At 37.2% G+C, this 72,089-nt stretch overlaps 2 protein-coding genes across 6 annotated transcripts; one reads left to right on the forward strand and one right to left on the reverse strand.

Moving 5' to 3' along the window:
• The first annotated feature begins 18,022 nt into the window (after nucleotides 1–18,022).
• On the forward strand, nucleotides 18,023–22,565 carry LOC120071530 (translocation protein-like protein). 2 transcript variants are annotated; one of them, XM_039023857.2, is made up of 6 exons: nucleotides 18,023–18,261; nucleotides 18,386–18,558; nucleotides 19,705–20,019; nucleotides 20,492–20,693; nucleotides 21,554–21,782; nucleotides 22,035–22,565. In XM_039023857.2, the coding sequence occupies exons 2-6, from the start codon at nucleotides 18,460–18,462 to the stop codon at nucleotides 22,282–22,284; spliced, it is 1,095 nt and encodes a 364-aa protein (XP_038879785.1). In that variant the 5' UTR covers nucleotides 18,023–18,261; nucleotides 18,386–18,459; the 3' UTR covers nucleotides 22,285–22,565. The 2 variants fall into 2 exon arrangements, with proteins under 2 accessions (XP_038879785.1, XP_038879786.1); XM_039023858.2 differs by lacking the exon at nucleotides 18,023–18,261 and adding an exon at nucleotides 19,303–19,373 and having other exon boundaries at nucleotides 18,306–18,558.
• A 2,116-nt stretch (nucleotides 22,566–24,681) lies between these two features.
• On the reverse strand, nucleotides 24,682–29,878 carry LOC120071240 (nuclear transcription factor Y subunit A-1-like). 4 transcript variants are annotated; one of them, XM_090311169.1, is made up of 7 exons: nucleotides 29,656–29,838; nucleotides 29,213–29,269; nucleotides 27,474–27,743; nucleotides 26,860–26,975; nucleotides 26,601–26,672; nucleotides 25,758–25,919; nucleotides 24,682–25,298 (listed from the first exon to the last, which is right to left on the reverse strand). In XM_090311169.1, the coding sequence occupies exons 3-7, from the start codon at nucleotides 27,730–27,732 to the stop codon at nucleotides 25,119–25,121; spliced, it is 789 nt and encodes a 262-aa protein (XP_090167295.1). In that variant the 5' UTR covers nucleotides 27,733–27,743; nucleotides 29,213–29,269; nucleotides 29,656–29,838; the 3' UTR covers nucleotides 24,682–25,118. The 4 variants fall into 4 exon arrangements, with proteins under 4 accessions (XP_090167295.1, XP_090167296.1, XP_038879324.2 ...); XM_090311170.1 differs by having other exon boundaries at nucleotides 29,213–29,279; nucleotides 29,656–29,716; XM_039023396.2 differs by lacking the exon at nucleotides 29,213–29,269 and having other exon boundaries at nucleotides 29,656–29,878.
• Between the last annotated feature and the right edge of the window lie 42,211 nt (nucleotides 29,879–72,089).

Here is a 72,089-nt window from a genome sequence, read left to right on the forward strand (position 1 = left end):
AGAACTAGTTTTCTGAAAGAAAGTGAAAATATGATTAGCGGCGCCTGAATCTAGTATCCAGGTCAAATGATAACTTTCCACTAAGCATGTTTCTATTATAAATAAATCATATTTACCTTGGTTTTCCTTCTCAGCCTTCTTTTCTGTAAGATCTTTTGGGCAATTTCGTTTCCAATGCCCATCCACATTACAGTGGAAATATTTTCCTTTTGCAACTTGTGTCTTGCTCTTTTTAGTAGGAGCCTTTTTCTTCCCCTATCCCTTTTCCTTCATTTGTATACTTTTATCATTTGAAGGACCATACTTCTTTTCAGAAGGTTTTGTACCAAATGCCGATCCCTTTTGAAACTTCTTTGGGATAACAATATTTGTTTCCCCTTCTTGACTTTTATTTTTCATTAATGATTGATAAGTCTGGTTTTCATTTAGGAGTGTTATCAAATTATAATCAATCTTATTCATCACAATGTTTGTGCGAAAAGTTAAGAAGCTTTTCGGAAAAGATTCCATAATCTTACTGACTTTACTTTTCTCATCTATGACAGCGTCATTCGCTTCTGCAACATTGAATTGGACCATCATGTCCAGGATATGTTCCCTAACAGAGGTCCCTTCTTTCATGCGAGAATTATAAATGTAATTTATAGCATTGTGTTGAACAAATGAGGACGGTTGCCCAAACATCTCTTGTAACGACTCCATGATCTCCCTAGCTGTGACCATGGATTCATGCTTTTTAGTAAGTACATTAGATATGCTCGCTAATATATAAGCTTTGGCTTTTTCATTAGCCCTGACCCACCTGTCATGGACATCCCGAACATTTTGGTTTGCATTTGAACTGGGAGGAGGAGGGCATTCCTTTATTAAAACAAACCTTAGGTCATCAATAGTTAGTATTATATTCATGTTTGATTTCCCATTTGAGTAACCCTCGCCATTGAACTTATTAGAAGCTAAGAGTTGAATTATCGAGTTTGACATGTTAATGAAGGAATTCTAAACATAGATAACCAATGAACAGAAGCAGATCGTTCCAAACCTCATTGTGAAAGGACATGAACATTTACAATCTAATAGAAACAGTTATGCATAACGAGTAAATTACAGCATGCTACAAAGGTAACAACAAACAAGAGATCGAGTAAACATACCTTTGAAAAACTTTTTCTTCTAGTATTTTCTCGATCCAACAACAAAGTGTCCAACAACATGAATGCAATACGAGCAATTCCAACAAACAGCACGAACTGGAAAATACTCGATCCTCGACCCTTGAACGAAAACTCGACACTACCACTAGGCTACCTTGGTATTCTTGGTGTGAGAATCTAGAAGGTGTGGGATCTATTTGGATTTGGAAGAGAGCTGAAGGAACTAGATGATTGGGTAAACAATCGAGTAAGTGAGAGAAGGAAAAAGTTTGTCGTTTAGATCAGCCCTTATGGGAGCAATTTATCTATTTACCCCTACTTCGGGGAATGAGTGAATTCCATCTTATGTAGCTGAGTTCCCAGCTCCCTAATCAGACGAATCCTCAAAATAGTAAGCTTGTTGAGTCGACGATCTGACCACTCTTACCCATGCAAATCAAAGGATCGCCCTCATAGATAGAAGTTCACAACTCGCTCAGGATTAAGGTCATGTTACCTATGGTCATCCTAGTGAAACGAAAGTCTCAATTATGAACATCGTTATATATGGGTACTCGATCGTTTAGTAACGAGTATCTATCGTATAGAATCCTCGATTGATCGTTTATTCTTTCAACCAAGATATCGTATAACTTGATGCCTTTTGTGCGTGTTTTTGTGTGTTATAACAAAATGAAATCTATTTTCACTTTATCCCATCGGTTGCCATAAACTGTCCATAGCCAACCATTAAGTCGATTATTGGAGGAAACCGAAATCAATCATCTTATAACTAATTTATTATAAATAAATATAATAACTAATTTATCATATTATATTTATAATCTATAGTTTTAATATCATATCATATGCAACATATAAACCATAGTACTTTTTCTCCTTTATGGAATTTAATATAAATCATATTTATATTAATTTCTCCAATCAGTTAATAATGTATCAAATACATTAAATCAATTATATCACATATAATTGAATTAATTTTTAATTATATCATATATAATCAAACTCCCTCTTGTTAATTTGAATACTTCAAACTAACCCAAAAACTGATTCCCAACTTGAATCCATTGAGCTACCAAGGGGACCTTATGGACTTGTAGCTTGAAGCTCCAACTGTACGTGAATAATTGGTTAAACTCTTTAATCATGATATCCACCATCCATTAACTGTCAGGCATTCCACTAAAGACCGACAGCTGCACTCTTCGCACTACAAATATATTTCTGTGTCCATCGAATATAACCAATAAACAGTACGATGACCCTTCACAAATCGCTTGTAAGTATAGCCTGGTTTTACTGTTTTACCCCTGTAATTACAACTAACTCTTTAAGTACTACTAATTCTAATGAACAATACATCATAGTCCCAGTATGAGTAAACCCTTCTCAGACTAAGAGAAGGTGTGGTGCCATATTGTTCAAGCCCCGGAATCAGCCCTCAAGGGAGCAATTTATCTACTTATCCCTACTTCAGGGAATGAGTGAATTCTGTCTTGTGTAGCTGAGTTCCCAGCTCCCCAATCAGATGAATCCCTAAAGTGGTAGATTTGAGTCGGCGATCTGGCCACCCGCACCCATGCAAATCAAAGAATCGCCATCAAAGGCAAGAGTTCACAACTCACTCAGGATTAAGGTCATGTTATCTATGGTCATCCTAGTGAAATGAAAGTCGCTGTCATGAACGACGTTATATAGCGAGACTGAACATTTCGTGGTCCGGTCTTATACAAAGTCCTTTGTATAGAGCATCCCCGCTCGCATGTCTAATACATGAATGGTTAAAACCATACCATTTGTAGCACTTTACAACACTTGTGACATCTACAAAGTGGGCCACACTCGTAGTGTCACCAGGATAAAGTTTCCCTTCTTTATCCATATACTACAGACCATTTAGGTTATCACTTAAAGCACGATCTACTTGTATGTCTCCACATATATGCTTAAGTTACAACGATAACAAGGGATCTTAGTTTATTGGTTTGTGGTTAATGAAACTAAAATATCTCATATTTCATAGACTGAAGTGAATAAATATCTCATATTATAAATCATCAAACTGTTTGTTCATACAGATGTTTACAAACTACAGGACCTTACGAGATTTAGGGCATCAACCGCAACAGTTGAAACATAAACAAATTCTATCAGAAAATTGCATCTAAATCCAATTTTTAGCAAAAATAATAAAGTACCCAAATTGTTTTATTTATTTGCAATGATACTTTAGTGAGTCAGAATAGATGCTACTGAAAAGTAGTCAAAATACTCATTCATTGAAGCAAGACATTCTTGACTAAACACTAATTTAAGAATAACTCTTTATTCTATTAGTTATTTAGTCACTGTTTTCGATCAAGAACTTACTAACACTTAGTACCTCTTGTAAGTGTGACTTTCCATTTTTTGATTTCATAGAACGGTATCAACAAGCCCCCAAATTGGAAGACAATGTTGAAGATGGAACTAAGAAACCCTATTCTTTTATGAAGTTTGAGTTGTTCCGAATCTTATGTTACAACCCTTCGAAGAGATCATTGCGGATAATGGCTAGCTAATGTCGCCTAAAAATGACAGCAGACTCAACATAAAAATCTCATGGTTCAAACTAATGGAAGAGACCATATGATATGTTGACAAATTTCCTGCTGATAACTTGTAGAAATACAAGTTATTTATACTGTTTTATTTAGATATTGCGGCCAAAAGAAAGGAAAGTTATGTCAATTGTATGGAAATTAGCTAAGAAATGCGAGAATTATAAATTGTCGTCAATACACCCACTGACACCATTGCGATGGTAGAAAAGAATATTTCAAGTCTGTTTTGCAGGAAATCAAGTCACCGTATGCATTCATGGCTCAAGATAATCTAAAATACGCATCAACATCACATTGCACCCATCATTTAGGAATGAATAGACGATCAATGCAATGATGGCGCATGCGACAATCGATTAAGAGCTAAGCGATTACGCAATCTCAACCACATGCAGTAATAAAAAAAACACCGCATGCGGGCAAACGATCGAAGATGTAAAGAGCAACGCAATTGCAGAGGATTCTGAAGCGTATACAGCTGACCGTTATGCATTTCTGACAGGATTGATTGCGTAACAGAAGGAACATTCACTCCACCATTTTAGGAACTGCCTTAACAATACAGTGGGGACCACAATGCAGAGAGTTAAAGCTTAGCCTATAAATAGCTCCGACATTCCACTGAGAAATTATGCTTGAATATAGAGAAAAGTGTATATATTGATATGAGAGAGAGACTGGTTGAGCGACAAATCAGAGTAGATCCGGGAAAAATTAAGAGACAAGGCCGAGAGGTGAGTCTCAGGGCAAGAATCCTTCCGATCCCCGCCATTGAAGTTCTGTACGAAGGTCACTTCTACGGTCACATCTAGAAGTAGTATTGCATAAAGTGTCAATAAGCATAACACAACATCCACACTCCATCTCCATCTTTCCAAATCATCAAGTTTATGGCAACATGAGCTCGTATGATTCACATTCATCATTATCCATATTTGTCCACATGCTTATTTAAAGAACATAAAATCAGCGTTACAAGTTTATGGCGCCGTTGTCGGGGATTGGTAACGGTTATTGTTGAGTACTTTTGTAGTATGTGCATGACAGATCTCTTTGTACTGTCTGTTTATCGCGAAGAGCAGGCTGATGATTTATGAGTACTAGAGTGATCCAGCAATTCTAAGCTGACCCAGAGATCAAGTGTACTTTTTGTGCAGGAGCACATCAGAACCAGATTAAGCGCCAGAATTTCAAGACCTACGGTTGCGGAGAATGCAAGGTTTGAGAAATGTGCAACTTATTCTCCATACCTGGTGTGATTCCCAAAGGAAATAGATCATCTCTCTCAGCGTATACATTGTGGGATGAGACCAGGAGGAGAACAATGTCCTTGAAGACATTGGGCAGGCAAGCTTGATCGCCTGCGGAGGTGTGGATTGCGTTCATCATGAAAAGTTCTTTTCCGATCCATATCTCAATTCTCTGTTTACATGTTTTTTTAATTCCTATCTTTATTGCTTTATGAACTTTGTCATTTATTGCTTCATTCAACTTGTTTTTATTACTTTATGAATTTATGCTTCATTTGATTCTCTTGCGTTTATTTTCGTGTTCTCTTTATATTCCTTACTTTTCCATATTAAATGCGTTATTCTTAAAACCTGGTGAATGGTTGTTTAATAAGAAGAGAATTATTACCGCAAGGTCCTTGTGAGTTGCATTGATGAAAAAAAAATAATATAAAAAAAAGAATAATAATAATTTTAATAATAAAATAATCAACACCCGGTATGCATTGCGATGATGGGTGCATCTTGTACCCACAAGATACACTTTGCGTTCATCCATCTCAAATGCATTGCGTTGAGGGGTGTGTTGTGCTCGTATGTGTTCTTTGCCCGTCCTTAGCAAAAATGCACTATGTTGATATAGTGTTGCGCTGGTAGAAATACCGTACGCTCGTCCTCCAAAAATGCATTGCGTTAAGGGGTGTGTTGTGGGGATACATGCATTGTTGCCTGTCCTCTACAAAGATGCATTTGGGTTGATGGACTCATTGCATTAGTTCTTCACTTTGCGCCCATTCGAATAAAACACTAAAGATAATTCTTTTTGCAAACTAAGAAGTCCAATCGTTTCGTCTTCCAAGGAAATGATGATTTAACAGACGAAAGGACGTCCTTCTCTGACGCTTCATAAATGTGAGGAGTGCAAACGGTAGGCTTTTTTGGTAGCTCGAGGCCTGCCACTGTAGAATTCGTGTTGGGCCCATCAAGGCCCAACCTATAAATTCCATCTCCTCTGTCTGTGAGTCCATTTGATCTCATTTGCAAACAGAAACTCTAGAGCACTCTGCATACCAGATTGTTTCCCTCTTCCTAAAACCCTAAAGAATTTCCAGTTTTCTTTTATTCCGGCATCCATGATAGACCAATCTTCCCAGCCATCTTCTTCACCCTCATCATCCTCGAAAAATTAACTCTCTAGCGAGAGGCGACATTCCTTGTAGCCAGTCGTCGTCTCGCCGTCCAGCCACACACCGTCCCTCGAGTCGTCAGAAGACCCCGACGAAATCCCTTAGCAGCCAGGCCACTCCAGTTCAAAAGGGGGCAGAGTTCTGAAAGCACCCCACTCCCAACATTCTCCTCTGAGAGTGAAAAAAAGAGACAGGATGATAAGAAGGTGTTTGGGAGCATTCTCAGCAACTTGGAGAAAGGAGGAGGACCGCCCAAAGTTGAGGTTGTGAACCAACTGTTGCTTTCGGAGGAGGCGATGGAGGAGAATTTAAGGAGAAGTGCTCTGGCCATCTTGGATCCTAAGGAAACTGCTAATGCAGAATCCTATGAGGGACCCATCAGGGTTGCTTTGGAGGAAGCGACAGTGGAGAAGCAACTTAAAGGGGCTGAAGAGAAGAAGAAGAAGAAAAAGAGCAAAGAGAAGAGGGTTGAATAAGATGAGCAAGCCCATCGAAGCAAAGCAGAGAAGAAAATCAAAGAGAAGGAGGATGAAGAAGATGAGGAAGCCAAGCTGAAAAAGAAGAAAGAAAGGAGTAAAAGAAAAGAAAGTAGGCGGAAGGAAAGACGCCTGAAGAAGGAGAAAGAGAGGAGAAAGAGGGCTGAGAGCCCAGAGCTGGACGAAGAATCCACCTATGAGGGAGGATAAGGGGGAATCAGCGCAACTAAGAGAATCAGCATAACATGAAACACCGCAAATGGTTACGACTGATGAAAGAGAAGATGTAGATGTCACCCTCTTGATACGGCATCGTAAGGAGAATGCACCATAAGGGTCAACCATTGACCCTCCAATTTTGATAGATGCGTTAGAAGAGCAGGAGAGGAGAATAAAGGAGGAGGAAGAGAAGTAGGAGAAAATGTTGCGAGCAAAACTCATCATCGCAAAAGGTAATCAAAGAAGAAAATTACAAGATGAAAAGGTGCGCCGCAACAATAAGATTTCAGCAGAAGAAGAAAGGAAAAGGCTCGAAGAGGAACAACACATTTTCTGGCCTCCGAGCAGTTTGAAAAAGAAATTGAAGAAGAAGAAAGAGAAGAGAAAGAGGAAGAAAGGAAGAAGAAAGAGAAGAAAGAGAGGAAACGTCGAGCAAATGTTCAACGCATAAGAAAGAAGAAGGGCAAGGAACTTGCTGAACGGAAGAAGGAGGAACAACGCAAAGCAAGGGAAAGGAAACAAAGGCAAGAATCCCGCCTTTAATTGACAAAAGAAAAGGGTAAAGCAGTTATAGAAAGTAGCGAGCCCGCGTTGGCAAAGGAGCGTCCATCGAAGAAGAGAGAAAACGATGATATGCTAATGGAGATGGGATTTTTCCCCGTGCCAATGCCACTACCAGACCTGATTACAAGCGTTATACTGAAGCATGGATGGGAAACATTTTGTCAGTGCCCAGCCATCGTAATTCCAAAGGTAGCGCACAAATTCTACAACGGACGTCTACATGGCACCAAGGATGTGGTGACCATAAAAGGGCAAATGGTGTCTTTCAGTGCAAAGGAGATCAATGAATTATTCTTGATGAAGAGCAAACCAAATGCATTGGGTAATAAAATCATTGATGATCCTACTGAAGAGCAGATGGAAGATGCACTGCAAACATTGACGCAATCAGGCACTAACTGGACGGTTTCATTAAAAGGCATCAGAACTCTGGCGTCCAAGACACTGCTTCCCGAGGCATGGCTTTGGGTATATTTGGTAAAACAATGACTCATCCCGACTTCCTATGACAAAAAAATTTCGAGGGATCGAGTCATGGCCGCATATTGCATCACGCGCGGCATTCTAATTGATGTGGGCCAGTTGATCGCAAGAAAAATTCGAGGTTTTGTGGGGCACATCATGGCCTCATAAACGTCAAGATTTTGAGGTTGCTCCTTAAAGATTCCCCACACTGCCTCAAGCTCCCATTGAAGAGGCCTGTCATTGATTTAAATGTGCCGCAGCAACTTAAGCCAAAGAAACAACGCAAAGATGACAAAGAAAAGGGAAATTCCAAGACTTATCAACGCAAGAATCAGTACCCTTGGACCTTTTGCCTTTGATAATTCGCCCTCCAAGACCTCCCGCACAACTTTCTTCTTCCCTTCCCGAGCACTTCCTCAACCTTCTTCTTGCCCCTGATTCTCCAACCGTATATCCAGTTGCTCCAACCTCACCTTCAGCATCATCACCGCAACTTCCTCTTCCACCGCCGTATGTTGATGACCCATGCAATTTGGGTGAAGGCACTTTTGCCCAACCCCAAAACATCGATGGCGAAACATCGCAGGCACAACCTACCATTGCCTCTTTAGTTTCTGAACTAACAAATATGCAAACCCTCCTTGCCTAACAACAAGAACTCTTCTCCTAACAACAGGTCTTCTTCTGCCAGAGAATAGATGCGGTACACGAGCAAGTAGGAGATTTACAATGCAGTGCTGCCATGACAAGGCAGGTGATGATCAATATTCAACACAACATCTATATGATCCACCTGAACCAGAGGCAACTAACGGAACGCAACCATGAGTACTTTAACTTCTTGACAGCATATCTTCATGGTCCCATGGTGCCTCCACATCTCCAGCAGCATTTACACTTTGAAGAAGCTCCTCGTGTACCGCACCAAAATCCTCCACCAGAACCTTCTCCTCCTCAATAACTTTACATTTTTTTTTATTGCGGTCATTCTTTTATTTCTAACTTCATTTATTGTTTTTCTATGTATAAAAGCCAATTCTTTGATTCTTTGTAAATGCAAATTTTTTTGTATTGCGTTAATTATAATTCTTTGTATACTTAGTTAATTTTCAATACAACTAAGTAGCAATTCTTTCAAGTATGCCTTAGCCTTTTTTTTAAATTTTTTTTTATTATCATCCTTTGTCAATTTTGCGATGTTCTTGATCTTTTATTTTGCGTTATTCATTGCGCTACCATGATGTATAATATGTATACACTTAGTAACATACCACACCTTGTATTTTGTAACTAACACTTAATTAATTCGTAGCTATAGCAATACTTTACCTTTTATCTTTCAAAATTCTACTCAAACCTTCTTTTTGAAATTTTGTCTAAGTGTTTGTCTATTCTGTCCAAACAATGCAATGAGAACCTTGCCCATCTCTAAATTTGGGGGTGGGGAAGGTCTGAGCAGATGAGATCAAGTGATGTGGTCATTAAGAAAAATGTGTTCATCATCTCCACAGAAAAAAAAAAAAACATATAAACTCCAATGTCAGCGCAAGGGAAGCCTAAAAAACAATCTTAACCTGATAAGAGTTAAGTTGTGAAAGGAACCTGCTCGTAGTTGGATGTTCGCATGATACCCGTGGAAGCAAGCTAAAATGAAGGGTATAACCATGATCAACAGTCTCTAATAAATGACATAAAGTTTGACCACCGCATCCAAATGCATCAAGTTGTCTTGACAAGAAGAGGTAAACATTCTTTTTAAAAAATCTAGAAAAGCATTTTTGAGCAGAAATTTGTTGTATAGAAGAATAAAGTAGGGCTTTGCTAGGAATTTTCAAGGATAGAAAGAAATTGCGATGTTAAGTAATGTGCCTAGGTGGAGCATTGGGAGCAACCAATCGACGCAAAATTTAGGATAGGAATTGAGCAATATTGCCTTAGTAGAAGATATGATTGAGGACAAGAATATATCTAAAGTTGAGGGTGTGATAACTTATAGAAATACAAGTTATTTATACTGTTTTATTTAGATATTACGACCAAAAGAAAGGAAAGTTGCATCAATTGTATGGAAATTAGCTAAGAAATGCGAGAATTATAAATTGTCGTCAATACACCCACTGACACCATTGCAATGGTAGAAAAGAATATTTCAAATTTGTTTTGTAGGAAATCAAGTCACCGTATGCGTTCATGGCTCAAGATAATCTGAACAACGCATCTACGTCGCATTGCGCCCATCATTTAGGAATGAATAGACGATCAATGCATTGACGGCGCATGCGACAATCGATCAAGAGCTAAACGATTAACGCAATCTCAAGCCCATATGGTAATAAAAAACAACACCGCATGCAGGCAAACGGTCGAAGATGTAAAGAGCAACGCAATTGTGGAGGATTCTAACGCGTGTACAGCTGACCATTGTGCATTTCTGACGAGACTGATTGCATAACAGAAGGAATATTCACTCCACCATTTCAGGAACTGCCTTAACAATACAGTGGAGACCATAATGCAGAGAGTCAAAGCTTAACCTATAAATAGCTCCGGCCATTCCACTGAGAAATTATGCTTGAATATAGAGAAAAGTGTATATATTGATCTGAGAGAGAGACTGGTTGAGCGACTAATCAGAGTAGATCCGGGAAGAATTAAGAGACAAGGCCAAGAGGTGAGTCTGAGGGCATGAATCCTTCCCATCCCCGGCATTGAAGCTCTGTATGAAGGTCACTTCTACCGGACGAGCAAGCCTGAGAGGGAAGCTCTTCTCTTTATCTACTCCACACGCCGGCAAGCAAAACCACCGTCCAAATCTGTGTCAAGATATTGACACTCTTCTGTATTTGTTTCTATCTCTTTATCATCAATTATATTCATCTTCTTAGTCTATCATTCACACCATGTATCAGATGCTTAATTCTATAATTAAATGTTATGATCATTTTCATCTCTATCTCTTTGCCTATTTTCGTTCATCCATATTTCACTTTCTCCACGATGTTTTCTTAATCCCTTGGATAATTAGCAATAATTGAGCAAACGAATTAATTGGGTTAAGGAAATAATTAAGTTTAGTCAAAGCATGCTAGACGACATCTTCACCTGTGAGAGCAGAAGTGAAGATGCCATTCCCCCTATTGAGAGAGGATTGGAAGAATGTGTTCACTAAAGCGAGAAGTACTTCAAGAGATGGAAGCAACCTTGCGTTCACCACGTTCATCCCTGTTTCACCATAGAGATATGGGAACGCGGCCGATCACCGAGAGGTGTACGCCAAGGGAAAACGGAACCTTAGTTGTATCTTTAACGTAATTAATAAACTTGCGATGTTTGTACTAATTATTCTTTCTCCTTCTGATTCATCCATTAAGCCTTGCCATCGCATACCACGATCCTTTGTATAAACTTCACAGTCAGTCTCGAACTTAGCATCATGTATATCATGTATCTTGTATCTTGCATCATGTTAGCTTAGGTTTATCGCACTTTATTTTATTACCGCAACTTTAGTTTATCTGCACAAGTTTACTTTACCACAAGTTATTTTCCTGTACAAGCACACAATTTTTATTAATTGTAAAAACCTCGGTCGCATATATCACAAATGTAACACATTAACAACAACAATCCCTGTGTTCGACCTCGGATCACTTCGAGAAACTTGCGTTGGAATTATACTTGGTTTCAACGCAAGGAAACTTGTGACAACGCATAGCATACTACAAGCATTTCATTAATAACGCACACATCTAGAAGTAGTATCGCATAAAGTGTCAATAAGAATAACACAACATCCACACTCCATCTCCATCTTTCCAAATCATCAAGTTTATGGCAACATGAGCTCGTATGATTCACATTCATCATTATCCATATTTGTCCATATGCTTATTTAAAGAACATAAAATCAGCGTTACACCTGCACCCACTTACTATGAATGACTTCCCCTATTCACCTTGTTATTGACCCATGCAAACATTTTCCGAATGGAGTAGTCGCAATAAAAGTGACACGAAGCCGAGCATGAATCTTAAGGTGTGAACTCCTAGGGACGTAAGAGCTAATAATATATCATATATACTATTAATCTCCTACTGAAGTATTCTGAATGTTTGAGTATATTCTTTTATTTAAGTATATTCTGGCTAAAAAACATCCTAAGTCTATGTGGTTTATCCAAGTAGTTTATATTTGGATTTTAACCTACGATATTTGAGTGATAAAACCATTTTATTACCTCATACTGCTCACGCATGTTCATAAAATCGACTTATCAACGCTCAATAATTCAGCTATAATCCCCAAGTAGTAGGTATTCCATAAACCGTCAACTTAAGTACCTCCAACCTTAAACAAGATTATAGACCAATTGAGTTTGTAACCAAATTTTTTTAAGATAACGACATATCTTAACTATTAAAACAAGTTATTATTTGTTAATCCTAAGTGAGCATGCTTCTTATCTTTGTTATAGATTTTAAATGTCTATCCCATTTTATAACACTTTATAAAACTGTAGATATGTTATAACATACATCAAACATTCTACAATGTAATATAAAAATTATATTAAATACATGAAACTCTAAACCATGTATACTATATATTATAACATATTATAACATACTTTCAATGCATGATACATGCTTCCTATGGTTGAATTTTAAATCTATGACATACTTTATGCATATAAAAGATTTAATTTAATTAAACATACATTCATAATGTATAAATAATTAAACACAGACTGAAATGAACTGGTTTTGGCATCCTAAGCAAGCAAACAAGCTAACTATTACATTAATAATTAAAAAACATCCTAAAGCCTTTGAACAACTTGAACTAACCCGAATTGAATGTGTACCACCTGAATCGGACCTCCAAGGCTTCAAAATAAGCTGAACCGATAAAAAAACAAATTGAACCGCACCACCAAGACCTGAGCCGGTCAAACCGGTTCAGTTGAACTGCTAGACATTTGGCATGTGTGTGAACTGGGCTGGGATGAACAACATCGCAAGCTTCATCCAACATTACAATGCCAATGGATGAAGAACAACGTTGCAACACTGTGAAGGTAGCATTGCAACGCTATCTCACCTTCAATTTTGGAATTTTGCTGCTGAGCTTGCTTTGGATTTTCTTCAATTACAATCTAATTGGACCTCTAATGACTCTAATAAAATTACAGACTCTTAATCACACATTAAGGCCTATAAACAAAGAGCCAATTACAAAAATTATTTGCAAATTAAACAAAAATTTAGATGCCAAAATCAAAATTCATCCATTTCAGCAACCATTTCATGCAACTCATGAAAAACACCCACCGTGCTAAAACTAACGTAAATTGAGTGCTTAAAACATGCTTTGATATCAATTGATAGAGTTGACATTCAACAAACAGAAGCAATTAAGGATCTAAGCACTCTAACTACCTCAATTTTAGGCAATTAGCATGTATTTTCATTGTTTTCAACAAATTAAGGTTTCAGAATTATACCTTTGATGTTTTCACCGAATTTGATTGATTCTTTTCTAAATTCTTCTTCAATCTCAACAGTAGACCACCAACAAAGTCTTCTATACTAAACTCAAGCCTTATATCGAAGTGTGCTCTCCAAATTATGTAAGAAAAGGATGAGTTTTTTTTTAGTTGAAGATGTGAAAATAAAAAAGAACACTAGCTGGAAAAATCTATCAAATATGTGGAATTGCATGCACCCCAAAATTCATGAAATAAGTTTAATTTAAAGAACTTATTCATGCACTTTAGAATTCACTACAATTTGACACACATTTTCCATTTAGACCCTTTCGATTTCGATTTAGGTGTTATGATTTAGTTTAAAACTCGCGGGTTTTTATGTATTTGTAGTTTAGACTCATTACGAAGTGTTCAAATTGGGGTTCAAGGTCGTTGTAGATAAGATTATTCATTTTGAACACCATTTGAGTTTCAAATAAGATTTTGAACTAAGTTCTAACCTTGGAACTTGAATGTTATTATTTTAATAGTCTCTTGATTGTTTCAGAAGTACTTTTAAAACGCTTCGGTAAGTAGAATTCTACCTATTGGGATCTTTTTTTTACGTACTAACGTGATCCTTGATTTACTTATTTGTTCAAATTGTTGTTTTCTACTTATTTGTCCAGATTGTTGGTTTATCTACTTTGTAGGTGGGAGAATAGTCCCTAATTCCAAAAATTGACATCGAGAAACTTGGGAAGACATCGTTGAACACTCTTCATTTATCTTCAGCTTATTTTTAGTCATTTTAACCATTTTGCAATTCATTTATTTTGAATTCTATTCTTGTATTCAACTTAGCATGTATACTCTACTTGTTCAATGTAGAATATATGTGTATACTTCATGGTTGAAAGTAGTAATTTGTTGTTTAAACCATATGAATAGAGATGTCCACGGGGCGAGGCGGGGTCGGAGATGGCTTTTCCATCCCTCATCCCCGCTACCTATTCCATTCCCCATCCCCACAAATTCTCCGTCGGGATCCTCGCACGGAATTTTTTCCCGTTTGGATTTTTCTACCAAAAAAAAAATAATAATTAACTTAAATCACTATATCAATTTTTTTAAACTTAAATAGTTAAATATCTCACTATATGTGACAAATATATGATTAAAATGTTTAGTTTTCATAATTTCTAAAAATTAAAATTTTAATATTACAACAATATAATGTAATCTCTACTTAATAAGAAATAAATATATCAAATAAAAAGTTATATATACATACATACGTACATACATATATACGCCTATTTATATATGTGTATATATATATATATATATATTAAAACCTTATATAAAAATTAGATATGTATAATCGGGGTGGGGTCGGGGAATATATTCCCCCTCCCCCTCCCTATTTAACCAACCGGAAAAATTTTCTTCCCGCTCCCTCCCCTATTCCCCATCCAATAAGAGAATCCCCACTCCGGCGAGCCCTTGTCCCACGGGTTAAATGGACATCTCTACATACGAAGTTGATTTGGATGAAAAATATATTTTACTTTGGTTTTGGAGTTAAATTATTATTCAATTTCTCTTTTATGACTTAATGAGGATTTGTGAAAGCAATTAAGATTTTATTTTGTGCATGTACAAGTAAAAGAGAAATAATATTGATTTGATCGTGCGTAAGCAGAAATATATATGCATATATGTATGTATGTATGTATATATATATGTATTTATGTGTGTGTGTGTATATATATATATTTTCAATGACAAAATGATGAAGACATTTAATATCAGATAATTACTGGCAAAAAGTAGGTGAAAAACCAATATCAAAGATGACGTTCAATATCGTTGAAAACTGAAATTAAAGATAGTATTGAAGAAAACTGACATTGAAGATAACTGGTATTGAAATCTTGGTAATCTATAATGTCGGTTTAAAACTGCATTAAAGACATTTTATAACACGATTTTCGATGTCGGTTTTCAACCGACATTGTACCCCTATAATGTCAGTTTTAAACTGACATTAAAGCCCAATTTTTTAGTAGTGTGCTCTCATAGGTAAAAGTTCACAACTCACTTAGGATTAAGGTCAAGTCACCTATGGTCATCCTAGTGAAATGTAAGTTTTTTCTAGTAACGGTGTTGTAAAGAGAGATTCAACATTTCGTGGTTCGGTCTTATACAGACTCTTTGTATAAGATACCCCATTCATATGTCTCCACATGAATGATCAGAATCAAATCATTTGTAATACTTTACAACAATGGTAATAATTAAAATGGAGGTTCGTATCCATAATGTCATTAGGATATGGTACCCAATCTCATCTATCTACTACAGACCATTCAGGTTATTACTTAAACATGATCCACTTGTATGTCTCTACATACATGTTTAAGATTAATCAAATAATCTTGAATCTTAGTTTATTGGTTTTGGGCTAATGCAATTAAATATCAAATAAAATAACATTTATTCTATGAAATAAATAATATGTTTGTACAAATGATTTACAAACTACAAAACCACGAGATTTAGGGTATCAACTCCAACAATACCTTCTCTTTTAAGTCAGTTACTAACTTAAACAAAAGGCTAAAACGTTAGAAGCAACACACTTTTTCTTATTTTTCCTTAACCGTATAAAAGTTATCAATGCGTATTAGTCAGATATACATCAATTTTAAACAGTAAAGAACATTTCTAAAACAAACCAATTAAACAAACATACTTCAATCCTAAACTCACCATCCTAAATCCTCATTTAAAAGGTGATTAGTTCATGTTACAATATCGAAAAACTAGAAAACATCAAATAACATCAACAAATTCATAATAACAAATAGATATGGTAAAGATTTGAAGCATATAAGTCTTTTTGTTATAGTAATGATTACGAAGGATTATCTTGTCTGCTCCAATTTTAAAGGCGTGATTCGTTGTTCTACAACTCTTTTTTCTACATCCTAATAATCTTCAACTACATTTTTTTGTCACCTTAAAAAAACATATTTTCTTTTTTAGTTATTTCAAGGCTAATTAGGCCAAATTGTCCATATAGCATGTATCTATTAAAATCTCCAAACACTATAAATATAAGATAATCTACTGGCTCATAAGTGAGTTCTTTGTTTTACATACATATTATTGAGGTGTGTTTTGCTCTACAAATGCTCAATCATCTTCTAACATTCTTGTTCTTCGAACTTTGCTAAATTGATGTTCCCTAACAAAATAAGTCCAATTAGCACAAATTAAGTATCAAACACTCAAACTTGATTCTTTTAATGCCTTTAAATCAATAGAATCCATAAAGAAAAAAAAGGTTCTCAAAGACGTTAATCACAAAACAAAGATCATTCTAGTAGTTTAATTAACATTGAAGCATTAAAATTCTATCATCAACATAGGCAAATTACATCTTAAAAGAGAATTAATAACTTGCTTTTAGAGACTTATCACACTCCCTAAGATAAAGTATCTTATTGCTCGTCCTTAGGGTTGTTCAAATAACCTGATAACCCGAACAACCCAGACTATCCAACCCAAAATGTAAGGGTTGGATTGGGTTAGTTTTATTCTTGGGTGATTGGGTTGGGTTGTGGGTTGTTAAAAAAAATTTGAGTTGACTCAATCCAACCCGAATTGTTTATATATATATATATATATATATATATATATATATATATATATATATATATATCTTTTTTGTTTAAAGTTTGATTTCTTTGTATTGATTAATTTTTGAATTTTTTAATATTTTTCTTTTAAAATTGTTATGATATTTGTCTTTGTTTAAAGTTTATAATAAATATCATAAATATTTGGTATTTAGCATATTAATTTCATGAGATTTTAGTTATTAGTCATGTGTTGTATATAAATTTACATATTTTTCATTAAAAATAAAAAAAAAAGTTATAACCCGACAACCCAACCCAACCCGAATTTTAAGGGTTGGGTTGGAAACTTTATTTGAATCATTTGGGTTACCAATCAAACCAACCCAAATTTTCGAGTTGGTCCAAAAAATACTTTCAAATTTAACCCAATCCAATCCATGTATACCCAACTCGTCCTTGTGTAGTGCTAAAACTTTGGAGAAAACTTTCAAAAGCCAATGCTTTATCCAACAATATCAAATAATAGAATCAAATCATAAGTTCAATTAAAATAATCGGCTGTGGCCTGCTAATTTTTAAATCTACCTTGGCTCAATATCTCTCTGTCATTCTTCTATACATATCGAAAGTTTCACTTATTCTTAAGATTATCTAATCCTTAATCTACTAACAAGTAAATAATAGATTTATTTGTTAGTATTTTTATTTATATTGGTGTTTGATTGATAGGTATTTATAAAAGATATAGTAGATATCCATTAAACTCTGATGTAAATGTGTCAAACCTTCTTATTTACAAATATATCGATGTAACGACAAATAGTTAAATCATCAAATACACGACAACGAATTAAAAAGAGAAGAGAAAATGGTGGAAAGAAAGTGAATTCAAAGTCTCAAAGTAATACTACCGTTTTATTATTTTTCTTTTAAAAAAAGTATAGGTCATCTCAACATGCATCGAGATCTCATTTGCTTGAGATATTGTCAGAAAACACGACATTGCTCTTCACGATATGTCAGTCTCGTGTGGATATCGTATTTCGCAGGATTCAAACTACCATAATAATCTAATAGATTTAAAAAAATAATAATAATTTGGAAATCCTAATATTGATTTTTTGGTTTTGATTTTTGAAATATAAAAGGAAATGTGGGTAGGAGTAGGACAAGATGGTGAAATGGCAGAAGTTGATTGGTTGGGATGAAGAGAAGTGGCAATGCTTGTTCGTGTTTGTTGATGGTGAGAATTAGAAAAGAGGGTGAAAGTGAAGAAATTCAATTCCTAAACTTTTATTTTTCTTTATTTTTCTTTCCTTTCCTATTAACTTCACCAGGGAGCGTTCCCCAATTTTTCTTCTTCGCAGACAAACGCACTCTCAGCGGCGAAGAAGCAACGGGAACATCTAATTTTCCCTTTTGAATCAAATCGGGCTGTGAGATGAGGAAAACAGGAGGAACCGAGAAGAAGAGGGTCAGAAGGCAATCAACTGCTGTTCAAAATGCTGCCAAAGATCCCAATTCCGATACCCCTCCTAGGGTTTGCCTTCTTTTTTCCTCTAACATTTTCATTTCCCCTCTAATTTTTTGTTTTCTGATCTGGGTTTTTATTGCCTTCACGAGAGGACATTTTTTTCAGTGTGATTCTTTGTTTGATTCTACGAAGACCCAATTGCCGTATCCTTGCCATATGGGCATTGATGTGTTTTTGGACATGTCTTCTTTGAATCTTTCTTTTGGATTCTTATATTTGTTCTTTTGCTTTTTTGACAATGATTGATGGACGTGAAGTTTTCATAATTTGATATTTGTGATTTGAAGTTCCTCAATCAGAAATGGGTGGTGGCGTGTGGCTGGAGGATTCATTAACTCTAGCACCCATTACCAAGATCGTGCTAGCGAGCATTCATTATTTTGGTTCCTTATTGAAGAAAAGAAAGAGAAAAGGAGTGATTAATGTGAATGAACTGCAAAAGGGTTTTTGTAGTTCTCAGTTTTGCAGCTTTGTACTGTAGGTAGATGAGCAACTAGAAGTTCAAATTGTAATAGTAAAATAGCCTGGGTCATAATGGATCAGATTTGCATTCTCCCGTGTGGGCGTTGTTAATTGTTATTTTATGGTTTGAATTTAGATAAGTATAACTTGTGAGGTTCCATCACTCTGAACCAATTGCAATTTGAGCGTAGTTTTATCTTTTAGTTACGAGAAATGAATTGTTATATGATTTGATTGTGCTGAAAGAAGCCATTATTTCTTCACATTGAATCTTCTTATTTTCTTTAGATTGACGAGAAACATCTTAAATTAGTGTGATGGTTATCAGGAAGATTATGAGAGTTGAAAGAGAGGATAAGGTAAAAATGCGTGTGTTTTTGTTTCTAATAAGTTCTATTAACCTCTATTTAGTATTGGATTCTGCTTCCTTTTGGCTATCAATTAGATTTTAGCTGTCTCCAATATTATGCTGAGTTAATAATCTGTGTGACTATCTGAGTATGATGAAGATTGAGGATGGTTTTGTTCATATTTCCGAATTTTAACTTTTCAAGAATTTTCAAGTTGCCGCAGGTCATGAATTGGTTGTTGGTGGTTCTACATTTTTTTTCCTTTTAAATCAGGATTTTAAATTTGTTTATTTCATTTTAGCTGTTGTGGTTATCTCACATGTATATCTTTAATCTTCAGAAACAAGCTGCAAAGAAGGATGTGTTTCAGTTGTTTGCTGAGAAAGTGAGAGACCACAAGGATTTAGAATCAAGATGGGCTGTTTTACAAGAAACACGTGTTGAGTATTTTAGAGGCAAGGATTTTGTTAGTTTTTTGAGAAATCATCCAGAGCTCAAGGATATTCTTGATTCAGATAAAAATTTGGAAACTGAAGATATTGGTAATGCATTGCTAAGTAAGAATCTCTTAGTTCGGTGTGATCGTGTGGTGAAAACTGTTCGTCCTGGAAAGAGAAAGTTGTCTACATGGCCAGCACATCTGGAGATATTCCCGGTGCAGACTTTTTTTATGCATTATGTATTTTTTTAAAGTTGGAGACCTCATCCCTTTTAAAAGAAGAAATAAGAAACCACCTTTCATTAGGAAAAAAAATGAAAGTTGCCACATGTAAAATAATACCTATTCAATAATTATGAAAAATCTTCATAACTACGAAGAGAAACATGAAATCTAGCAAGGGACTAGACATCTCTCACATCCCTTTTCAAGCCTCTAAAAACTTTATTGTTCCTCTCCTTCAAAGATCTTCTATAATGCACAAACACGAGCAAGCCATGCTTCTCCCTTAAATAGAGGATTTACTTGCTAATATGGATAAGTTTCTAAACTTAGCCTTCTTGATGCAAATCGCAAGCAATTGAGCAAGGAACTTAATTACCATCGTGTTCCATAAGTTAGTTTAATATCATATATTCATATTCTTTGACCATTTTCCAGGTTCTGAATGTGCAACTTACTCTTGCAGGATCAGCTGTTCTCTGAACAGGATGCCTTTTTTGCTTGGACATTTGTTAAGCGGAGGCCATTTTGGCAGACACTTCTTTCATTTTGTTGGCCTGTGTTGACTCTTGCAATTTGCTTGTTTCCTGTATATCCTCATCAGTGCAAGCTTTTGATACTTTACTCATGCGCTGGGGTTCTGCTTCTTATACTCTCACTTCTTTTATGTAGGTCATACAGCCCTTTTCACTGCCTTAATTTTGTGTTGTTTTTTTATATATCAATAAACCATTGATAAGGTTTGTTAATAACTTAATTTAGGGAGTGCTGCTTCTGAAGTATTATGGTAGGATTTTATCACAAAGTTATAAATGCATCTGCTTTTATTGGCTTTGTTGGTTGACCTTTCTTTTTTTCCTTTTTCTTTCTTTTCTTTTTATTTTTATTTTAAAATATTGTGAGTGATTGGGTGAGGTTTATGTGCATCTCGGCCATGGACTTTTTCTCCTTTTCGATATTTTTTTAGTCAACATTTTTTTGGGTCATTTTTGAGAAGTAGAATGCAGGGAAAACATAAATTCGTTATGTTTTAGAAATAAGAAGCGAGGAGCACAAATCTTCTGACCTCTTTAAGTTATTTCTCTAAGGATGAGGCAACATCATAAAGTAATCATTGTTGGATAGCTTGGGTGATAGTCAGCAAATGATTGCAACTCTTTCTAAATTCTTGATTGTTATTTATGGTAGCTTGGTTGGTCTTGGTTGATTTGTTATTTATTGTGGGTCTTCTTTTTACGTATACATGTAATATTCACTTCGCTAGCACAATAAAAGGTTCTCAATTATTTTAGGGTTTCCAATTGGCTTGAGTATTAGTAATTCATGTTTTGAATTGCTCAAGTAAATTGGAACTTCTTTAGCCTTTACTATCAGTTTGTGGTTCTTATCAAGTAAGGCTTAGAAACTTTTATATCACCATACTTTCAAAATGCTTATGCTGCATCTTTTGGTCTTCAATAAAAACTTTTCTGGCAGGATTATTTCTTCCAGGCTCACAACAGTCTTACGTTTTCATTTAAATTTGTAGTGAGGGGAGCAGTATTTGGTTTATCGTACATTCTTCTGGGCAAACGGATGTGGTTTTTCCCCAATATTCTCGCAGAGGAAGCAACTTTGCGAGAACTATTCCGGTTTTGGCCAAGTAAAGATGAAGAAGAGAAACCAAAATGGACAACCAGACTTTTCTATGCACTGGTGGCTGTACTCATCATACTGCTGCTGAGGCACCATGCTCCCGATGAGGCTGCTAGAGCAAGGTTAGTATCATACCTTTCTAAACTTTCATACAACTAAAGATAGGGTAGAGAAGTATATAACAACAATCTTTTTAAGAAACGGCCCAGCAGTTTAGAATGTGGATCAGTTGCACTTTGGTGTAGCATAAGAAAATACAATTTGATAACCAACTGTTAACTGACTTGAAAGTTTCTGTTTCTTATGGGCATCTGCTCCATTTAATTTTCCACTTGCTTTCTGTTTTCGGTCACAAACTGCGTTGGCTAATGCAGATACCAAAAACGTGTATCGAATATCATCGATGATGTTCTCGAATGGTCACCAAGACTTGCCCTTTCTGGGATGATGGAGAAGCAGCAAACTGTGGTCAATGCCACAAATTCGGACCCCAACACGGCGGAGAACCCAACTAGTGACAGTACAGGTCCAGATTCTATCCCTGACCAACCTGAGCCCGAAATTATCGACAATGTAGAGCATTCTGATCAATATAATCATGATGGTGATCATACACATCAGTAGGTCTGTTGAATCTTTTGAGGAAGAGAAGAACTATGATAAACATGTTCCTATATGAGCTTTGTTTTATTATTATTATTATTATTTTTTGTTTAAAAACAGTTGGTTTTTGTTACTTATAACCTTTTTTAGGAGTCACATAAGTTGGTTTATATCTAAACTAAAGTGAGCTTTTTTTACTAAATTCTTCCTAATTTACACCACAAGTCATCTGAGTTGTGACATGTACATGTAAAACTTTTCTTTGAAATGCTTCCAATCAATCTGTACTTTTTTGTGGCAAATACCCAGGCAATCGATTTCAGTGTCGTTAGAACTTAGAGGTTGCTTCAACCTTGCCCCGATTTCGGTCGGCCCTTGCTGAGTCTCTCTTCTGTGGACCTGTCTTTCCAAATCCTTAGCTTGTGCTATTATCAAATGTCCAGATTTATCCCACTCTCCCAACGTCTCTTCAAGTTTCCCTCATACACATACATCATAGAAGGATCTCTTTTCTTGATGGATGAGGTATTGGGAATAAGAAACATTTTTAACAATCTGTTGAAGCTTGTTGAAGTTGTTTCCATGAAGTTTCTTTTCTCACACTAAAGGATCTAAAATGTGAGGGAGAGAACTTCAACAATCTGATGGAACAAGATAGCATATGTGGTAGGTTAACACTTGTGAACTTGTAAATGGTTTGTTCGACTTGATTTTGTCTGAGTTTTCATGCAAGGAACAATTTAGTCTTTGGACCTTAATTTGTAATATTATAGCCCTTGTATTTTTTTCTTTGGTAGCAATTTAGTCTCTACATCATAAGAAAAAATTTAATTCTTACTCTAAAAAATAGTGTTTGGACTTTTATGAGATTACTTTCAAATATAGGTTGAAAAACTTATTAAGGATCGCATATACTTAACTAAATTAAATTGTTTAAAATAAACGTTCACATTAAATTATTACATATTTGAAAATAATTGACCAAATTGTTGCAAATTAAATTACTTTCATGAAATGAATTAGAATTAGAATTAATTTTGTATTACAACATATTTCAGCTTCATAAATATTGCATTACAATGAAGTTCAGGTTGGAAACATTAATTTTGGAAAAATACATTTTCATTATAAAAAGAAAGTTCTCATTTCCCGGGAACTAAATTGTAACGTAGCCCATAAATAATTAAGAGATTTCACTCTATAGCATATTTTTTTTTTTTTTTTCTGAAAAATAACTTATTAAAAACTAAATAACATGAAAAATCCTCACAAAGGATATAGGATATCCAACTAGAAATCAACCTCCCAATGGGCATCTTGCTCAACCTCAGCAAAAGGAGAAACTTGGGAAACAAAAATACAACAGTTCACGCTAGAAAATGGGTGACTGGATTATACAAGCTAAAAGAGACGACCCTAAGATGCTTGGCCAAGCACAAGAATGGGGTCTACCACATTCTTTAACTCAGTTAGATCGGCATCTAGATTTGTTAAGACCATGAGAGATACCTGTTGGGTCGACTCCACAATAGAGATTGACACGACCTCTCTTAACTAGAGAATGAAAGATAAGCCAACTTGAATAGCTTACCCTTCCAAAAATTTGGAGCATACTTTCGAAGTACGTAATTCTTAAAATATATTACGATAGAATAAAGATTGGATTTTGATTGTTCTATTTTTATTAAATGTTAAACTTCTTGGTGTATATAGAAATACTTATCTATATTATTTTATTTATAATTGATAACTACAACCAATTTTTCAAGGTGATATTGTGAACCTGATAAAAGTAAATAATGATTGAAGAAAAAAAGGAATTTAGTTGATAATTTTAATTCAACTCTAAAACTCAAAAAGGTTCCTTGAATTCTCATGAACAATAATCTTCCAGATGGAGACTATCATTCTATTTTTCACTCATTACAACTCTTATAATATAAGAAAGCAAAATTTTTAATTTTTATTTTATTACGATTTTATTTCAGTAATTTTTTTGGACAATTTATTTAATATAAAAAATAATTTAAATTAAATTAAATCAACTGAAAAATATTAGAATAAACTTTTTATCCAAAGAATATAAACTAATTTTATCTGTACATGTAATCTAATACAAATATCTTAATTTGTAAACAAACCCATAAAAATTTGCGCAACTCATTTGGTAGATAAAAGAGAATAGTTAAGAATGTAAAATATTTAATAAAAATGTTGAATGGCCCATGAAATATTAAGAACAACATTGAGGCATCCTATTTCATGGAGTAAAAATTTTCAACCATTCCTTCCATAGAAACATCCTTGGGTGGCCTAAGAGAAACATGCTTTAACAGAAGTCACAGGACATATACACAGTGGCCATCAAAGCTAAAGGAAGACAAACTCCATCTATTTTTTTTTACCAGAAAATAATAATTTGCATCAATAACCTGTCAACCTTGGATATTCAAATTTAAAATCTTTCAAGCTTAAGCTTTGTGCATCACAATCTCTATATCTATCCTAAGCTTTATGATTCATTTAGTTTCCACTCTGCTATATAATACAAGAGGTCAAAGTTTCCACTCCCTTAAGTCATCATAAACTCTGTACAAAAAGGCAAAAAAAGAGAATGGAATGAAGAAATCTCTTGGACTTTGAGGAATCCTTTGAAGCCATGAGATCCTGTAAGTCAAATATCATTCTACATTCCTTTTTCTTTTTCTTCAGAACAACAGAACAAAGCCAAGAATGATTTGCCGCCTGGCGTGTTGTGGCCAGGAATACTTTTAACAAACAAGCAATCAATCCCTCCCCATCAACCAATTTTGGCCATTGTCTTGGCATTCACCTCCAGTGGCTGATGCATGCTGCTACTCGGAGGCCCTGTTCGTCAAGGAGCTTCCATTCTGCTGTTCCGAACCCTCATTTAGGTGGTAACCACTCTCATTTACTTTATCCTTTCCATCAACTTCATTTTTCTTTGCAAAACGCCCTCCACTACTCCTTGACCTTCTTATGGCATGCTGGTGTCTAGACTCATGAAGGTATGGCTGTTGAATAAGAAAAGTGAGCGACATAACCCAAAAAAATAAAATGGAATTCTTTTTGCATATACTATGCGGGTGAGGTTAACTATAATTGATTCAGTGGTTGTAAAATAATAATAAGCATAAGCGTGTTTAAAATAACACCTGGGTGTCCATGTTTATTAACTAAGAAACTGGCAGTTGATTGATTGAACTTGTTTAAATAGCAAAAGAACAACAGCAGAACAATAACATGTCAATGAGTGTTACAAGTGTTACAAGATTTTAAATATGGTCCAGTATAAGCTACATCTATATCCCAATACTACCTATCAATATTGTCCATCAGAGCATATAAATCTTGCTTTGATAATTGCTTAAAAGATTACTCATCAAAATTCAGAAAGTCAAGCATCCCCCACCCCACATGCACACATACATGCACAAAAACAATCTAGTCCACCAAAAAGATACAAAATCCACCTTTCTGGCTTTTATCGACTTCTTCTCAGCCTCAGCTTTTGCACGTGCTTGCCTTCGCCTCAAAATTCCCTGGTATTGCTTTGCGTTCACAAAAACGGGGTCTTGTGCTATCTCAATGGGCAATGGCATTCTAGCATGTGGTCCTCCGACCATAGGATAGCCCTGTCCATGACAAAAATAAACTACAAAGCATGAAATTTTTTTTCAGACATTGTGCAATGGAAGCATCGGTGCTCTGTATTCTGAAGGTATATTGGACACAATAAATTATCACATCATACGTTCCTTTTAGGGTTTAGAAAAAAAAATAAAGAAAGAAAAAAAAGAAAAAGAAAAGCAGCTTTCATTAAATAATTGAAAATTGAAGAACACAATGGAAAACCCCTTGACAAACTACACAGTGAGTAAAAATTTGAATGAAGTATAAATTTCAGAAGCATTGTCCTTTGAGCAAGCTAATCATGTTATGAAAAGCATTAGATGTAAAAGTGTACATCCTAATTCAAATCAACATTGACCACTCAACGGTCGATATAATATTTCATGAAACATTCACAAAAAAGGCCTTCGAAGTAAATGCAAAAATTTAACTGATGTATGACAACATTCATTCCACAGACTTAGAAGCACAAGCAGCATTTTTCAAGAAGTTGGACCAAAACCCTTTTGCACTGGGACTTGAAGTTCCATTTTTTAGTAGGGTCAAGAGTGCTACAGGTGTGAATGAAGTGTCATCTTGCATTTCATTTCAACGGTATGATAGATGAGCACAGCCAAGTAATGGCAAAGATTATGACAGTGAAACCAGTCTCTCGTATGTACGAAGTCGAGATAATTACATACCAAGGGCTGATGACCATAGAAGGCCATCATTCCTCCATAATATGGATCCTGATAAGGATTTGATGCACAAGCCTGCAACAGTATGTCAAGAAACACAAGAAATTATTCAATAATATAATATAAAATTGTAGCTTGACCTTTTCTTTTTTTGTTTTTTTTTTCCTTGTTTTTGGGAATCTTTAAATCTGAGACTAAAAGCACGAAAGCTGTAATAGTAAAGATAAAGAATTTTCTAAGATTGGACGGTAATTGAACATACAATAGAGTGACCAACAAGTTCGAGTTGTGTAGACTGTGTCAGACATTCACCGTGCATTGCTGGCAAAGTGGATGAGACATGCTGCATCTTCTGAGCATCCTGTCTGTAGCTTCCCGCTGAAATCATTGAGATGTTATTGTTATTAGGGGACGTTAGGTGTTTTTTACAAAATAATAAAAAAAATAATTATTATTATTATAATTCATTGGTTTGTGAGTTTAAACATCCATATGAAAGTTTTCTTATCCTGCACGTTCCTCTGTTGCCTATTTTTAATAAGTAACAACATAGTAAAAATAAATCACAATATGGTAAACCTAATAGTTATAATTGTGCGTGGAATAGCTGCTTTAGAAAACCATCAAACACATATCCGAAAACAACCAACGGTCACTCTCTTGCTATATATTATTTTTCTTCTTCTTAAGAGAGTTTTCAGCAATAATTCTACCAAAGTTAACTTTTGACTTCAAAAGTTGTTCTCTCCATTTTCACAGAACACCTTCAAATAAGATAGATTCGATATTGTCAGACACAAAACAGTAAACCTCAATGACTGTGAGGTGCAAATTGGAGAGAGAACTTGCACTAATAAATATAGATTAAAGATGTACCAGAATGTGGAGATCCAGTAGCTTGCACTTCTTTGGAAACATCATCTTCTTCGTCATTTACATCATTATTAGACACAGATTGGCCATCATTTGACTCTGAAGGGAATTCAAGAGAAGTTGAACTGGAAGCATTTCCCCCAACCACAGGTAACGGAAAAGTATTGTACCCCATGCCACGCCACCAGGGTTCATAATAGATACTCGTCGATGGAGCACCATTTGGATCGAGCTGATTATTGGTTTCAGACTTTGACTGCATACCTTCAGACCCTTTGAAACAAACAGAAGAGCCTCAAGTTCTCAATTAGCACAAAGAGTAAATTTTGATACCAGTAGTTAAAAAAATAATAAAGATAATAATAAAATAGAGCACCATCTCCTATCTCCAGTTATAATTTAAGTATTATTCCATATTAATTCGAGTCTTAGATTCCAATATCATCCATTACCTGTTGTTTCGAGTTTTTTAATTTATGATTACTGTTAATTGAAAGCTAACACAGATCCTTATCACGGTTCAAAATGGAAGAACCCCATCTGACCTAATTATGCAGGTAGTTGGGGAGTTCTTAAGCTCTTTAGTCTCTTTCTTTAGGAAAAAGCTTTCTTCTCCCTCTACTTTATTTAGCAAGTGCAGGGAGTAAAAAGTAATTGCAACTGCAAGAGACATAAAAAAACCTAAACAAAAAAAGAACATATATTTCAGTCCTGTACTATTACATCTATCCAATACCAATATTTTTCATGGTTCAATCCAGTACTATTACATCTTTTCAATGCCTTTTGACTAAATTGTTATCCACATGCCTTTTGTTTTATGCTATATGTAAGACTCGATTTAGATTCCTGGATGGTACACTCCCCCATCTCTCTCTCTCTCTCTCTCTCTCTCTCCCCCTCCCTCCTTCCTTTTCTTCCCTTCACATCTCTTAAAATTTAGGGTTAAATTCTCCCTAAAATTAATTTAACGATGCAGAACACATTAAGTTGGAGAGAAAAAAAGGCAGAAAAAATCTGAAAACACAACTCAACAAAAAAAGTATTAACCAGTAACCACATCATATAGGAGCACATTTTTGCTATTCTACTAATACTTGTACTTGCTCTGCTATTCTACCCGAGCCTGGCTGAGGAAGAATTATGGAGCATAAAAACAAAAAAAATATGCTCACTGGATTCGTACAAAATGCATATCTTCCCACCAAAAAAAAGCATACCAAATAAAGCTACCCCAGAATCCATTACAAGTTCAAACCCAAATTAATTAACAAAACCAATAAAGAAGACTAACTTATAGATCCCATTCTTACGATCAGTTAATAAACCAAATGAATGAACTAAGTAAAACATGAAAGATACATTACCCTAGAGAATTGATAAAGCTTCACCTTGCAATTAATAGAACTATTTCTCCTCGTTTTAAGATTCAACAGAACATAGTGCCAGGTCATACATACTTGGTGCATGATTAGAATTAAAATAAACAAAGTAGACAGAGAATTAATCTCAGGTAATATAACTTCAGTTCTGGACCCCCTTTCATATCGCATATAAGTTGTTAAAACAGAAACTAAGTACAAATATATTCATTCACTAAATTCCCATCAACAGCAAAATCTAGTTTCATAAGTTGAAAGTCTAAATTATTTCACCCACTGTGTTTCTAGTAACTCAAAAATGATGCAAAAAAGTGAACTAGCTAGAATCAGGTAATCTAGACACAGAAAAAAGTAACAAACAATTTTTCACTTTGTTTATCCATCATCATCTTCAAAATGCTTTATCCAGTTTCAAACCTGTGATCATCTGACACATGATTATTCAGTAACCTTACATAAACACCCAAACAAAAAAAAAAAAAGAAGAAGAAAAGATAAAACCCTTCAAATCCTCCCTAAAAGAAGCTGGAGTGCGAAGAAAAACAAAGAACCACAGGAATTCTCATCCATAACAGACATCAATCAGCTTTCAACTTCAATAACATAATCTCCAATTTCCTCAACAATCCCAAAACCAAAACTAAATCCTCAAAAAATCAATCAACCCACAAACCCAAAACCCGAAAAAGAGCAAAAAGAATCCCTAAAAAGGGAATTGCGCGAATACCCTAGAAATCAAACAGCAGATATACATACAGCCATAGAAAGGCAAAACAAAAACAAAATTGAGAAAAATAGCTTACCGTTAGAAATTGGAGCAACGTCCAAATGGAGAAAAGGGAAAAATCTGATGGGGGAGAAGAGAAATCGGAGAGAATTCAAAAATAATAATAATAATTTAAAGAGAAAAAAAAGTAGAAAAAGAAAAAGAGGGAGATTGAAATTTAATCCCTTTTGGTGAATTCCAAAAATGAAAAATTCTGAGTAGGAAGACTCTGTTTCAACTTTGAGGGTATTTAAATCACAAAGCTATTGGATATGATAATCTCACCTACTGTGGGACCTACCATAGCTATTTCACTCCTTTTCCCTTTGACACGTGGACGCTCCTCCACTTCTTTGGCTTTTTATATTGGACCAGAATCTTCTATGTTTTCTCCTTTTTTTTTTTAATCTGTTAATTTTTTTTTTTTTTTTTTGGGAAGAAAACATGAATTGAAACACTAAATCGAGTAGCGTTACAACCCTCTCATAAATAAGATAGGAAAACTGATAAGCTGGTTTAATTACTGTATCTTTTTACCTATTTTTGTTGTTAATCCTAGTTAATTTTCTGGTGTATTTATCTCTCCTATTTGTTATTGTTTCACCAATGTTGTTTTGCCATGTGGCCTTTACGGTTCATTAAATACCAATTGTGAGGGCTCAACTTTCTCACTGAGCACTTCCTTTATTTATCCTATTGTCTTCTTCCTCACTCTGACATGGTATCAAAGCAATTAGGTTAATTTTTTTTTCCATTTATGGCATCAAGCTCGAGCACATCTGAAGAGGAAGCCCTTCAGCCAGAGATCACTGTTCCTGTAACAACATCTACGGTACCTCCTATTGTGTCTTTATCAATTTCTTCTCTATCTTTTACCCCTCCCATATCTCAACATCTCCCTCCCAACCCTATTAGAAATCCATCGATACTAGTCTCTCAAGTTTCCAATTCTTTCATCCATGGTCAATCCGGCTTCCAGTATCTACCAATTCACCATGGCTCACCTACTCAATATCATTACCCGTCTCAAATGCCACCTTATAGCTTTCACGCTGCCTCTCAGCCTTTCCCTCCTTCTCTTTCATTTCTACCAACTCCTCAGTTGCCCGTTGCCAATTTCCCTCATATGTCTCAATCCCTTATAGTTAAGCTCAATGACTCCAACTACTTGTTGTGAAAGAACCAACTCCTCAATCTAATCATGGGCTATGGCCTTGAAAGCTTTATTGATGGCACCTTTCCCCAACCTCCGAAGTTTCTAAACCCTCAACGCACTCAGGTGAATCCCTATTTTTCGTATTGGTAAAAATGTAATAGCACAATACTGAGTTGATTTTACTCATCTTTTAATGAAGATAAAATGGGTGAAATAGTGGGTTATGACTCTGCTCTGGATATTTGGAAAGCTTTAAGGACTCTGTATGAATCCTCATCTACTGCCCGTATCAAGGGTCTTTGTTCTTAACTCCAAAAGATTAAGAAAGATGGCTTGATTGTATCTCAGTATCTTGCTCAAATCAAGGATGTCGCTGACAAATTCTCTGCCATTAGTGAGCCTTTCTCTTATTGTGATCACCTTGGTTACATTTTAGAAGGTCTTGGTAATGAGTACAATTTGTTTGCGACGTTGATCCAAAACGGTCTGATCGTCCATCTCTTGTTGATGTTCGTAGCCTTCTTATTGCTTATGAGTCCTTGCTTAAGAAGCAAACAACCATTGATTAGTTGAACCTCATTAAGCCCAATATGGCTAATCTTTCTCTTTCATCTAACACCCGACGCCTTCCATGGCAACAGAACGGACGCCCTTATGGTCGATCTTCTCCAGTTCAGCTTGGTTTTCCTTCCCAAGGTATGTCCTCCAACCTTGCTTCTAACAATAGTCACTTCCCTGGTTATGGTTCTTCAAGACTTCCTTCTAGGAGTCAAAAGTGGCCCTCCACCCCATCCCCTATCTCTTCCACTTGTCCTCAATGCCAGATATGTAATAAGGTTGGTCACACTGCTTTGATGTGCTACAATATTGACAACCCCAAGTACCATGTTGCCACTTCAAGCCCTCATCTCACTTTGCTCAGACTGCCCCTGTTTCCAATGACTCCCATGTTCCTTAATCCTCTCATCCTGATGATAACTGGTACATGGACTCAGGTGCTACCTGCCATATGACTTTTGAGCTTTCCAACATTCAACATCCTTTTCCTTACCTTAGTGGTGAGCAAGTGGTTGTGGATAATGGTAAGTCCTTACCTATATCTCATATTGGATCTTCTAAAATTTCTTCCCCTTTGTCTTCTACGTGTGTTAAATTTTCCTCTGTTCTTCATACATCTACTCTTTCCCATAATCTTATTAGCATTGCTCGATTGTGTTATGATAATCATGCTTATGTTCAATTCTTCTATGACTCCTTTGTTGTCAAGGATTTTCAAATACAGAGTCCTATTTTTTAGGGCAATCTTGATGGTGGTTTATACAAGCTCTCTCTTCCGTCCACTGCCTCTTCATCTCTACCAACTCAAAACAAGCATGTTGCATTCCTTTCAACATTCCAAGATCTTTCCTTATGGCATTGCCGATTAGGTCATCCATCTCTTAATATTGTCAAAACAGTTTTGTCTCAATGCAAGTTTCATTTTAAATCCAATGTTGTTTTTTCCTTTTGTAATTCATGTCAAATGGCCAAGAGTCATCGTTTACCCTTTCCTTTGTCCACATCCACTGTGTCAGTTCCCTTTGATTTAGTTTATGCCAATGTATAGGGTCTCTCCCCTGTTCAATCTATAAATGTTGAAAACTAAGAATATGGATGCTAATTACCTAAAATTGATGTAGTTAGAGTGCTTATATCCTTAATTGCTTCCGCATTTGAATGTTAACTTCATCAACTAGTATCAAAGCATGTTTTAAGCACTCAATTTGCGTTAATTTTAGCATGATGGGTGTTTTTCATGAGTTGTATGAAATGGATAATTTATGGCTTTGACATCGAAATTTCCCTTCAATTTGCAAGTAATTGTTGTTATTGGCTCTTTGTTTATGGGCCTTAATGTGTGATTAAGAGTTTGTAAATTTATTAGAGTCAATAGAGTTGCAATTAGGTTGTAATTGAAGAAAATCCAAAGCATGCTCAGTTGTAGAAATTCAAATTTGAAGCTTCTATTAGATAGCATTGCAACGCTACCCTCATGTTGCAACGCTGATCTTCAGCCAGCCTAGAAAAGAAATTGACATCCCATGGCGTTGCAATTTTGGGATGAAGCATTGCAACACTACTCATCCCAGCCCAATTCGGGCGTGCGCCAAACCTCCAGTTGTTTAACTGAACCAGTTTGATTGATTTAGGTCTAGAAGGTTCAGTTCAGTTTGATTTTGATCGGTTCAGCCCATTTTGAAGCCCTAGAGGTTTGGTTCAAGTGATTCGGGTCTGGTTCAAATCAGTTCGAGCGGTCCAAGGCTTTTGGATGTTGTTTTTCATTTATTAATGTAATAATTAGCTTGTTTGCTTACTTAGGATGCCAAAACTAGCCCATTTTAGCGTGTGTTTAATTATTTATGCATTATGAATGTATGTTTAATTAAATTAAATCTTATATGTGCATAAAGTACGCCATGTAGATTTAAAATCCCACCATAGGAAGCATGTATCATGCATTGAAAGTACGTTATGATATGTTATAATATTTAGTATGCATGATTTAGGGTTTCATGTATTTAATATAATTGTTACATTAAAAATGTGGAATGCTTGATGTATGTTATAGCATGTCTATAGTTTTATAAAGTGTTATAAAATGGGCTAGACATTTAAAATCTATAACAAAGATAAGAAGCATGCTCACTTAGGGTTAACAAATAACAACTTGTTTTAAATAGTTAAAATATGTTGTTATCTTGTAAAACTTTGGTTACAAACTCAAATTAGACTATAATCCTATCTAAGGCTAGAGGTACTTAAGTTGACGGTTTATGGAATACTTTCTACCTGGGGATTATAGTCGAATTGTTGAGCGTTGTTAACTCGATTTTATGAGCATGCGTGAGTGGTGTGAGGTAATAAAATGGTTTTATCACTTAGACATTGTAGGTTAAAATCCAAATATAATCGTTATACTTAGGATAATCCACCTAGACATAGGATGTTTTTTAGCCGGAATATACCCAAGTAAAAGAATATACCGAACGATTCGAACATTTCAGTGAAAGATATAATATATACGATATATTAAATTTTAGCTCTCACGTCCCTAAGAGTTCACACCATGAGATCCATGCTTGGCTTCATATCACTTTTACCGCGACTACTCCATTCAGAAAGTGTTTGCTGTTGTTTTTAGGTGGCATTAGCTAGTCATTTCCTATGGCTATCCCCTCAGAGGGTTGTAACATAGGATCCAAAACAACTCAAACTTTAAAAATGAATAAGGTTTTCTTAAGTTCCGTCTTCAACATTGTTTTCCACCAGGGGCTTGTTGATACCGTTCTATGAGTATTGAAAAATGGAGGGTCACACTTACAAGAGTTACTAAGTGTTAGTAAGTTCTTGACCGAAAACGGTAACTAATAAAAAGTTATTCTAGAGTTAGTATTTAGTCAAGAATTTCTTGGTTCAGTGAAGGATTTTTGATACCCCTCTATAGCATCTATTTTGACTCACCAAAATATCGTTTCAAATAAATACTGAAATTTGGGTACATTATTACTTTTGCTAAAATGAATTTGGATTTAGATGCAATTTTCTGATAGAATTTGTTTATGGATTATACAACTATTAGCTTCCGATAATTTCAATGGTGAGGGTTACTCGAACTGGAAATCAAACATTAATATAATACTAGTCATAGATGACCTAAAGTTCGTTCTAACGGAGGAATGTCCTTCTCTTCTTAGTTCAAATGCAAACTGAAGTGTTCAGGATGCCTATGAAAGATAAGTTAGGGCTAATATAAAGGCCCGAGCCTACATTTTAGCGAGCATATTTGATGTGCTTACTAAAAACATGAAACCATAGTCACCGCTAGGGAGATCATGGAGTTGTTACAGGGGATGTTCGGACAGTCGTCCTCATCCGTTCGACACGACACTATTAAGTATATTTACAATTCCCACATGAAGGAAGGGAACTCTGTTAGGGAACACATCTTGGACATGATGGTTCACTTCAATGTCTCGGAAGCGAATGGTGTTGTCATAGACGAGAAGAGTTCAGTCAATATGATCATGGAATCTCTTCGGAAGAGCTTCCTAACTTTTTGCATAAATGATGTGATGAATAAAATTGATTATAACTTGACTACTCTTTTAAATGAACTCCAGACTTACCAATCTTTAATGAAAAATAAAAATTAAGAGAGGGAAGTAAATGTTGTTTCCTAAAAGAAATTTCAGAAGGGATTAACATCTAGTACAAAACCTTCTGAAAAGAAGTCTGGTGCTTTAAAGAATAAGAGTATCCAAATGAAGAAAAAGAGAAAAAGGAGAAGAAAGCTCCTGCTAAAAAGAGCAAGACGAAAGTTGCAAAAGGAAAGTGTTTCCATTGCAACGAGGGTGGGCATTGGAAATGAAATTTCCCTAAATTTCTTGCAGAAAAGAAGGTTGAGAAGGCAAACCAAGGTAAATATGATTTACTTGTAATTGAAATGTGTTTAGTGGAAAGTTCTCATTTAACTTGGATACTGGATTCAGGCGCCGCTAATCATATTTCGGATCAAGCAGTGGGAAATCTCAAGTTAGTTTTTGGAGATACTTACATTTTGTTGGAAAATGTATATTATGTATCTGATATGAAAAGGAACTTAATTTCTATCTCCTGTTTATTAGAACATATGTACAAAGTTGCTTTTGATATAAATGAAGTGTTCATTAGTTCAAGAGATATTCAAATATGTTCTGTTAAACTTAAAAATAAATTATATGTTTTAAAACCAACTGAGGCAAAAGCTTAGATTGAAGCTTCATGCAATCAGATTTCTGAGATTAAAAAAGATTTTTTTTTTTGTTTTTTTCCTCTCTTTTTCAACTCTAAAAAACCCATACTAAATTCCCTCTCAATTTGAGTTCAACCACTCGATCTAATGCCTGAGGATAATAGAGAAGGCTTCTATGGTTGTCTACTTTAAGGATAGAAGAAGAATTTCGTGGTGTTTTCAAGCAATTGAAAGAATTCATCAATGGTATGATTCTGAAACCCTAATATGTTGAAAACTAAGAACATGTATTTTAATTGCCTAAAATCGATGTAGTTAGAGTGCTTAGATCCTTAATTGCTTCCACATGTTGAATGTCAACTCCATCATCATCTTACACGGTTATTTATTGCTCAAAACAGAGTTCTCGTGTGTGGTTCTCCAAGCTGAGTTCTTGTTTTTTACAGTTTCTTTGCTTCCAAGTCGGATACTTCTATGTTTATATTCTGAGAACAGAGTTCTCTGGTTATTTTCCTTATCTATGTTGATGACATCATTGTCATAGGTAATGATTAACTCTCATTCAGCATTTTATCACATCTTTGAACTTTAAATTTTCGCTTAAGGACCTTGGTGATTTGAATTTTTTTTCTTCGGATTCAAGTTCTTTGTTCTTCTTTTGCCATTTTTTGTCTCAAAACAAAATATATTAATGACATCCTTGCCCGTGCTAATATGTCCAACTGCAAACCTATACACTCCCCTATGGCCTTCTGTGTTCAATTGTTTCTCACTGATGGCATCTTGCTTGAAATGAATATGAATATTGAAGCTTAGTTGATTTTTTACAGTATTGTACCCTTACTCGCCCTGACATTAGCTTTACAGTGAATAAACTCTGCCAATTTATACATGCTCCCACCATTTCTCATCTCCATGCTGCTAAACGGCTATTGAGATATTTAAAGGGTACGAACACTCGTGGTATTACTCTACCCAAATCTTCTATTTTGGCTCTCACCTACTACATTGATGTCGATTGGGCTAACTGACCTGATGACAGGCATAGTACCAGTGGCTTCTGTGTGTTCTTTGGTTCAAGTTTAGTTTCATGGTGTTTCTCCAAGCAAAAAGGTATGTCCCGCTCAAGTGCTGAGTCTGAGTACCGGACTACGAAATGATTAATCTCTTTATATAACGATGTTAATAATAGAGACTTACATTTAACTAGAATGACCATAGGTGACATGACCTGAATCTTAAGTGAGTTGTGAACTCCTGCTCATGAAGGCGATCCTCTAATTTGTATAGGTGAGAGTGGCCAGATTGCGCACAACAAGCCTACCATTTTAGGGATTTGTCTGATTGGGGAGTTGGAAACACAGCTACACAAGACGGAATTCACTCTTTCCCTGGTGCAATGGCAAGTAGATAAATTGCTCCCTTAAGGGCTGATTCTGGGTCTTGAACATAGTGACCACACCTCTTCTAGCCTGAGAAGGACTTGGTCATAGTGGGACTATGATTTATTGTTCATTAGAGGAATAAGTGGTACTTAAGGAGTCAGATGTAACTATAGGGGAAAAACGGTATTTTGGCCCAGTTGTACTTACGAGTAATTTGTGAAAGAGTTATCGCACTGTTGATTGGTTATATCCAATGGACACAAAAATTATCTGTAGTGCGAAGAGTGCAGCTGGCGATTTTTAGTGGAGTGACTGGCAGTTAAAGAACGTTGGATAATTTAATTAAAAAGTTTAATTAATTATCCGAGTACTGTTGGAGCTTCAATCTACAGGTTCATAAGGTCCCTTCTGTAGCTCAATAGGGATTTAACTGAGAATTAATTTTGGATTAATTTGAAGTAGTGTTCAAATTAATTGAGAAAATTAATTATATATGATATAATTAATTAAATTGATTATATATGTGATATAATTAATATAATGTATTTGATACATTATGATATGAGAGGAATTTGAATATGATTCAAATACTAATTATATGAATGAGATTCATGTAGTTAATATAAATATGATTTATATTGAGAGGAATTAAATATTTGTATATGATCCAAATATCATATGGATGAGATTCATATAAGTGAATTTAATATAAAAGTGTGCCTATTTGTAGGTTACCACAAGGAAATGAGAGGAGGATACTTCTATGATCTAAGTGAGAATAAAGTGTTTGTATCGACAAATGCTACCTTCTTGGAAGAAGACCACATGAGGGATCATAAACCACGAAGTAAACTAGTTTTAAGTGAGATTTCTAATGAGACTGTTGAGATTTCAACAAGAGCTGTTGAACAGGATGATAGATCAACAAGGGTTGTTGATGTCAATTCATTTAGTCATCCATCTCAAGAGTTGAGATTGGCTCGACGTAGTGGGAAGGATTTGAACCAATCTGTACGCTACATCTGTTTAACAGAAGCTCAAAACATCATAATTGATGATGGAGTTAAGGATCCATTGTCTTATACACAAGCAACGAAAGATGTTGACAAGGATTGAATGGATTAAAGCTATGAATCAAGAAATGGAGTCCATGTACTTCAATTCTGTCTAGGAGCTTGTAGATCAACCTGATGGGGTAAATGGATCTACAAGAGGAAAAGAGGTATAGATGGAAAGGTATAGACCTTTAAAGCTAGACTTGTGGCAAAGGGTTATACCCAGGTTGAGGGAGTGGATTATGAAGAAACTTTCTCACCTGTTGTCATGTTAAAGTCTATCAGGATTCTCTTGTCCATAGCCACATATTATGACTATGAGATATGGCAAATGGACGTCAAGACTATCTTTCTGAATGGTAATCTTGAAGAGACCATCTACATAAATCAACTAGGAGGATTCATTAAACAAAATCAAGAGCAAAAGTTTTGCAAGCTTAACCAATCCATTTATGGACTGAAACAAGCATTTTGATCTTGGAATATAAGATTTGATACTACGATCAAATCTTATGGCTTTGATAGAATGTTGATGAGCCTTATGTTTACAAGAAAATCATCAACAACTCAGTAGCTTTCCTTGTGCTGTATGTGGATGATATCATACTCATTGGGAATGATGTAGATTTTTTTACTGATGTAAAGAAATGGCTAGCCGCCCAATTCCAAATGAATGATTTGGGAGAGGCACGATTTTTTCTAGGGATCTAGATTATAAGGGACCGTAAGAACAAAAGGTTGGCCTCATCTTAAGCATATTGTTAAGATATTTGTCCGATATTCGATTCACAATTCCAAGAAGGGTTTATTACCTTTCAAGCATGGAATTGTATTGTCTAAGGAATAGTGTCCTAAGATTCCTCAAGAGGTTGCGTTATTTTATTGAATGGAATTATGGATGATATGTGTTGATAGAATTACATTGTGCACTCAAGTTTCCCCAGCGGAATCCAAGTGTAAATTCCTCTGAGTTTCCTGGTAAGTCCAGGGTCGATCACAGGGACTTGTGAAAATAGTTTGCGTTGATAATTTTCTTATGAAGATTCTGTGGTAACCGGTAAATGAATAAGGTGGTTGGTTTGTTGTTGCATTAATGAAAATAATAATAAATGTGGCAGAGTTCGAAAAGAGTTGGCAACGGGAGATACAATGAATATGCGGTGAACGGGTTGAGAAGGGTTTCGGCTAACACTTCCTAGGTTGCGTTCATACTTTGTGATCATGCAACATGCATACAATAGTAAACCACCTCTTGGAGTGAATGCCACGGCTTCTAAGGCTAGAACGCATGCGATAAATATGCAATAAGTCTACAGGGTTTACACATAAACCTCTATTTCTATTTACGCATAATATCATTCATATTCCTAGGATGCAAGCGATGCACGTTGACAAACAGAGCTTATTTCTAAGTCCCTATTTCTTGTTTATGCAAGCCTAATCTTGCTCTTTCAAGTCAGATTATAACCTAGCTCTCTCGAGACATTAGGTTCTTTCTTTAGATTCTCTCTCGAGCAACTCTAAAGGGATGTTTCGCACAGCATAAAACAAGACAATCGCAAACAATGAACTTCCTAGATCATGTTAGCTTAGTTCCTCTCAACCCATTCAACTAGTTTAGCTACTCGTGCATATTAAGAGAGTGAACAAATATAGAAATATAACTTCCATTGAATAGATAAAAGATGAAGTACAGAATAACAATGCAAGTACAGTAAAGAGCATGGAGCAATTTCTTGCCACCAGGAGTTACACCTACTCGTGCTCTAATGATATTCTCGCTTTCGCGAGAGTCAACCCACTCTCTACTCTTACGCCCTAAGGTCCTCTCTCGAGCTGCCTTGGACAATCTCCGACGTTACGACTCTTCTCTAGCTTCGCCGTGTAATGAAAAAGAGAACTATGAACATAGGTGTGAACTTGTAAGGTGATGAAGTAATCGACTGCTTAACCCCTTCTCTGAAGAATGCACTTGGTATTTATAGGGCATCGAAGGTGAAAGGCGGCTTCTCTCTCTTGGCTGTACAGATGGGACTGCTTTAGTTCCTGACTGATGCGCCAGATAATTGTCACCGATAAAGCTAGATCGTTACCGGCTGTCAACTTAATTTGGATCCGACTGTTGTCAGCTTTCTGTCCCATCGATCTTAATTGTCCTTTCATCCGGATGCGCCCACCATGTTGCGATGATTCTTCTTGGGTGAATATTTGCGAGCACAATCAATGCAAAGTCTTGCGGTGAAGTTGCGCTGGATCGATGAATTCCTATGATCGCAATCTCTGCAATGCATTAACGCATATTCTGCACAAAAAATACAAAAATCAATAGTTTCAATGCGCTGACGCACGCGACCGCAATATTATAGATTTTATGCTTAATGAACCCAATTTATCATTTTTCATCAACGCAATCCAACATTGTTTAATAACTTAGCACTATGATAACGTGCATTTCTGGCCATTATCACACCCCCAAATTTAAACAATGCTTGTCCTCAAGCATAAGCTAAAGATTCCTTTAGCAAGTCCACTGCAAAATTCTTTTCCTAGATTTCTCAAGGATACTTCATTCAAATCCTATATACTAGAATTTTCTTAAGTCTTATTCAAGTCTACTCTTAAAATATTTCTAAGACCTAGGGATTGCAAGTTTAACTTTCAAAAGGACTTTACTGAATTCTTGGAGCATTGCATGATTTATTTCAACAAGAAAATTTTCTACCGAGGTGACAAAAGATTTATCCTTGCACAAAAATTTTCTTTATTGCTATTTTTTTCTGACCTTGCATTGATCCAAGTGCCTTACCTTCATTTTGTCTTGCCTCCACGGGTGTCATGCGGACATCCAACTACGAGCAATGCACTCTTTCTCAGACTAAACTCATACCGATTTGGCATTGGAGTTACGGTCATCGATTTATGCGTTGATCCTGGTAACTTACTTTCCTTTTTGCTTGCCCCCACGTGTGTCATTCGGACATCCAACCACGGGTAAGTGCCTTTCACAACTTAACTCCTATCAACATGGGTTTCCCTTTTTCGTTGACAGTGGAGTTGTTATTCTAAAAAGATTTTTTTTTTTTTTTTTGTAGAAATGAAAATAGCAAAGTCGAAAAACAAATACCTCACCTCCAAATTTAAAATGCGGCAATGTCCCCATTGTCAAAAGATTAAAATAAATTATACGATATTCTAGAATACATTGTAAAGAAAGTTTGAAAGAAAGCTAGCAAACTCCTAGCTTCTAGAAATATTTTATGAGGTGACTATCTTAAGATGAAGTTGACTCTAATATATATGAAAGAAATAGAAGCATATTTTTCATCATTGAAATCTTACTTGGTAAAGAAACAGAATGCGGTAAACTACTAAATTTATCTACTTGTTAAATGATTGCGGTAATCAAGAAGGATGCGGTGATAAAACTTCGAAAAGTGATATGCAATGTGATAGTGCAAAATTTGAAATAAGGATAAGGAAGAGTACACCCCCAAATTTTAGCGTTGTCGCATGCATTGTGTTGACGCATCCATCCTTGCGGCGATCTTTCTTCTGTGGGTTACAGCGATGGAATAAGATGAATGCTTCTTCGCGTGACATCGCCGCAATCCAACGCCTAGATCGTTGTAAGAAAAACAAAGAGAGGGTCAAATTATTTTAAACAAAAGAAAAATCGTTAACGCAAATTAAATCCCTTTTTTTTAGAGCTGAAAGATAGTGAAGATTCTGAGTTAGTGGAGAAAAGAGTTGAAGACTTGAAGTTTTCCCAAGCTTGCATCCTTGAGAATTTGCAATCATGTGACAATGCAAAGACCACCTACTTCTTTCTTTATTCAAAGTTTCTTAGTTCCATGGAGTCGACTTGGCGATGCCAGTCTTCACCATGGTATACCTTGACTCTCTGCCTATTGACTTTGAATATGTTGGTTTCATCGTCATTTGATAATTCCACCGCGCCATGCGGAACTACTTGTCGAATTATGAACGGTCCGGACCAACGAGACTTTAGTTTTCCTGGGAAGAGTCGCAGACGTGAATTGAAAAGCAAGACTTTCGGTCTGACTTGGAGGTTCTTGCTGCATATGCGTTGATCATGCCAGCACTTGGTGCGCTCCTTATAAATTTTCACATTTTCATATGTGTTGTTCCTTCATTTTTCTAACTCTACCAATGCCATTTTTCGCGCTTCCCCTGCTTCCTTTAAATCAAAATTCAGTTTCTTGACCGCCCACAGTGCCTTATATTCCAGTTCCAAGGGCAAGTGACATGCTTTGCCAAATACCAACGCATATGGGGACATACCTATTGGTGTTTCAAATGCGGTCCGGTATACCCACAATGCATCATCAAGCTTCACTGCCCAATCCTTCCGCGAAGGTTTTACTACCTTTTCAAGTATCAATTTAATTTCACGGTTGGACACTTCAGCCTGGCTATTTGTTTGCGGATGGTATGCGGTGGCCACTTTGTGAAGGATATTGTATTTGCGCAGCAACCTCTTTGTATGGTGGTTGACAAAATGTGATCCTTCATCACTTATGATGGCATGAGGAGTGCCAAAACGCATGAAAATATTTTTTTTCAGGAACTGGGAGACTACTGCCACATCACTTACGGCGCATGCAATTGCATCTATCCACATGGAGACATAGTCAACGGCTAATAAAATATAGTGCTTACCGTTTGAAGGAGGAATGGTCCCATGAAATCAATCCCCCATACGTCGAATAGTTCTAGCTCCAAGATAGTATTCATTGGCATTGCGTTCTTCCATGAAATGTTGCCAGTGCGTTGACACTGATCACATTTCATTGCGTAGTTAGCAGCATCCTTGAATAATGAAGGCCAAAATAATCCACTTTGTAAAACCTTGGCTACAGTACGTTGTCCTCCAAAGTGCCCTTCATAATGTGAATCGTGGCACTGTGACAATATATGTTGTTGAGCAGCATCCGGCATGCATAATCAAATGATTTGGTCTGCACCTCTTTTATACAGATTCGGCTCATCCCAATAGTAGTATCTGCATTCATTCTTGAGCTTCTTCCGTTGGTAGTAGGTGTAATCTTCAGGAAATTGTTCACAAACCATAGTTAACGATGTCCGCATACCATGGCAGTTCTTTTATGCGAAACAGCTGCTCGTCCAGGAACATGGCACTCACTTCAGATTCATTGCAGTCAACTTCAGGATTCTCCAGTATGGACAAGTGATCTGCAACTTGATTCTCTGTCCCCTTACAATCAATTATCTCGATATCAAATTCATGAAGAAGAAGAACCCATCTGATCAATCTCGGCTTTGCGTCCTTCTTTGTCATCAAATATTTAATTGTCGAGTGATCAGTATGAATGAGTACCTTGGTTCCCAACAAGTATGCCCAGAATTTTTCCAACACAAAAATCACAGCCAGGAGCTCTTTTTCAGTGGTGGTGTAATTAAGTTGAGCAGGGTTCAGGGTTTTACTCGAATATGCGATGGGGTGCAAAATTGTTTTCTTCTTTTGCGCTAATGCAGCTCTCATCGCATACCCACTTGCGTCGCACATGATTTCGAACGGCAGTGTCCAATCTGGTGCAATTAAGACGGGTGCGGTAATCAGCGCATCGTTTAAAATTCGAAATGCGTTGAGGCAATTGTTGTCAAATTCAAACTTTCTATCTGCCTCTAGTAGCGCACTTAATGGTCTTGCTATCTTAGAAAAGTCTTTAACGAATCGTTTGTAGAATCCAGCATGCCCTAGGAAGCTTCGTACTTCATTCACATTGGTTGGAGGTGGAAGCTTTTTAATTGCGTCAATTTTTTCTTTGTCCACATCCAACCCTTCTCTAGAGACCTTGTGCCCAAACACTATACCCTCTGTCACCATGAAGTGACATTTTTCCCATTAAGCAACAGGTTTGTCTCTTCACATCTTTTCAGTATTTTCTCCAAATTGGCCAGACAGACTTCATAAGTGTTCCTATAAACGGAGAAGTCATCCATAAATATTTCTACTGAGTTCTCGAGAAAATCTGAAAAGATTGCCATCATGCACCTCTGAAACGTGCTTGGCACATTGCAGAGGCCGAACGGCATGCGGCGGTAAGCGAATGTCTCATATGGGCAGGTGAATGTGGTCTTGTCTTGGTCTTCAGAAGCTATCATGATTTGATTGTACCCGGCATACCCATCCAAGAAGCAGTAAAAATCATTCCCTACTAGTCTGTCCAGCATTTGATCAATGAATGGCAAAGGGAAATGAACTTTCTTTGTGGCCGCATTCAGTTTGCGGTAGTCCATACATATGCGCCATCCAGTGATGGTTCTTTGCGGTATTAATTCATTGTTCTCATTGGGGACTACCGTCATTTCACTCTTCTTAGGCACACATTGCATGGGGTTGACCCATGTGTTATCTGCAATGGGATAGATAATGCCCGTATCCAGCCATTTGATAATCTCCGTTTTGATGACCTTTTTCATTACAGGGTTAAGTCTGCGTTTGATTTTCAATAGTTGCTTTGTGGTCGTCTTCAAGACGAATGTGGTGCATGCAGTACGCGGGGTTAATTCCTCTGATATCAGCGAGCGTCCAGCCGATTGCTCGCACATGATTTTTGAGAATGCTCATCAACACATTCTCTTGATCTGCGTTAAGTGCGGAGGAAATTATAACTGGTAGCTTCTTATTCTGCCCTAGGAATGCATACTTCAGATGTGTTGGTAAGGTTTTTAGTTCAAGGGTTGGTGGCTCTACGAGAGAAGGTTGCGTATTTTTCTTTCTTTCTTTACCTCTTCTTCTTGCGTTGCGATCGATCCTTCTTCTTTGTTTGTTTTTGCTATGATCACATTGCAGGTAACTACGGATGTGTCGGCATCCTCTTCTTCATACTCTTCATCAAACTTTTCTTCTTCAATCAAATTCACGTCATCTTCCGAATCTGGCAGGTCTTCCTCATCAGGAAATTTCATGGCACGAATTATATTAAATTTGAGCTTCTGTCCGTTTATGCTCAAAGTGATCTCGCCCTTATGCACATCAATTTGGGCATGACCTGTTGATAGGAAAGGTCACCCCAAAATGATGGGCACATCTGTATCGGCCTTATAATCCAAGATGATGAAGTCAGTTGGCAAAATAAATTTATCAATCGTGATCAGCACGTCCTTCACTTTACCTTTGGATGAACTAGAGATCTGTCGGCCAGTTGAAGAGTCACGGATGTGGGCACAAGTTGTCTAAAAATCGACAGCGACATCAAATTTATGTTGGCCCCCAAGTCACACAAAGTTTGCCCAATATAGAGTCCTCCTATAGAGCAAGGAATAGTGAAGCTCCCAGGATCGCTCATCTTCAGTGGGATAATAGATTTGGAACGTTGCGTTAATGCCACCGTGGCAAATTTTCCAGTGCCTCTTTTCTTGGTTACATGTCCTTCAGAAACTTGGCATAGGTAGGCATTTCCTTAATCGCTTCACTGAAAGGAATGTTAACATGTAATTGCTTTAACATAGATAAGAAGTGTTGGTACTGTACCTCTTCGTTTTTCTTCTTCTTTAGCCTCTGAGGAAAAGGTGGTAACTAGACTCTCACGGTTCCTGTTTCATCTGTCTTTAAGGTTGATGCAACCTCAGGTTTTACTACTTCATTTTTTTCTTCTTCTTCTTATGTTACCACAATTGCAAGTTCAGATGCGATGAAGGTTGATATGTTCTGCTCCTTCTTTTCTCCCTCCACAGTCTTTCTACTACGTAATGTCACAACCTGACATTGCTCCTTACTTGAACCCCCTGGGTTGCGTGGAAGCTCGGTTGAACTTGGCAGTGCCCCTTGCGGTATACTTTTGAGCTCATTTGCAATTTGGCTCATTTGCAATTCAAGGTTGCAGATGAACATAGCCTGACTTTAAAGCACCATCTCATTTTTCTTTATATATTGCTTCAATAGGCCTTCTAGGGAAGAAGATTGCGGTGGTTGTTGTGAGCTACTTGCTTGGTTGCTCTACTGACCGTTGCTACATTGAAAGAACCCTGGTGGCCCTTTTTTTTGTGCCCCATATTGAAAGTTTTGTTATGGATTCTTCCAAGCAAAGTTTGGGTGGTTTTTCCACCCGGGGTTGTAGGTGTTGGAAAAAGGGTTGTTCTTTACAAAATATACAGACTGTGGGTTTTATGGAAAATCTTCCATCGCATGCCCATCAACGCAAGTTGCACACCTTGCGGTGTTTTGACTTATTGCGTTGATTTGCCCACCTTGCGGTGTTAGGCTACTGCGTCATTCCTTGAATTAAATTCATCGATGCAGTCATTTGGTTCTGCAAGGAAACAATAGCACCGTTATTTCCGTCAGAATCTTTGAGTCTTAGTCTTTGTTCGCTCTCCCTCTAGTCTTCATGATTCTTGGAGATGCGATCCAGGATATTCTTCGCCTCATCATAAGTCTTGTCAAGCAGACCACCAGCTGCTGCCGCATTGGCAACGGTCTACGAAGCAGGATTCAAACGTGGTAGAAAATTCCATCTGAAGGTAGTCTGGTAGCCCATTATGCAGACAATCTCGGACCACCCTTTTAAACCTCGCCCAGGCATCGCTGAGCGATTCGTCCACGTCTTGTTCAAAATTAGTAATAAGCTTTCTTTGTCTCGCGTTTTCTGTAGGTGGGAAATATTTCTTCATAAACTTCTCCACCACCTGCTCTTAAGAAGTGATCTCTCCTAGTTCGAGCGAATAAGCTTATTTCTTAGCTTGATCACAGAGAGAAAATGGAAACAGTGTTAGTCGAATCTCTTCAGCAGAGATGTTTGGGAAAACAAAAGTATTGCAGATTTCAATAAAACTTCGAAGGTGGGCATGCAGATCCTCGCCACGCCTTCCTGTGAACTGACCTGCAGCCTGGATCATCTGTAGCATCACCGGTTTCATTTCAAATCTACTTTCGTCTAAGGCAGGCCTCATGATTCCCAAAGAGAAATCATAGAGGTTTGGTGATGCATAGTCCCTAATGGGCCTATTGCAATCGTTAGCCAACAGATTGGATTTGCAGTGACATTGTTGTTATTTGGTGCTTCATTCCTAGGCTGCTCCGCCATCTCTTCTTTATCAGATTGTGGTTGCTGATGGCGGTCTCTCAATCTTCTCCTAAAAGTCCTCTCAATCTCTGGGTCGTAATTCGCCAGAGATTGAGAGTTCTGCAAAGAAATAAAAAAAAACTACCATTAACAAACTATTTTGTCGAAGTCCCCGGCAACGACGCCAAAAACTTGATGCGTTATTTTATTGAATGGAATTATGGATGATATACGTTGATGGAATTACATTGTGCACTCAAGTTTCCCCAGCGGAATCCAAGTGTAAATTCCTCTGAGTTTCTTGGTAAGTCCAGGGTCGATTATAGGGACTTGTGAAAATAGTTTGCGTTGATAATTTTCTTATGAAGACTTTGCGGTAATCGGTAAATCATAAGGTGGTTGGTTTGTTGTTGCGTTAATGAAAATAATAATAAATGCGTTAGAGTTCGAAAAGAGTTGGCAACGAGAGATACGATGAATATGTAGTGAACGGGTTGAGAAGGGTTTTGGCTAACACTTCCTAGGTTGCATTTATACTTTGCGATCGTGCAACATGCATACAATAGTAAACCACCTCTCGGCGTGAATGCCACGGCTTCTAAGGCTAGAACGCATGCGATAAATATGCGATAAGCCTATAGGGTTTACACATAAACCTCTATTTCTATTTATGCGATGACAACATGACATTCACATAAATATGCGACCGCATAATATCATTCCTATTCCTAGGATGCAAGCGATGCACATTGACAAACAGAGCTTATCTCTAAGTCCCTATTTCTTGTTTATGCAAGCCTAATCTTGATCTTTCAAGTCAGATTCCAACCTAGCTCTATCGAGACACTAGGTTTTTCCTTTAGATTCTCTCTCGAGCAACTCTAAAGGGATGTTTTGCACAGCATAAAACAAGATAATCGCAAGCAATGAACTTCCTAGATCATGTTAGCTTAGTTCCTCTCAGCCCATTCAACTAGTTTAGCTACTCATGCGTATTAAGAGAGTGAGCAGATGTAGAAATATAACTTCCATTGAATAAATAAAAGATGAAATACAGAACAACAATGCAAGTACAGTAAATAACCTTGAGCAATTTCTTGTCACTAGGAGTTACACTGTTCTACTTGTGCTCTAATGATACTCTTGCTTTCGCGAGAGTCAACCCATTCTCTACTCTTACGCCTCAAGGTCCTCTCTCAAGCTGCCTTGGACGATCTCCGGTGTCACCACTCTTCTCTAGCTCCACCGTGTAATGAAAAAGAGAACTATGAATAGAGGTGTGAACTTGTAAGGTGATGAAGTAATCGATTGCTTAACCCCTTCTCTGAAGAATGCACTTAGTATTTATAGGGCATCGAAGGTGAAAGGTGGCTTCTTTCTCCTAGCTGTACAAATGGGGCTGCTTTAATTCCTGACTGATGCACTAGATAATTGTCACCGATAAAGCTAGAATGTTATCAACTGTCAACTTAATTTGGATTTGACTGCTGTCAGCTTTCTGTCCTATCGATCTTAATTGTCCTTTCTTCCGGATGCGTCCACCATGTTGCGGTAATTCTTCTTGGGTGAATATTTGTGAGCGCGATCAACGCAAAGTCTTGCGGTGAAGTTGCGCTCGACCGATGAATTCCTATGATCGCAATCTTTGCAATGCGTTAACGCACATTCTGCACAAAAAATACAAAAATCAATAGTTCCAATGCGCTGACGCACGCGACCACAATATTATAGATTTTATGCTTAATGAACGTAATTTATCATTATTCATTCACGCAATCCAACATTGTTTAATAACTTAGCACTATGATAACGTGCATTTCTGCCCGTTATCATAAAGCTGCTAAGGAGACTATTTGGCTTAAGAAGTTCCTTACTGATTTGGAAATTGTTCCAAATATGTCTTTGCTCATCACACTTTATTGTGATAACAGTGGTGTTGTGGAAAATTCTAAGGAACCTGGGAGTCACCGAAGAGACAAGTACATAGAACAGAAATATCATTTGATTCGGGAGATTGTAGATCGAGGTAATGTGATTGTCACGAAGATTTCTTCAGATCACAACGTTGCTGATCCGTTTACAAAGGCTCTCATAGCTAAAGTGTTCAAAGATCATCTAGAAAGTTTGGGTCTATGGGATATGCGACATATTATTTTGGGCAATTAAGAGATGTTACTCGGGTATAATGTATGCCCTAGTTTATTGTGATTTTGTACTTTATTTGTATTGCACATTAGTCTCCCTAACCTTTAGAACAAGTGGGAGATTGTTGGGATTGGTGTCTTAAATCTCTTTGTAATCTCGTAGTTTGTAAACTTTGTATAAACATAATGTTGTTGTTAATAAAATAAGTGTTAGTTTATAAGCATATACTCAATCCAATAAACTAAGATCCGAGGTTATTTCATATAATTTAAACAAGTATGTAGAGACATACAAGTGGATCTTGTTTAAATAATAACCTAAACGGTTTGTAGTAGATGGATAAGACTAGGTACCTTAACCTGGTGACACTATGAATATGACCCGCTTTATAGGTGTTACAAGTGTTGTAAAGTGCTACAAATGATCTGATCCTGATCATTCATGTGGAGACATGTGAGCGGGGGTATCCTATACAAAGGGCTTGTATAAGACCGGACTACGAAATGATTAATCTCTTTATATAACACTATTAATAATGGACACTTACATTTAACTAGGATGACCATAGGTGACATGACCTGAATCCTGAATGAGTTATGAACTCCTGCTCGTGAAGGCGATTCTTTGATTTATATGGGTGAGAGTGGCCAGATTACCAACTCAACAAGCCTAATATTTTAGGGATTCATCTGACTGGAGAGTTTGGAACACAGCTATACAACACGAAATTCACTTCTTCCCTGATGCAGGGGCAAGTGAATACTTAAGGGTTGATTCCGGGTCTTGAACATAGTGGCCACACCCTTTCCTGGCCTGAGAGGGACTTGGTCATAGTGGGACTATGACTTATTGTTCATTAGAGGAATCAGTGGTACTTAAGGAGTTAGATGTAACTACAGGGTCAAAACGATACTTTAGCCAACCTATACTTACGAGCAATTTGTGAAGGGTCATCGCATTATTGATTGGTTATATCCAATGGACATAGAAATTTATCTGTAGTGCGAAGAGTGTAGCTGTCAGTCTTTAGTGGAGTGACCGGCAGTTAATGGATGTTGGGTAGTTTAATTAAAGAGTTTAATTAATTATCCGATTACAGTTAAAGCTTCAATCTACAGGTTCATAAAGTCCCCTCGATAGCTCAACAGGTATTTAATTGAGAATTAATTTTGGATTAATTTGAAGTATTATTCAAATTACTTGAGGGAATTAATTATATATGATATAATTAATTAAATTGATTATATATGTGATATAATTAATATAATGTATTTGATACATTATAATATAAGAGGAATTTGAATATGATTCAAATACTAATTATATGAATGAGATTCGTGTAATTAATATAAATATGATTTATATTGAGAGGAATTAAATATTTGGATATGATTCAAATATCATATGGATGAGATTCATATAATTGAAGTTAATATAAATATGTGCTTATTTGTAGGTTACCCCAAGGAAACGAGAGGTGGATACTATGATCCAAGTGAGAATAAAGTGTTTGTATCATCAAACGTACCTTCTTGAAAGAAGACCACATTAGGGATCATAAACCATGAAGTAAAATGGTTTTAAGTGAGATTTCTAATGAGAGTTCTGAGACTTCAACAAGAGTTACTGAACAAGCTGATAGATCAACAAGAGTTATTGATGTCAGTTCATCTAGTCATCCATCTCAAGAGTTGAGATTGGCTCGACATAGTGGAAGAGTTGTGAACACATCTGTACGCTACATGGGTTTAACAGAAGCCCAAAACATCATAACTGATGATAGAGTTGAGGATCCATTGTCTTATAAACAAGCAATGGAAAATGTTGACAAGGATGAATGGATTAAAGCCATGAATCAAGAAATAGAGTCCATGTACCCCAATTCTGTCTGAGAGCTTTTAAATCAACCTGATGTGGTAAAACCTATAGGTTGTAAATGGATCTACAAGAGGAAAAGAGATGTAGATGGAAAGGTACAAACCTTTAAAGCTAGACTTGTGGCAAAGGGTTATACCCAGGTTAAGGGAGTGGACTATGAAGAAACTTTCTCACCTATTGTCATGTTAAAGTCTATCAGGATTCTCTTATCCATAGCCACATATTATGACTATGAGATATGGAAAATAGATGTCAAGACTGCCTTTTTGAATGGTAATCTTGAAGAAACCATCCACATAAATCAACTAGGAGGATTCATTGAACAAAATCAAGAGCAAAAGGTTTGCAAGCTTAGCCAATTCATTTATGGACTAAAACAAGCATCTCGATCTTGGAATATAAGATTTGATACTACGATCAAATCTTATGGCTTTTATAGAATGTTGATGAGCCTTATGTTTACAAGAAAATCATCAACAACTCAATAGCTTTCCTCGTGCTGTATGTTGATGATATTCTACTCATTAGGAATGATGTAGGTTTTTTGACTGATGTAAAAAAATGGCTATCTGCCCAATTCCAAATGAAAGATTTGGGAGAGATGCAGTTTTTTCTAGGGATCCAGATTATAAGAGACCGTAAGAACAAAAGGTTGGCCTCATCTCAAGCATCGTATATTGTTAAGATGCTTGTCCGATATTCGATGCACAATTCCAAGAAGGGTTTATTATCTTTCAGGCATGGAATTGTATTGTCTAAGGAATAGTGTCCTAAGACTCCTCAAGAGGTTAAGGAAATGAGACGAATTCCCTATGCATCGGTTGTTGGCAGCCTTATGTATGCAATGTTATATGTTATGTACTAGACTTGACATTTACTATGCAGTAGGGATTGTCAGTCGATATCAATTCAATCCAGGATTAGATCACTGAACGAAGATCAAAACGATCCTCAAGTATCTTCGGAGAACGAGGGACTATATGCTCGTGTATAGAGATAAGAATTTAATCCTTACAAGATACACATATTCTAAATTTCAGACTAATCAGGATTCTCAGAAATCCACATCAGGGTCAGTGTTTACTCTGAATGGAGGAGCTATAGTATGGCGAAGCATCAAGTAAGGATGTATCGCAGACTCCACTATGGAAGCCAAATACATAGCTGCTTGTGAAGTTGCTAAGGAGACTGTTTGGCTTAAGAAGTTCCTTACTAATTTGGAAGTTGTTCCAAATATGTCTTTGCCCATCACATTTTATTGTGATAACAGTGGTGCTGTGGAAAATTCTAAGGAACCGAGGAGTCACCAAAGAGGCAAACGCATAGAACAGAAATATCATTTGATTTGGGAGATTGTGCATAGAGGTGATGTGATTGTCACGAAGATTTCTTTGAAACACAACGTTGCTGATCCGTGTACAAAGATTCTCACGGAAAAACAGTATTTTGGCCCAACTGTACTTACGAGAAATTTGTGAAGGGTCATTGCACTGTTGATTGGTTATATCTAATGGACACATAAATTTATCTGTAGTGCGAAGAGTGCAATTGTCGGTTTTTAGTGGAGTGACTGACAATTAAAGGATGTTGGATAATTTAATTAAAGAGTTTAATTAATTATCCAAGTACCGTTGGAGCTTCAATCTACAAGTCCATAAAGTCCCCTCTATAGCTCAACAGGGATTTAGTTGAGAATTAATTTTGGATTAATTTGAAGTATTCAAATTAATCGAGGGAATTAATTATATATGATATAAAATAATTAAATTGATTATATATGTGATATAATTAATATAATGTATTTGATACATTATAATATGAGAGGAATTTGAATATGATTCAAATACTAAATAGATGAATGAGATTCATGTAATTAATATAAATATGATTTATATTGAGAGTAATTAAATATTTGGATATGATCCAAATATCATATGGATGAGATTCATATAAGTGAATATAATATAAAAGTGTGCCTATTTATAGGTTACCACAAGGAAACGAGAGGTGGATACTTCTATGATCCAAGTGAAAATAAAGTATTTGTATCGACAAACGCTACCCTCTTTGAAGAAGACCACATGATGGATCATAAACCACAAAGTAAAATGGTTTTAAGTGAGATTTCTCTTGAGACTGTTGAGACTTCAATTTAAATTAATTTAAATTAATTTGAACAATTTAAATTATCCCTTTTAAGTATCCTCTCGTGAGCTAACGAGGGGACCTTGTGGACCTGTAGATTAGAAGCTCCAACGATATGAGTTTAATTGGTTAAACTCTTTAACCAAGTTAATCAATATTCGTTAACTGTGGGTAGACTCAACTAAAGATCCACAACTGCACTCTTCTCACTACAGATATATTTCTATATCCACAGATATAGACCAATGCTAATAAGTTAGTCCTTCACGAGTGTAAACTCAAACTAGGTTAAATTACCATTTTACCTTTGGGTTACCTTTGGCTCCTTAAGTACCAGTGCTTCTCTAATGAATAACCTATTTATGGTCCAACCAATAAACAAAAACCCCCTTCGGGTCAATGAGAGGGTAGGACTCTTTGTTAAAGTACATGAGACACTACTTAAGGGAACACTCATCTACTTACCCTCAAGGAGGGAAGAAGTGAATTCTATTTTTTGTTATTATGTTCTCAGCTCTCCACTCAGACTTGTCCTCAAAATGGAAGGCATATTGGGTCGGCGATCTGGTCACCTTTACCCATACAAATCAAAGGATAATCTCTCATGAACATGAGTTCATAATATACTCAAGATTAAGACTAAGTCGCCTAGGTCATTCTATTGAAATAGAAACCTAACTAGTCAACAGTGTTACATCTAGTGGTTACTATTTCGTGGTCTAGTCTTACGCAAACTCATTGCATATGATACCCCCACTCGTGTATCACCTACATAAATGTGTTGGATCATTACATTTGTATCAAATACAAAGTGAGTGGTATCCATAGTGTTACAAGGACAAGATACCCAGCCTTATCCCTATACTACAGACCCTTTAGACTGTATCTTGAACATTGATGGGTATGTCTCTAAATATAGTTCAAGATTTATAAGACAACCTTGGATGTTATATTATTTGATTAGGATTATTAAGACAAAATAGACAACAATACAAACAATAACATTTATTGAATTAACATCAATTCTTTATTGATGAAGGTCAATTTAATAACATTTATTATCTACGAGGTTTAGGGCATAAAGCCCAACATAGCCTTCATAAGATTTTGATAATTCTACACATCCTATAGATGGATGGTCGCAGTCTCCCAATCCAAATCATTAAACTTCTTCATAATTCCATCCAAGAAATCCATCAAGCTCTAGCCATCCTTGAAACCACCCAGAAGTCCATGTAAGGAAGAAAAAAAGGAGAACCAAATACCTTTTGTGAACTTGCACCCCCACACATGACTCGAAATCTCCACGAATTTCCTGCAAAACATTCAAAGAGGATCAGTAGTAACCCTTTATTAAACTTGAATTCTAATAGATCATAAAAGAGATTAGGGGTGGAAACGGTTTGGTTTGACCCAAACCGAACCGAACCGGATTTTTTAAAATGTGAAATCGAACGGAACCGATTTATTGGTTCAAACCGAACCAAACCGAACCGCATATATTTTTTTAATTAAAAAGCGGTTCGGTTCTAAATTCGGTTTTGTTCTTTAAATTAAAAGTGTTTTGGTTTAAAATTTGGTTTTAATTTTTTTTTTAAATATATAAATAAATAAATATATATATTAGTTAAAAAACGGTTCGGTTCGGTTTCAAATTTGGTTTTCAAAAGTGAAATCGAACCGAACCGAATTAATTCAGTTTCAAAATTTCTTCAAACTGGATCGAATTGGATTTTCTGGTTTCACTGAGTTTTCTTCGGTTCGGTTCGATTTTTAGAAACGGTTCGGTTTTTGCGGTTTGAATGATCACCCCTAAAAGAGATATTGAAAATCAACAACAAACTAAACTAATCGTAGTTAAGATTTATGAAAGTATTGAAATTGAAATTTAACCATTATCAACATATTGGGACTAAAACAAAAACAATAGTTTAACCTAAATTTTTATTAGTTGACATGTACTATTTCAAAGTATTCTATTTATAAGTGGAGAATTCTTAAAACATTATGAATAAAAATAGGGAAAAGGCATGTCAAGTTCTTTTTGGAGTTTACTTGTTGATACTAAAATTTAGTATCATTTTGTGGATGTTTGAAAATTGGGAGGAACCGAATAATCAACCTGCAAGACAAGAAAAGGTGTTTAGCCACTGACACTCTATAATCAAGTCCATTAATTTATAGAGTTAGAATGTAGAATTAAAAGTGTTTTTCAACGTACCTTACAAGTCTTTAACCCTCCAGATATATAAAAAAAATGATTATATAATGATCACTTAATTAACTACTCTCTCGAATTATTAATTAACTGTCATTAATCTAACTTAAGTATTACGAACCAATAAAATGAAGCTACAAAGAAGAGTTTAAATACTTATACATATCTTGCCTAAAATGGTTGACCTTGGGTCGGTTTTTACCATCTCTCATACAGGTCGGTTTTTTATGATCCTTGTTGGTCTTTTGATCCATCTTGTGAATCGATCTATTTAGCCCTTATAGTTAACCTTATGGGACAACCTCTATATTTAGCCAAATAACTTCTCTTAGAATGACCGTTTTAGTCGTTAATTTAAGGCTAAATATGTAACAAGCCAAATTTTAGGAAATTGCATGTATTTATTTATCTTGATCATGTAGATTTGGATTTCGAACTTTAGAGACAAAGAATTTGTTTATTTTGGTTAACTTGATTTAATTAATCTTGGTCAAGATATGGGATTAATTCGATTATTGGGAATAGAATTTAATTTTTGACTTTAGATTGGGTAAATTTCAATTGAGTTTTAATTGGAGATGGTGGAGATTTAAAATCATTGGGTTGAAGTGAAAATAAATAAATTAAATTAAATTTTGTGGTTTTTGGGGAAATGAAATATTTCATGGTGTTGAGGAAAAGAGGGAAATTAGGATTTAAGAGTTTTCTCCTATTTAAATAAGAACCTCGGTTTGGGTGCAATTAAAGAAAAAATAAAAGAAGAAAATTTTCTTCTTCTTCCAACCAAAAACTAGCACATGCCCCCCCCCCCCCCCCCCCCCCCCCCCCCATGAGTTCCAGCTGCCAACCGAAGCTTTGCAAGACACCGCCGCCGATCGCAGCTTCCGCTAGACGTCGTCCGTCCCTCACAGCCCAGCTCGCCGTTCGTTGCGCTTAAAGGCTGTCGGACGCCGTTCATCCTTCACAGCCCAGCCCAGCTCGCCGTCAACCGCGTAGTTCTACTGTCATTGTCATTAAAGTCGACGTCCGTGACAGATTTCGTCTAGACAGCTTTGGATCTATTCGTGTGGCCCTCTGTTCGCGCGTTATTGGATAAGGATTTGGTTGTTTTCAGTTAGTTTTTTGGGTTTCTTGAAAGATTTTGGCTATCTAGTGTAATTTTGGTCTTACAATTGGTTCAATCTTGAATTTAAGAGATTGAAGTGGAGGTTCTAAGGCGTTTTAGTGGCTGCCCAATTCTTCATTGGTTTAGTTTTGGCAATTTTTGGGGTAAGTTTTGTGGGGATTGTAGGAATAAATTGTGTATATTTTGGGGATTTGCCCCACAAGTTGAACTGTGTGTTTATGGTTGGTATTAAGGACTTTGATTTAAGCTTTTGCTAAATTGAGAGGAAGGTTCAGCTGCTTGATTTCTATTTTGCTTAGGCTTAAATCTAAGATAAGTGTTTTGCTACCAGTTCGCCCTCGAACCCAAGTTGTTGTTAAATATGAGATTTTACTAAAAGCATAATTTCATGTGTTGCTTTGAACTGTTATGACTTACTGTGTGACTTGCTATGTTTGACTGTTGAGGGGGTTACAAAGGCCTATGTTTATGCCATAAAAATTATGATTGTATGTGACTATTATGGTAACCGAATAATGGATGCATTTTGAGACTATTTGATCCCTTTCGGGCATGATTAAAGACTATGATTGTATGCTTATGACTATATTAGACTAATAGTGACTATTAGTATCTTTATTGGGCCATGCACATATATGTTGTGAACCTTTGGGTTCGTATCTTATGTCTATGATTGTGTCCCTTCGGGGTCACTACTTATGAAAGCGTGCCTTCGGGTTTGTCTCTTATACCTATGTCTATGCCTACGCCTACGATGCGTAATGTGCACATAGAACCCGATAGCAACGCTAATAGCTTACTAGTGGATCCTGTAGTAGTTCGCTTACTGGGTATATTTTTATACTTATTATTTTCTCTTCATGGTTTTTAGGTAAAGTTAAAGATAGACCGACAAATAACAAGAGGGATCCGTGACCCGGTCAGTGGGACATGATAATGCTTCCGCACCTATGTTTTATTTTATTTTATTTTTGACATGATTTAGGTTAGAAGTTTGACATTTGAAACTTTTGGTTATTTCGTTTATTCATTAGTTAATTTATTAGTTTATTCAATTTATTCTAAATTTAGAATCAGGGGTGCCTCGAATAGTGTTTTATGATATTATTTTTTTTTGGAAATAAAAGTCTAGTCCCTTTTATTAAAATTCCTTTGAGAAATATATATTGCTAAGCTTATGCATGCACGTAGTAGCGCCCTGGTAGTATAATAGAAAGTCGGATCGTTACAATTGGTATCAGAGCCTAAGTTTAGATTCTGTAGACTGACTTATTAGGTGAGTCCAAATTGTCCCATTGGCCCTAAACGGATTCTTCATCATCACCAAGTAAGTCCTTTAGGATTTTATGTATGAAACTTTACCTGAATTATAGTCGTAACTGATGGGATTTCTTGTAAGGGTTTTTGTTAAAGTTGATTACATGTGGTTATCGGGAGATGGCACCATAAACGAGAGGAATGGACGGTCAAGGTAATAATGTTAGTAGGGAGCAGGACCTTGAAGTACAAGACTCTGGGGTGCAAAACCCAGAAGCGTAGGACCTGCCACCTCTTGACCCTTCTAGGTAAACCTAGAAAAGTGTAAGAACAAGAAGCGGGCCTCGAAGTCCGACTGTACCCCATCGAGTGCAGACATCCCTAGAGATCCCAACCGAGTATATCGCCATGGTTGCAACAGTTGTAAAAGTTGTTACGAACGTGGTGGTGGGATAATTAAAGGACATCGTGGTAGAATAGATATCTCAGTATGTTCAGTCGCAGCAGGTACCTCCCTCGCAGGTTCCAACGCCACAAGTGCAGAATTCAGGCCAAGCTTTGGACTAAGTTGTGACAGGTATTTTAGAGGAGGCTAGCACTTGCGAGATTTAAAAAAATAGGACTCTTGATGTTTGGTGGGTCACTGAAGGACCCCACTAAGGTGGAGTTGTGAATGTATTCCATAGAAGGTATCTTCTAGTACATGAGGTGCCTAGAAGAGCAGAAATTGTAGTGCGCCGTATTTGTACTCATTGATAATGCCAAGCACTGGTGGAGCTCAGCAGAGAGAATGATAGATGCCAGTGGAGGCCAGGCAACGTGGGACCAATTCAAAGAACGATTCTATGAAAAGTATGTTTTCGCTCACGTGAGATACAACAAACAGGTCAAGTTTATGAACCTAAAGTAGGAGACCTTGACGGTGGAAGAGTATGAAGAGGAGTTTGACAGGCTATCATGTTTCGCCCCCGACTTGGTGTTCACTGAAGAAAAGAGAGCTGAAAGATTTATTCAATGACTTTGAGATGGGGTGCGAGGCACTGTGCAAGCATTTTAGCCTACCACCTATGCAGTAGCATTTTGTGCGGCAACATGAGTAAGCTGTCCATCGGGGATAGAGTTTTTGAAGTCCTTGGCAGTAGAACCCACCTCGGGCCAAAAGAGAAAAGTAGAGCAGAGAGTTTCAGAACCTCTACATAAAAGGCAGAATACAGATAGACCATTGGGACGTATCAAGCAACACGCTTCTAGTTCAAAAAAAGTCTGGAGGGACATGCCTATGTGCAAATCATGTGGAAAGCGACATTGAGGGTGTTGTTTGATCGGTACAGGAACTTGCTTCAGGTGTAAGCAGGCAGAACATATGGCCGACCAATGCCCTAATAGTGGTTCTGGTAGTGGTAGGGGTCAGCACTCGAATTCTCAGTAGGGGAGTTCAAATCGACAACAATAGTAGGGTCAAGTTTATGCCACGACTCGACGTGAGGTAGAAAAGTCAGACTAAGTGGTGATAGGTACACTCCCTATTCTGGGACATTATGTTCTTGTATTGTTTGACTCTAGTTCGACGCATTCATTCATATCGACTGTGTTTGTGAAGTATGCTAGTATAGAAGTAGAGTTGTTGTGTTATGTATTGTTAGTTTTTACTCCATTTGGAGATGTTATTCATGTAACACAGAGGGTAAAAACATGTTAGCTTATGATAGTAGAACATATATTAGATGTGACCTTGTTAGTCATGGGTATGACAGATTTTGATGTGATTTTAGGCATAGGTTGGTTGGCTGCCAACAATGCCGTCATATATTGTTTTCGTAAAGAGGTTGTCTTTAGCCCACCTGCAAAAGCTAACTTCAAGTTTAAAGGGGCTAAGATTGAGGCTTCGTCTAAGATAGTCTTAGCTGTAAGAGCTAGGAGGATGGTTAGCCAAGGTGCTTGGGGTATTTTGGCCAGTGTAGTTGATACCAGAGATCCTAAAGTCACTGTGTCATCCAAGCCAGTGATGAGGGAGTATCCAAATGTTTTTCCAGAGGATCTCCCAAGGTTGTCATCGTATAGAAAGATAGATTTCATTATTTAATTGGAACCAGACATTAATCACATCTCTAAAGCCCCTTATAGAACGGCTCCAGCAGAACTGAAAGAGCTTAAGACCTAGTTGCAAGAGCTGCTCGACAAGGGTTTCATACGTCTGAGTGTGTCACCTTGGGGTGCACTTGAAAGATCTGTGAGGTTCACTACGGAAGCAGGATCGTCCTAATTTTAAATATTTCATAAAATCAAATACAGTAAACATACAATTATGCTTATACAGATAATTTATAGCATGTTTATAGATAAATAGGAAGAAGAAGGGTTGGGAATTTCATACCTTTGAAGAACCGATTCTTCACGAAAATCCTCCTAGATTCGGTCACGAACCCTCCTCTTGGAATCTTGAGCTCCAAAAAATGCAGCAACTTAATTTGGCCACCACTATAAGCTGAACATTCTGTATTCTCCTTAAGGGTTGAGAATTTTAGAGAGAGAGATTTTTTTTTTTTTTTTTTTTTAGAGAGAAAGAGTAGTTCTTGGGAGATCTTGGCAGATCAATTAATAACACATCACACACTCTGACTCTGTGAAAACCTCTGTGAAGAAGATGAATATCCCATAAAACTACCCCATTCACCACGTTAATCTGAGAGAGAAATAAGAGGAGGAAAGTTATTTCCCTCTTTTTAATTTCAAAAATTAAATTAAATTAAATTAAATTTTGAATGAGGATTATATATATATATATATATAACTATATGTTATATCAAATATAATACATAACCTATAGTTTTTATATTGTATCAAATATAATATAACATATAGTTTTAATTTCTCTCAATGATACATGATATTTAATATAAATCCACTTCGTATTAAATTTAATTATATTCATCTCATCCATATAAATTATTTGAATCATATTTAAATATTTAATTTCTCTCTAAATAAATTTTATAATATAATGTATCAAATACATTATATTAATTATATCACATATAATTAATTCTCTCAATTAATTTGAACAACTCAAATTAATCCAAAATTAATTCTCAATAATCTTTGTTGAGCTACAGAATGGACCTTATGGACATATAGATTAAAGCTCAAATGGTACTTGAATAACTAATTAAACTTCTTTAATTAAATTACTCAACATCCAATAAATGTGGGTCACTCCATTAAAGACCGATAGCTGCACTCTTCGCACTACAGATATATTTCTATATCCATTGGATATAACCAGCCAACAGTGCGATGACTCTTCACAAATTGCTCGTAAATATAGTTAGGCCAAAATTACCGTTTTGCCTCTGTAGTTACATCTAACTCCTTAAGTACCACTGATCTCTCTAATGAACAATAAGTTATAGTCCAACTATGAACAAACCCCTTTTGGGCCAAGAGAAGATGTGGCGTCACATTGTTTAAGTCTTGGAATCAACCTTAAGGGCAATTTATCTACTTACCTCGACATTAGGGAATGAGTGAATTTCGTCTTGTGTAGCTATGTTCCCAACTCCCCAATCAGACGAATCCCCAAAATGGTAGGCTTATTGAGTCGGCGATCTAACCACTCTCACCCATACAAACCAAAGGACCGCTTTCATAGGCAGGAGTTCACAACTCATTCAGGATTCAAGTCACGTCACCTATGGTCATCCTGGTGAAATGCAAGTTTTTACTATTAACGGCGTTATATAATGAGACTAGTCATTTCATGATTGGTCTTATACAAACCAGAACATCCCGTTCACATGTCTCTACATGAATGATCGGGATCAGATCATTTGTAGTACATTACAACAATTATAACATCTACAAAGTGAGTCGTATTCATAGTGTCACCAGGATAAGGTATCCATCATTATCCATCTACTACAGACCATTTAGGTTATCACTTAAACATGATCCATCTGTATGTCTCTACGTACATGTTTAAGCTACCGAAGATAATCTTGGATGTTAGTTTATTGGTTTTGTGGGTTAATGCCACTAAATATCGAATAAAATATCTCATATTTTATTAAATAAATCATTTGTACATTACAATTACAAACTATAGGACCCACGATATTTAGGACATCAACTCCAACAATCTTTCACTTGTCCTAGAGCTAGTGGAATGTACATCATAAAATTCACACTAATATAAAAGTAAATAAAATAGTAAACTAAGGAGTAATATGCATTCATACAAAATCTCTCACTTTCCCTAGACTAAATGTGGCCTGTCTCATAGACTCATACTCTGCAGGTGACCCTCAAACACCTTAGATGTGAGGGCCTTTGTAAATGGATCAACAACATTATTTGTCAAAGCCATCTGCGTAACGATCATGTCCCCTTGATGCACAATCTCTGGAATGAGATGATACTTCTACTCTATGTGTTTCCCATGCTTGTGACTCTTAGGCTCTCAAAAATTAGCCACAACACCACTATTATCACAATAAAGGGTGATGAGCCTAGACATATCTAGAACCACGTTCAGATCAGTTAATAACTTCCTAAGCCACACAATTTCCTTAGCAGTTTCACAAGCCGCTACGTACTAAGCCTTCATAGTGGAGTCAGCAATGCACCCCTCTCCTCCAAACTACTGCCCCCCCGTTAAGAATGAATACTGATCCTGATGTGGATTTCCTAGAATCATTATCAATCTTGAAATTAGAGTTCGTGTATTTTATAAGGATAAAATCCTTAGAACCATGTACGAGTATGTAGTCCCTCATTCTCCATAGATACTTGAGGATGTTCTTAACAGCGGTCCAATATCAAATTCTGGATTAGACTGATATCTACTGATTATCCCCATTGCATAGTAAATGTCAAGTCTAGTAACATCGTATACATCAGGCTACCAACAGCCGATGCATAGGGATCTGTATCATTTCTACATTCTCTTAAGGTGTCTTAGGACACTGTTCCTTAGACAAAAAATTCCATGCCTGAAAGGGAGTAAACCCCTCTTGGAGTTCTGTATCGAAAACTTGATAAACATCTTGTCAATGTATGATGCCTGAGATAGGATAGCATTTTATTCTTTCGATCTCTAAAGATCTGAATTTCCAAAACAAACAATGCCTCTCCCAAATCTTTCATTTGGAATTGGATCGCTAGCCAATTCTTAATTTCAGTCAGCATACCTACATCATTCCCAATGATTAGGATATCCTCTATATACAACATAAGAAAAGCTATTGAACCGTTCATGATTTTCTTGTAAACACAAGACTCATCAACATTCTGATCAAAGCAATAAGATTTGATCGCAGTATCAAATCTTGTATTCCATGATCGAGAAGCTTGCTTGATAACTTGTAGAAATACGAGTTATTTAGACTGCCTTATCTAGATATTGCGGCCAAAAGAGAATAAATATGCGTCAATTGTATGAAAATTAGCTTTGAAATACAATAATTATGAATTATCGCAATTATACCCACTAACATCTTTAAGATGGACAAAAAGGAGATTTTACTCTGTTTTGCAGGAAACAAGTCACCGCTTGTGCTCAAGGCTCAAGAAGAACTAATCAATGCATCTCTGTCGCAATGCGCCCGTCAATCAATAATGAAGAGACGATTAATGCAATGACAGCGCAATGCGATAGTCGATCCAGAGCTGACTTTCAACCGCATGCGGTAGTAAAAACAAACACCGCATGCAAACTCACGATCGAAAGATGTAGCTGAGCAATGCAAAAGCGGAGGATGGAGACACGTGTACAACTAACGGTTGTACAGAATTGACGGTCTGATTGCATAACAGAAGAAATAATATCCCTTCATCTTCGGAATTTCCATAACAACAAGTGGGGACCACAAGGCCGGAGTCAAAGATCCTCACCTATAAATACCCCATAGATTTTAGAGAAAACTTACACTACTGGATACGGGGCTAATTGCTGCTAAAGTGTTGAGAGAAAAGGCTGAGTTGGGTGCTTAACTGAAGAAATTCGGGAAGAAGACGAGACAAGGCCGAGAGGTGAGTCTCAGTTCTATTATTCCGAATACCCACCGAGATGCTTTGTGCTAAGAACTCTACTACCGGTTGAGCAAGCCTGAGAGGGAAGCTCATCCATCCATCTGATCCATCCAATCCGGCAAGCAGATCTCCACCCGAATTGGTGCTAAGACGTTGGCGCTTGTTTGCATTTGTTCTATCTCTTTTCATCATTGTATTTCACCTTCTTTATCTTTTCATTCACACACCATGTATCAAACGCTTAATAGATATATTAAATGTTTCGATTGCTTTCATATTCCATTTTCTGTCTACTTCCGTTCCTCCGTGAATCACTTTCTCCATGATGTCTTCTTAATCCCCTGGTAGTTAATATGAATTAAACGAGTACTTAACTTGTGTTAAAGAGATAAATGCGTAACTAAAGCCTGCTAGACGGCATCTTCACCTGTGAGAGCAGAAGTGAAGATGTCATTCTGATCTATCGAGAGAAGGTTAGAAGAATGCGTTAACTAAAGCGAGTAGTACTTTCAGACATGGAAGCAACCTTGTGTTCATTACGTTCGTCTCTGATTCACCACAGACATGTGGGAGCGCGGTCAATCACTGAAAGGTGTACACCAAGAGAAAAACGGAACCGTACTTGTAACTTCAACGCAATTAAGAAACTTGCGCTGTTTATATTAGTATCTTTCTCTTTCTTTTTGTACATAAGACTTGCCGCCGCATTCCATGTTCTTTGCATAACCTTCATAGCCAGTTTGGACCCCAGCACCTTGTATCATGAAGCCTGTATCTTGTATCATCTAGCTTAGGTTTACTGTACTTATTTTATTATCGCATTTTACTGCTTTCCTTTACTTTACCACAATTTTATATACTTGTACAAAACACTCTTTAAAGATTGAAAAACCTGGTCGCATATACCACAAACATACCACAATAACCTCAAACAGTCCCTATGTTCGACCTCAGATCACACCGAGAAACTTGCGGTGGAATTACACTTGGTTCCAATGTAAGGAAACTTGTGACAACGCAAGGCATACTACAAGAATATTCATAAGTAACGCATATCTAGAAGTAGTATCGCATATTTGTCCACATGCTTAAAGATATAAATTTTAAGTTACAAGTTTATGGCGCCGTTGCCAAGGATTGGTTAATGATTTATTGTTTGAGTGTGTTTTGGTATTTTGCAGGACATATCTCATTGTACTGGCTGTTCAACTCGGAGAGCAGCCTGACGGTTTATGAGTCTTGGTGTTGAACCAGAATTAGAAGCTAAGCCTGAGATCCAGCGTACTTTTCGTGCAAGGGAACATCAGAACCAATTAGGCGAAAGAAGGCCGTAAGCATGGCTGACAACAATGATGATGCGGTACCGGTTGAGAATCAAGAGGCTGTTCAACCAGCACAGGATCCTGTTTTCCTGGCTGCTGATCGCAACATCCAGATGAGGAATTATGCGGCACCTAATTTGTATGATTTTTCGCCTGGAATCTCGAGGCCTACTATGGAGGAGAATGCGTGGTTCGAGATTAAACCGGTCATGCTGCAAATGATTCAAAATGTCGGGCAATTCGGGGGTCTGCAAGGTGAAGACCCATATGCCCATTTGATCAGCTTTGTCGAAATGTGCGGCAACTTTCCTTACCTGGCGTAACCCCAGAGAATATAAGACTATATATGTTCCCTTACACCTTGAGGGACGAGGCTAAGAGGTGGGCTCACTCACTAGAGTCAAATGGGATCACTTCATGGGACCAACTGGTGGAGCGGCTCATGAAGAAGTTCTTCCCACCTGCCGTCAACGCAAGGCGATGAAAGAATGTGCTAAACTTCGAGCAGATGCAGAATGAGACCCTAAGCACCACCTGGGTGTGATTTAGGAGACTGGTGAAAAACTGTCCGCATATCGGGATCCCCGATTGCATTTTGATGGAAACTTTTTATAACGGTCTGAATCGAGCAACGCAGGCTATTGTTGATGCCTCCGCGGCAAGAGGTTTTATGGATAAAACATACACAGAGGCTAAAGTCATCCTCAACCGCATCTCGCGGAATATGGATGACTGAATCGATGATGGATATGAAGGCCGAGGCACCAAGAGAAGGAAAAATGAAACAGCCATTGTCCCTGTAGAGACGATGACCATGTTGGCCGCTCAAATGGCCGCGGTGACCTCGATCCTTCAGTCAATGCCAAATAACCAAGGAGCCATTGCTCAACAATCAGCGCAACCTGCTGCACCGACTCAAGTGGCTGCAATTAGTTGCGTTAATTGTGGAGGGGCCCACGTAGCTGACATGTGCCCATTGACTCTTCAGCAAGTATGCACCATCCAGAACAACCCCTTCAGCAACACCTATAATCCGGGCTGGAGGAGTCATCCTAAATTCGGTTGGGGAGGCAATCCCAACCAAGGGGGGCCAGTTAACCATCAAGGGGGCAGTAGAGTGAATCCTCCTTTTCACCACAATTAAGGGCAACCAAGCCAACCGCACAACCAGCAGTCATCATCATCAAACACCTCAAGGAGACACTGCTGAAGCAATACATGGATAAAAACGACGTAGTGATGCAAGCACAGGCGTCTTCAATAAGAAGTCTAGAGATCCAAGTGGGCCAGCTGGCCTCTAAGCTGAGAAGTCAAGCACCGAGAACGTTGCCCAACAATTAAGAAGCCCCGGGATCTACAGGAAAGGAGCAATGTCCTTAGGACATTGGGCAGGCAAGTCTGATCGCCTGCGTAGATGTGGATTACGATCACTCATGACAATGCAATTTTTGGTTCATGTCTCAATACTATGTTTAATGCTTTCTTAAATTTCTGTCTATTTGAATTCTAAATTTTGTCTTTGATTCTGCATTTAATTCATTCTTGACTTCATGAATTTATATCCTCATTTATTTCTCTGCATTTAATGCTGTCTCGTCTTTAATTCTTTGAGTTTTTATGTAATTAATGTGTTGAGCTTTAAATGGTGAATGATTTAGTAATAAAGAGAAAATTTATTGCCGCAAGTCATAACAACTTGCATTGATGAAAAAATAATAAAAATAAAATAAAAATAATGAAACGATTAACAACAAGTATGTAAAGCGATAATGGATGCATCTTAAACTAATAAGAGATGCTTTGCGTTCACCTAACTCAACTATATTGAGTTGAGGGGTGTGTTGCGCTCGTATATGTCCTTTGCCCGTCCTTAGTTACATGCACTATGTTGAGGTATTCTCCAAAAATGCGTTTGGTTAAGGGGTGTGCTGCAAGGATATATGCGTTGTTTCCCATCCTCAACAAAAATGCATTTGCGTTGGTGAGCACAATGCGTTAATCTTTATCTTGCGTCCATTCGAATAAAATATTAAAGAAAATTCCTTTTGTAATTTGGGTGAAGTCTAATCGTTTCATATTCCTAAGAAATTATGACCAGACAGACGAAAGGACAGCTTTATCTGAAATTCCATAAATGAGGGAAGTGGAACGATGCGCCTTTTGAGCTGCTCGAGGCCTGTCGCCGCAAAAATCGCGTTGGGCCCACTGCGGCCCAACCTATAAATAAAGCCCCTTCCCTCGTTGTGAAACTTTACCTCATTTTGCAAATTAGAAATCCTAATGCCTTGCATTCAGGCCTTCCTTTTTCCCCAACATTCTAGCGTGTTACCAGTCCTCCCAAGTTCGTATCCATGGCTGATCAAACTCCCAACCAATCTGCTTCACCATCCACCCCTGACCAAGTAGCCATGCGAGAGACAGCATTTTTGGTTGCCAGTTGTAGACTCACCGCCCAAGCCCACACTGTCCTCAGACTTGTCGGGAGAGCCCGGAGAAACCCTCTAGTCGTTAGGCCTTCTCTGTTCAAAAGAGGAGGAAGCACTAAGAGCATTCCTATTCCAACACCTGTCGTCTCGACTGAGAGTGAAAGGAAGAGACGTGACGATACAGAAGTGTTTGACAATATTCTGAGTACCTTGGAGCTTGGAGGTGGATTGCCCGAGGTTGGGGTTGTAAATCAACCACTACCTAGAGGAGATAGTGGTGGTAGCGGATGGAGTAGTGGTGGCGGAGGTAGTGGCGATTGAAGAAGAAACAGGAAAAGGCGTTCTGGCCCTAAAGATTCCTGAGGAGATTGACAACGCAAAAGCCTATAATGGACCGCCAAGAAGAGAAGAAGAAGAGATTGCGATGGAAGAGGCCAAGGAGGCTGAAGTTACGTTGGAGGCTGAAGTTACATTGGAGGCCCCTGAAGTTACGTTCGAGGAGGTTGCAAGGGAGGTGCAACCAGAAATGGCTAAAGAAAAAAAGAAGAAGAACAAGAACAAGGGAAAGAAGGCTGGGGAGGCTGAATCTTCCTATCATTGCAAAGAAAAGAAGAATAAAGAGAAAAAGGATGATGATGAAGACGAGGAGGCCAGGAAGGAAAGAAAGAAGAAGGAGAAAGAGGAAAAGAAAATGCGCCGACATGAAGAGAGGCGCCTGAGAAAGAAAGAGGAAGCGAGGCAGAGGGCTACGAGCCCTGAGATAGATGGATAATTAACCTCCGTAAGGGAGGATAAGGGGAAAAGGCACAGTTGATGGAACCGGCGCAACCCGAAACACGCAAATGGTTGCGACTGATGAAGGAGAAGAAGCAGAGGGAACCCCCCTAATGCGCCGTCACAGGGAAAATGTGCCGCAAGGGTCCACTATTGACCCTCAAAGATTAATTTTGGCATTGGAAGAGAAAGAGAGAAAAAGAAAGGAAGAGGAAGAGAAGCAAGAAAAGATGGAGAGGGGCAAGCTCATCATCGTAGAGGGGAAAGCTCATCATCGTAGAGGGGAATAAAAGAAAAGGATTGGAGTTTGAAGAAATGCAAAGCAACAATGAGCTTGCCAGACTTGAAGGGATACGAAAGCACGAGGAGGAACAACGTCTGTTGCTGGCCTCTGAACAATTTGAAGAAGAATTTGCGAGAGAAGAAAGAGAAGAAGAAGAAGAAGAAGGGAGGAGGAAGAAAGAAGAAGAGGACAAATTATTGGAGGAAGAGAAAATGAAAAAGCGCGAAGCCAATAAGCAGCGCTTATACAAGAAGAAGGGAAAAGAACTCATAGAGCGTGAGAAAGAAGAACAGCGCAAGGAGTAGGAAAAGAAAGAAAGACAAGCAGCCCACTTTGTGTTGGCAAAAGGCAAGACGATCACAGAAAGCAGCGAACCCGCACCGGCCAGGAAGCATTCATCAAGGAAAAAGGAGAATGATGATATGTTGATCGAGATGGGCTTCTTTCCTGTGTCGAATCCACTACTTGGCCTTATCACGAGCGTAATTTTGGAACATGGGTGGGACACGTTCTGCCAGTGCCCATCCATCATCGTGCCTCAGGTAGTGTGAAGCTTCTAATGCGGGCGTCTTCATAGAAACATGGATGCGGTGACCTTTAAAGGATAAATAGTATCCTTCAGTGCAAGGGACATCAATGAAATTTATCAGATGAAGGATAACTCTGATGCATCAGAGAACAAGATTATTGATGATCCCACAGAAGAACATATGGATGATGCGCTGAGGGTATTAACGCAACCGGGCACGAAATGGTCGGTCTCGCTCAAAGGCATCCGCACTCTGGAGTCCAAGGCCTTGCTACCAGAGGGATGGCTCTGGGTTTACTAGGTCAAGAAGCAGTTGATCCCAACAACGCACGACAGAATGGTATCAAGGGATTGGGTCATACTGCATTGCTTGCGGCATTCCTATCTGCATAGGGCGGTTGATCGCAAGGCAGATCAAAGCATTGGTGGGGAATATCCGGGGGTAGTACTTCTTCCCGTGGATCGTTTCAAGTCTATGCCTATCTATGGGCGTAGGCATTGATGAGGAGCCCATGCTAGAAGTCCACGGCCTCATTAACATCAAAATTTTGAGGCTGCTCCTCAAAGACTCCCTGCATTGCCCCGAGCTGCCAGCAAAAAGGCCTGCGATCGATTTGAATGCGCCACAAGAACCAAGGCCCAAGAGACAACGAAGAGAAGACAAGGAAAAAGAGAAGGTCCTAGAGTCACCAACGCAAGATCCAGTACCTATGGACCCTCTTCCCTTAGTTATTCGACCTCCAAGCCCTCCGAGTCCACCAGCGCAACCCTTTTCCCCTCTTCACGAACATTTTACCAATCTTCTCCTTGTCTCAACCTTCTCATCTGTTTACCCAGCAACCCCACATTCACCATTAGCATCATCACCGCAACCCACCATTCCATCGCCGCAAGTTGATGACCAACACGATTTGGGTGAAGGCACCTCTGCCCAACCCCAAAATGATGCTGGCGAGACATCGTAGGCACAACCCTCCATCACCGTCATGGCTGCTGAGTTAGCAGAAATGAGATCCCTCTTCTCCCAACAACAACAACTTTTCTCTCAACAACAACACTTCTTCAACCAAAGATTTGAAGTGGTAATGGAGCGAATTGATGATATTCAACGCAATGCTACCACATCAAGAAAGGCGCTGATCAACATGCAACGCAACGTTTATAAAGTCCATATGCACCAGAGAATGATTGCGGAGCGTAATCAAGAGTACTTCAACTTTTTCACCGCATATCTTCATGGTTCGATGGTGCCCCTACATCTCCGACAACACTTAAATTTTGAAGAAGTGCCTCTTGCACCACCTCAAAATCCGCCTCTAGACCCGTCAGCCTCTCAGCAATAATCCTCCTATATTTTTTCTCTTCTATGCGACCATTATGTATTCTTTTAAATTCATTTATTCTTTTATGAGTTAATCAATTCTTTGATTCTTGTACAGGCACAAATTTTTATATTGCGTTAATTTTTAATTATTTGTATACTTTGTTAATATTCAATACTGAGTATATATTCACTCCATTTTTGCCTGTGCCTTTTTCTTTATCATCCTTTGTCAATATTTGCGATATTCTCAATCTTTTACTTTTGTGTTCTTCACTGCGTTGCTATGATGTAATATATGTTTATACTTAGAAACATTTCCCATACTTAGTAAATTATGACTAACACTTAGTTAATTCTTAATTTAGTAGTACTTTAACTTTTATCTTTCAAAGTTCTGCTCAAACCTTCTTTTTGAAATTTTCTTCTAAGTGTTTGTCTAGTCTATCCAAACAACGCAATGAGGACCTTGCTCATCTTTAAATTTGGGGGTGGGGAAGGTTTGAGTAGATGAGATCAAGAATATGCAGTATTTAAGAAAAATGCATCCATTTTCTTTTAAAAAAAAAATTCATACAAATATCCAATGTCAGCGCAAGGGAAACCCTTAAATGTTCCCAACCTGATAAGAGTTCAGTTGTGAAAGGAGCCTGCTCGTAGTTGGATGTTCGTATGACACCCATAGGAGCAAGCCAAAATGAAGGTGGGTTTCCAAGAACAATGTAATATGAAATAGAAAAAGAAAAGAAAAATAAATACAAGAGACAACTCCTCTGAATATCATGAGTTAAAGTTGAAATTGACACACAATCGTAGTTGGATGTTCGCATGAAACCCGTGGGGACAAGCCAAAACGAAGAGTGTAACCACGACCAACAGTCTTTAAATAAATGACGCAAACGTTTTGACCACCGCATATAAATACATCGAGTTGTTTTGACAAGAAGAGAAAAACATTCTATTTTGAAAAATTAGAAAAGAATTTTTGAGCAAAAATTTGTTATATAGAAGAATAAAGTAGGGCTTTGTTAAGAATTAGGAAGAATAGAAGGAAATTGCGATGTCAAGTAATGTGCCTAAGTGTAACATTCGGAGCAACCAATTGTCGCAAAAATATAAGATAGGAATTGAGCATGATTGCCTAAGTAGAAGATATGCTTGAGGACAAGCATATATCTAAATTTGGGGGTGTGATAACTTGTAGAAATACAAGTTATTTCGACTGCCTTATCTAGATATTGCGGCCAAAAGAGAATAAATATGGGCAATTGTATGAAGATTAGCTTCGAAATACAATAATTTTGAATTATCGCAATTACACCCACTAACATCTTTAAGATGGAAAAAATGAGATTTTACTCTGTTTTGCAGGAAACCAAATCACCGCTTGCGCTCAAGGCTTAAGAAGAACTGATCAACGCATCTCTGTCGCAATGTGCCTGTCAATCAACAATGAAGAGACGATTAACGCAATGACAGCACAATGCGATAGTCGATCCAGAGCTGACTTTCAACCGCACGTGGTAGTAAAAACAAACACCGCATGCGAACTCATGATCGAAAGATGTAGCTAAGCAATGCAAAAGCGGAAGATGGAGACACG

Source organism: Benincasa hispida, chromosome 2 (assembly GCF_027475165.1).
Source record: "Benincasa hispida cultivar pf3 chromosome 2, pf3_genome.v1.1, whole genome shotgun sequence".
Classification (NCBI taxonomy): Eukaryota; Viridiplantae; Streptophyta; class Magnoliopsida; order Cucurbitales; family Cucurbitaceae; genus Benincasa; species Benincasa hispida.

Excerpts from the sequence above, each read along its gene's own strand:
- LOC120071240 (XM_039023396.2), bottom strand. The coding sequence starts at position 27,732 with ATGCAGTCAAAGTCTGAAACCAATAATCAGCTCGATCCAAATGGTGCT. Across the intron at positions 26,673-26,859 it reads AACTTGTTGGTCACTCTATT|GCTTGTGCATCAAATCCTTA; the intron begins GTATGTTCAATT and ends ATACTGTTGCAG. Across the intron at positions 25,299-25,757 it reads AGTCGATAAAAGCCAGAAAG|CCATACCTTCATGAGTCTAG; the intron begins GTGGATTTTGTA and ends CTTATTCAACAG.
- LOC120071530 (XM_039023857.2), top strand. The coding sequence starts at position 18,460 with ATGAGGAAAACAGGAGGAACCGAGAAGAAGAGGGTCAGAAGGCAATCA. Across the intron at positions 18,559-19,704 it reads ATTCCGATACCCCTCCTAGG|AAACAAGCTGCAAAGAAGGA; the intron begins GTTTGCCTTCTT and ends TTTAATCTTCAG. Across the intron at positions 20,020-20,491 it reads CACATCTGGAGATATTCCCG|GATCAGCTGTTCTCTGAACA; the intron begins GTGCAGACTTTT and ends TTACTCTTGCAG.